The sequence below is a fragment of the Rhinichthys klamathensis genome, unplaced genomic scaffold, assembly GCF_029890125.1.
Source record: "Rhinichthys klamathensis goyatoka isolate OS25496 unplaced genomic scaffold, OSU_Roscu_1.1 h1tg000670l_1, whole genome shotgun sequence".
In the NCBI taxonomy this organism is placed as follows: Eukaryota; Metazoa; Chordata; class Actinopteri; order Cypriniformes; family Leuciscidae; genus Rhinichthys; species Rhinichthys klamathensis.
In genome coordinates, this window is record NW_026607106.1 from 240472 (window position 1) to 312560 (window position 72089).

General features: G+C 40.6%; 1 protein-coding gene across 1 annotated transcript; it reads left to right on the forward strand.

Annotated features, from left to right (window-relative positions):
* The first annotated feature begins 8836 nt into the window (after positions 1 to 8836).
* On the forward strand, positions 8837 to 42799 carry hs3st2 (heparan sulfate (glucosamine) 3-O-sulfotransferase 2). The gene is made up of 2 exons (XM_056241744.1): positions 8837 to 9726; positions 42181 to 42799. The coding sequence occupies exons 1-2, from the start codon at positions 9194 to 9196 to the stop codon at positions 42797 to 42799; spliced, it is 1152 nt and encodes a 383-aa protein (XP_056097719.1). The 5' UTR covers positions 8837 to 9193.
* The last annotated feature ends 29290 nt before the right edge of the window (positions 42800 to 72089 follow it).

Consider the following 72089-nt stretch of genomic DNA (forward strand, 5'->3'; position numbering starts at 1 on the left):
GTGTCTCACGCATAGGTTGTTAGTATTTTTGCATGATTTTGATGTTCATTCTGGTGCAGAGAGGAATGGGACATCCCGCAGCCCCTACCAGTGGGCACACTGAACCCTCAATTCGGAGGTGGTGAATTCAGGTTGTTCTGTCTGCAGGTGTCTTGCAAAGGAAGATGCATCTTAAGGAGCATACATGTACTACAACAAGTGCATTCACACAGACTTTTTAATGTGCCATTAAATACAAAGTTCTGTCATGAAACTCTGGATGGAGCAGGCTTAAAAGTCCGTAACTCAATTGTTAGCAATCACATCGTTATCTACCAGTTCAGCTGATTGGTTGCTGTGGTATCAGCAGCCAAAGAACTTGCTGCTCAACATTCAAATACTTGCCATTGTTTTCCGCTTTCAGAAACCCTCCACCTTCCTCAGCTCCACCTGTATAGATCTGCTGCAGGGGTTATTTCATGTTTGTCTGTGAATGTATTGGCAGTAGCATGTCTCAGTGCTTTCTCTGCAGCAGCGTAGCATATCTATCCACCAAAACCAAATACATTAACATCGTCATATCCATTACCATGCCAATCTCTCAGGGATTGATAAAAACTAAAACACACTATTTGTTTATTTAAAACTGATGGAAGAGTCAAAATTAATTTCCAGTTTCCGATTTGACCATACAATATCAATAGACCTAGCCTGACTTCGTCATACTCATATTCTAGTCAGAATGTGAGTCTGATACTGCTGCTCCATAGGACTTTGATTATTATGAGGCGTGTCTTAACCGAACCAGAAAAAAAAAAAAAAAACTCTGCACTCAATTGGATAGACCTACAACCAATCAGAGCAACGCAGTAAGTGTTTTTTTTTTTTTATGAGCTATGCAAAGTTGTCAACAGAACTCAACTACACGCACGCTGGAAGAAGTAGTAAAATAATGAGTGTTGCTTATTTTACTTGGTCCTGCATGAGTGCGACCAAAGGAGAAACCACAACGACCACATCCCATCTTCTTAGCGACCATCGGAGAGGGCTGATAAATTACATTTTTGCAAAATCCCGTAGGAAGGACGGCAAACACACCTTTCCGATCGACAAATGCCTTGATTGCAGTTCTCTGTTCGTCTTTTAAAATGAATGCGCTGTCGATTTCTTTTACAACAGACGCAATAGCGGAATCTCAATTCTCCAGCTGCAGTCATCTCTGAGGGAAACCAGTTCAACCCAAGCGCTCTTTGATAACGTGATGATTACGTCCCTGTAGATCATCTGTCCATCATTGTATAAAGCCCGCCCTGGCAATTTGATTGGCCCGACTAATTCTGAACCGATCATAATTACTCCTCAATGGATCGAGTCCAGACCAAACTTCCCGACCAAAAAATGTTGTGGGCGGGGTTCGGGCTGGCATCCAGGCTACAATAGACCTGTTTTAAACCTGGACTATTCCCAAACACATACGTTTGGACGTATGTTCAACATAATGAATTATCTTGTTATTTGGTTTAATGCGCTTCCTTCTTATTATTCATCAGCTATTGTTTCTGCAAGGACTTCTGCAGTCTGATTGCACATCACAACCTAAGGAAAAAATCCAGTCAAAATCCATTGAACACAAACTGTTTGCAGTGCAGTTTCTATTTGCAGCCCGCCTGAATGTGAATCACAAGGAGATTGTGCTTCTGTTTCTAGAAGGGACTTGCTCATAAGATCCTGTTTGCTATTCTGCCATTCAAACATAACGTAATCAATTTACACATGAATGTTGGACTGGGAATCTTCAAAAGTATTAATTAGGGTTCATTAACCATTAATAAAACTATTATTAATGTCATTGTATTTTAACGCAAGTAAATGATGACTGACTTTTTTATTTTTGGGTGACTGGGCCTTTAAAAAGAGCGTTTCAACTATATTGCTTTCATGCTCCTGAAATGTCCGAAGTAGAAGGACCTCAAATGTATGTGCAAAGCAGCAAGAGAAAACTAAACTGCATCTGGAAAACCAACATAAAATGATCAATAAACATTAATAATGGCCTTCCCGTGCAAGCACAGAACGATTAAGCAAACGCATGGCGTGTAAAGAACCGAAGATGTGCAAATATGCTCACACCATCTGCAAATCAGGCCTTAATGTGATGATAGTTTCTAATCATTATCCATGACCTCAGCCTCCAAAGACAACCCGGTTAGTTTTATTTGCACAGGGCCAGGCACATATCATTAGAAGAGTCATTTCCAGTCTGGCTGACTGTGGCTCTGTGATAAATGACATCAATGAGAGGCGATTCTCATTTCTCTGCCATTTTGTTTGGATTCAATTTAGCCCACAGTGGATGACACTCTGGTTTGGGCCTGGAAGCGCCCGGTTTCCAAGAGTGTCAGAGAAGCAGATGCTATAAATGAACATGAGAGCGCATTTAAAAAAGGGAGGCTATCGAGAGGGTGTTGAAATCTTCATCACACCTGCCTAGCTATTATCATTTTCATGAGATTGTAAAAAAAATAAAAATAAAGATTTTCAAAGACACGTTGTCACACATGACTCGTGACGAAAAAAAGAAAAAGAAGATAATCAATATGAACTGCATATTATTTATGCATTGTATAATTACATATGTACTGCACATTATAATGTCTTAGTATACCAGTATCAAATACCAGTTGGAGCAGCCGGTCCAGTTAATGATCACCTCTCTCGGTCTTGATCAAACTCCTGTACTTCAATCATCACTGATAACCACTTAATTAAAATAAGGAACACTTATAAATAAACTACAAATCCCTGGAGAGAGCGGCATTGTAAGCGAACCAACCTAAAATTGTTTTTAATATCAACTGTGTGGGCGGCTCGTTCGTAATATATGGGGAAAGCTTTATGACACCCTAATAATATTTTACAGTGAAGTGTTCAGCTGTCTTTTAGAGAGACAAGCCAGACTAGATAAATTACTGGCAATTTCCAAGATGACGTTCTGAGATTAAGGATCCTGTGTTGTTGTGAGTGTCATTAAACTATCCATCAAATAGCCAAACCACCCTCGCTGCCCACAAACCATTTACTATTGCACTCAAGTGTTATCAGTTGAAACGCCGGATGTTTTCTTTTATTTATTTAATTATTGTCATTTTTATGTCTTTTATCTCCAGGCAAAAAAGGTTTAGTTCGACTTATGCTAATCAGGTTTTAAGTTCACTACTTTATCTTCTTCTTTTTTTTTTTTGAAAACTAAAAAATTCTAATTTGAGCAAAAATCAAAATCATCTCTAATTGAAGCTGAAATAGTCGTTTCTCCACTGTCTGTATCTTCACATATACTGTGGGGTTTAAAACGACGGTGTATGCTGGCAGGTGTCTGCACATGAATATCTGTAAATATCGTTGCCTGCTGAGTTTCCTGCTGACTACTGCCAATGGGTGACAAATACCAGGTTCCAGAGAAAGGCTCAACCAAGACTCTGGGCTGATGACCAATAGGTGACATTTAACTCATGTCCTTCTTTGGTGAGCAAACATTAGTGATCGATGGATCAAAACAGTTCTGATTTAAACAACACAGGGAAAATGTCAGTAACAATTAGCGGATTCTGTCATTGGCAGGGGAAGAAGTAGCCTGCTGTTCAATGGCCTTTGCTGGGCGTCCGATATTACCTTTTCCGTAATAAAGAAGAGATAGCAACGTTTATGCATCTAGAACGCCACTAATGGTAAATACACAACGGTCGAAACTGTCACATTTTCCACTTGCAAAGGTTTGAAGCAAAAAGAGGGTGAGAAAATATAGACTTTGAGGCTGAGAATGATGCATGCAAGGAAGGGCTCTGATCTTATTACTGTTGAATGATTGCCCGAAACCGAATTCGGAGGAATGAACAGTCGTACAATGGTGATTGGAGCTTAGAGAGAAATGGTTCAGCCCTGTGGAAAAGGTAACACAAGGAGCACAAATCTAAAATCCCCCATTCCTTTCCACGAGAAGGTAAAAACCTGCAGATTGGATTATTTCATTTGAAGAAAGTGAGACATTTTCTCATGCCATTGATTGGTAACCCTGTCATTATTAGGATTCAACTTTGGACATAAATAAGAAAGTTTCATAAAAAAGAAACGGGGGAAAAAAAACCACAACAGTGACATTATTTATTCAGTTGAAAAGAACACTGGGTATAAAATAATGTGTATGTATGAGTAAATACAAGTACATAATATGTTTTACTCATCTGGCTCCTAGTTTTTCTGACGCTTTTAATTTTTCATTTGTTTTTAATGTGTTCCTTTGAGGGGTCACTCTGTTGTGTTCAGCTAGGTTATATCTAGTTTTTTTTATTGTTGATGTAGCAAACTATTTTAACATCGAGACCATTTGATGCATGACTAGTGTGTCTTTTATAAAGGACCAGCATTCAGCACCATGGACAGAGGCAGAGTGCTTAAATGAGTATGTTAATATATTTAAAGTCGGCATGAAACGGAAGTTGCAATTGTTCTTTTTGCCCATTTGTGACGTATATTCGAGTGAAACGGCTTCTGAAATGAGAAAAAAAGTAGTGCAGGGCTTGATTTCTCCTTCGGGAATTGATTGGTTCGTTGGAAGTTGGGCATGCTGAGTCGTCTCGAGGGGGGAAGGAAGGTATTTGATTATGAGGGCACATGAAGTGCACAAATAAATCATCTATAATAAACAATACAATATTACAAGTAAAAATAGGGATTGTTTCTTTTGATTTCATGGCGACTTTATAGTTCAACGAAAAATGAAAATTCTCTCATAATTTACCCACCCTTCATGTTGTACCAAGCCTCTATGGAACACAAAATATTATATATTTATTTTTGAACAATGGCCAATGTTGAAACCCATTGACTTTCATTATGTGGACAAAAAAGAAAAAGAAAAAAGAAAACGCACACACACACACACACACATACACTGGGATTATCTTCTATGTTCAACAGAAGAAATAAAGCAATACAGGTTTGGAATGACATGAGGGTAAATGATTTAGACAGAATAATTTTGAGTAAACTATCCCTCATCGGTGGAACACAAAATAAGGTATTTTGACAAATATTTCAGTATAGCCTACTTTTGTCCATTTAATGGAACTAAAACGCTTTGGTTACCAAAATCCTTCAAAATGTATGACAAAACAACATGAGGATGAGTGAATCATGACAGAATCTTCCTTTTTGGGTGAACTATTCCTTTAAATGCACAAGTGAATTATTTGTGATTTCAGTGTTTTGCCTTTCTTGTCAATTTAATCACTGAAGAAGGAACTAAGAAGGTGGTATAGTTGTATTGAAACATGTAATGGACAATACAGAATACAAAAACATATTAAATAGGTAGGTGAAAACAACCCCCAGACGTATCATTCCAGGATATAACCAGGTAATTGAAAATCATTTTGAAATCGCACTCCACTCCGGAGGAAATATTACATCCAGCAGAGTTTGAAATTGTTCCACTAAAAATTAAACAACTCCTTATAGGCTGACCGCACTTTGACCTGGGTTATTTCAGATGATATCTCGCAGCACTAACCTCTGCAGCCAATAACATTTCTATATATTGTAGAGATCGTGTTCAGAGATATCAGGAGAATGAGACTCAGAGCTTGGCGAAATGAAAAGGTTAATGAAGCCCCATGCTTAATTGTATCAATGTCATCTGGGCCAATGCTGTTGACCCAATTGATCCATGGTCTCTGATCACATTTCACTAAAAGCAGATTCAGTCACAGCAAGGGTGGCTGATTAGCAAGACAGACTCTCTGGTGCCCCACTAATTGGGAAAATTGTCTACAGATAGACAATCTCTCTGTAAACCTTTCACTGAAGAGAATAGTCGCAGCTTGCATTATTATATTTACATGCTAAGCCCTCTGAGGCAAAGATATATTATTTTGTGTCAAATACAAGTAAAAACACCTTTTAAAAAACTACTGCAAGGCACATTTTTCACTGAGCAACTGATAATCCCAATGTGTTCATGTTATTTTGGGGTACAGTGCTCATTTCATGGTGTCAACATTTGTATAAATATAATCTGCACATTCAGTATTTTGTGGGAAATGTCAAACTGACACTCAACAAGATAGTGACATTTGCTGACTGAAATGCTCTTGTTCTCTTGAGCAATCCATGTCTACAACATCCAAGCCTTTGGCGATGACAGAGGTTAGAAAGGGTTTGTTTGCCTGTAAGCAGAAGTACAGGCCACTTAGGATTATATCCAATACATGCAGGCAACATTCATAATGAGAATGTGTTTATCACTTAAGCCTCCTACTCCACACACTAAGACATCTGGACATTAAAATCCTCCGCTCTGAGAGGAGGATTGTAATCGTAGGGATCTCAACTGGGCAAACCAAAGGCTGTTTGAAACTCTCTCTCCTCTCTCTCATCTCTCTCTCTCTCTCTCTCTCTCTCTCTCTCTCTCTCTCTCTCTCTCTCTCTCTCTCTCTCTCTCTCTCTCTCTCTCTCTCTCTCTCTCTCTCTCTCTCTCTCTCTCTCTCTCTCTCTCTCTCTCTCTCTCTCTCTCTCTCTCTCCACTAGAGAAATGAGACCTGTCAACATTAATGTTCCTCTAGTCAAACACATTGAAATAAAGCTCTGTGTAGCAGATTATAGGGGATAAGGATTAAGGGCCTGTTTGTCTTGATAATTGTTTTTAGGAAATATTAAATATAATTTAACCTTCCAGGTTGGTATCTTTAAACAACAACAAGACAGGGAGAGAGAAAGAGAGGATTTCAATCAAAACTTTATTTACAGTTGCTTAAAGGAGAACTCCGGCACAAAATGAACCTTTGGTCTAATTACACATTGTTACCTAGTCAACCGTTATCTGAGATTTGTTTTCATGATTATCGAATGTAAATAGTCTTATCTCTAAAAACAGTTTAGCCTATAACGCTAGTATATTGGGTATAGAGTAATGACAAATATAAATCGCTTGTTAATACCACTAACAAGGCTCAAAATAGCCCCACACTAACACGGTAGCATAATGAGGGTCCCTACCTTCAAACCGAAGCATTAAGAACTTTGTCAGTGTCCAGACAGTTTAATAAGAAGATATTTTATACATAGTCAACTTCGCGTATACAGGCAGAAGCCATCTTTGAAAAACAGTCTCTACCAGTCGATCTACGAACGCCGATCCAAGTGCGCTGGTGAGATGTGAACGAGCTATAAGTTGTAATAAGGTGAGCGCGAACAGCAGGCTTGGATCGGCGTTCGTAGATCGACTGGTAAAGACTGTATTTCAAAGATGCCTTCTGCCTGTATACGCGAAGTTGACTGTATGTATTAAATATCTTCTTATTAAACTGTCTGGACACTGACAAAGTTCTCAATGCTTCGGTTTGAAGGTAGGGACCCTCATTATGTTACTGTGTTAGTGTGGGGCTATTTTGAGCCTTGTTAGTGGTATTAACAAGCGATTTTTATTTGTCATTACTCTATGCCCAATATACTAGCGTTAGCGTTATAGGTTAAACTGTTTTTAGAGATAAAACTATTTACATTCGATAATCATGAAAACAAATCTCAGATAATGGTTGACTAGGTAACATTGTGTAATTAGACCAAAGGTTCATTTTGCACCGGAGTTCTCCTTTAAATCACTGGATTCAGTACATTAACACATAGGCTACATTAGGGTCCAAAAGTCTGAGCCCACCAGTGAAAATATTCTATTTCACAATTTTCTGATTTAATACCAAATATCCAAATATATCATCAGCATAGCAATTCGAGTGAAAAGTTAGATTGGACAATCGGTAACACTTTATTTTACAGTGTCCTTGTTACTTACTATAGCAATAACAGTAAATAAATTATGCATAATTACAAGCAACTAACCCTAAACCAAACTTTACTCATACCCATAACCCTTCATGTGTACATGATGTTAATTACTGTTGTACTTAATTGTATAATTACACTGTAACAAGGACACCTTAAAATAGTGTAAACAAATAGTGCAAAGTAGTGTAAAAAGTATGATTAACATGAATTAAAGAATTGCTCAATATTTAGCATGCCCCCTTTTGTTTTAATGAAAACATGCGCACTGTAATCACTGTTTGGGATTTATTTATTTATTTATTTATTTATTTATTATATCAATTTAACTGGAATGAGTTGAAATAACATATGCAGCCAATAGATGCATCTCTTTCTGACCAACAGTAAAGCCAGTAAATCTAGAATTTGAGGCTCAAATATTTAAACAATTTAAACACTTTTTTCGTACGTTTTTGAAGCAGGAATCAAAACTGAAGTTTTCAGTGCAATATAATAACTGTGAATAACATAACTTATTGTGCACATAGCATCACTTCTGGTGTGAGAATCTCATAAATTATAGTTTTAAGCAGAGTGTTGTTTGCTTTCGGGTCTAAGATAAGTAATTTTGTAAAACTATAAAAAATAATTTAGCATAATTGAAGAATCGATTAAGATTCCACTCCCTGGTCGCAAGCAATTCGTTTAGACGCGGGGCAAATGAGAATGTATGCAGAATAATGGCACTTAGTGGAATGGTACACGCAGCCGTGCAGTACTCCTTTAAAAAGACAAACGCACGAGGAATATGAAAATATGACGTGACGTCAGGCGTCGTCTTTAAATATTGATCTCGAGCGCTTGACTGCCGCAAAGCCGCTCTTGAGAACTTCAGAAAGACACAAACATGAGCTGAACGGTGACCGGGCGAGCGGTGCGCGGCTTCGCGTTGGGAACTTGGATGTGCCTTTTAGACCTGGAATATGCGATTTCCAAAACGGATTACGTTTAGTAAGATGCTGTATCACATTACCAGGTCAAACAAAGGAATTACTTTAAATATTTTCAACACTATATCAGCACAGAATCAAGTCAAGTTGCTGGAGTCCAATATGAGGTGATTTCACGTAGCCTACAAAAGTGACGCGACATCGAAACTAAAGGGCAGTGGAATTACATGTGTTTTGTGCTAATTTGGAAACTTTACCTTGTTATCGATACATGTTTTTCTCAGACTGCCTGTCATCTTATGTGTCCACTCGGAAATATTAACTATCATTTTCCCAAATGAGATGTAAGTTCGCGCTGTCGGAGTTGATGGGGAGCTCGAGACAACCAGCAAACCTCACAGAGAAACTTACGGGGAAAAACATGCCTTGTTTTCATCCATGGAGACATGGCATATAGGTTCCTGTCCAGCCGAATCGTGCCATCCTCAAACAGATTAAGCAGAAGATTTATTTTTATATTCACTATCTCGTTGTGTTTCATGTATCTATGCTACAGCATCCTCTTCTGCTCCGGTACAATCATGCCTAGCCAGAGATTGGAGGATCACCGCTGCGTCCATCTGAAGAACATGGGAAGTAAAAAACTTTTACAGAAGTCACATTATTGCACTATATCAGCGAAAGCGAGAGTTCTCTCGGATGAGACGAGGGCTGTGGGTCTCTTGAACCTTACTGGCAACCAAAGCAAACATTCAGCCTTCCAGAAAACACAAGATGTGGTAGATCACAATCAGAGTAATAACAGTAATTCGCCAAAATACGGGAATAAGAAGTTGCCCAATGCACTTATAGTTGGCGTTAAGAAAGGAGGAACCAGGGCAGTTCTGGAGTTCATCCGGATTCATCCAGATGTTCGAGCTCTTGGGACCGAACCACATTTCTTTGATAGAAATTATGACAAAGGATTGGAATGGTACAGGTAAGTTTTTTTTCTGGCTTTTTGCATTGGTATTCTAGTTAGTAAGTTCTATAAACTAAGGCAATTGTATAATAATAAAATAAAATAAAAATAATAATAATAAAAAACTTTTAAAAATGTCTTTATTAAATGAACGCAATACCACACAAGTGATGCTGTAATGAAAATTGTCAGCAGGTAATCACAGCCATGTGAATATTCAATACAGCACAATTGCAAGAATGATATTAATATTATATTACTAGTTATAATGAAGTTATTGAGTAACTTGCAGTTCAGACAAAAAAAAAAAAAAAAATAATTGCACGTTAGTAGGCTATGTTTATTTTCCACCAATGAAAATACTTCCAACTTCCAAAAGTCAAGCATCAAGCTTTACTGTATGTGTCATCAAGCAGTGCACTAAGCCAGACTGGAATTGATAATATAACACAATTATCTTCCCTTCTCAAAAATCTCTTTACAATCGGCATGAAACAGAAGTTGTAGTGTTCTCTTCTTCCCTATTTTGACATACTATATATCTAAAGTAAAATGGCTTGAATGAGTAAAAGAAAAAAAATTAGAGGAGGGCTTGATTTTGTCTATTGGGAATTGATTGAATGGTTTGTTATTGCTATGATCTCATATGAGTGACAGGTTGTCCTGCCCTCCCACCAGTAGACACATCATCAGAGAAGAGAAGAGATGTTGTTGCAAGACGGATGGGAATTGATTTTGATTAAAGATTACAAGAGCACATAATATAGAAAAAAATAATAATGATGATGTGCATGTATAAATCATAATAAATGCTACAATATTCCATAAAAAAAAAAGAATAGTCAAATTTTGATTTCATGGTGACTTTAATCACTCCAGCTCACTATGGGTTTTACATTCCGTTACTAGTGAGGGAAACCTGATCGTGGAGAGAGATCAAACATAAACTGAACCAGCTTTATTTTCTCTGATGCTGTTTACAAGAAAAAGAAGGGGAAAAATAACAGATGTTCCACGTTACAAAAAAACTTTTTGTTCTAGGCAAACTCTATTCAGAATTCTTGGAATTTTGATAAGTCAATCAAATTACCCATAAAATGCCGTGCTCAGTTAAACTACTCAGTATTCTGAACATGACAAAAGTTGTACAAACTATTTGTGATACTGTGTGCATAAAAAAAATTCAATATTCAATTTTTTATATTAGGTTTTGCTTTAAAAAGGAAAGTTATTCCTTGGATAGCAGCCATCATGGTCCAATATAATAAATATAAACAAACAAAAGACTAATGTAATCAAATAATATTAATAGAACAGCCAAAATGTCATTTTTAAGCAAAACATTCTTCAAAATTGCAAAATTTGAAAAAAAAAAGAACTGCCTAATGGGTGAAATGTCATAAAGGTAAGATCAGCAGGGTGCAAAAATGATAAAAACTGCCCTTTTTTGTGGTGGCAGTAAGACAAGAGCTGAAAACTCGAACTGCTGACAAGGAGATGTTAGCAGTAAGTCATACCGAGAGAGCAGGAATGATAGCGTTTTGGCCAGAGACCCAGAGCGGAATGACACAGAGTGATTGCAGTGTTTGGTTTCAGGGGGGAAATATGCAGATAAAGGCCAATGGATCTCTTTCAAGAGTAAATCTTCCATAAACCCTGCCAGAGAAAGGCATGGATCATATTGATCAGTGGGGAGATTAAAATCAACTCCTTCCTTTCCTTCTTCCCTTTCTACTGATGGGCTGCCATTCAAATACCCATCGGGGAGCAGTTCGACTGCGCAAGAAGTGGGTGTCGATTCTGTGTGGCGTGTAGGGCCGTGGTGCAGGGGTCTCTGGGAGACAATATCAGCCCTCCCTCTTTCAGCACGGCGTCTGCCTGCAGCACAGCTTCAGTAATTACACACACACATCACATCCCAGCTCAGACAAGACAGAAAGGACTCCCCATGGGTCATGTCCAAACGTGAGGGGGAAAAGCCATAGAAGCCAACAGTACATACTTGTGTGAGAGCAGCCCTTCAGCCATTAGCAGGTGTTGCTGCTTGTTCAGTCTGCTCGTTGTCTGGAAACCACAATAAAACACACTTCTCCTCTATTTACGTTCGTTCAGGGGCAACTCCACTCACCCACAGTCTTCTGTGCTTAAATCAATTGAAGCAAATGTGTTTGTGAGATGTGCGGATCGATGCTAGTCCCTTGTATTTGGACATGGGGAGAAAAAGATGCGGGGGAAAAAAGAAAGGAATTCAAAGATGTCGTTATTTACAAAATTATTCCCTGTAATCTACAGCCACAGCAATCGGTCATGGGTGCGTTTTCGACAATTTTTTGGGTGAGCTACCCCTTTAAGTTTTATCAATACATTTAATTAGAATAATAAGACACTATAGGGCTATTAGCAAATGAAATCACTATCAACAAAATTTCCACTGCAGACAGAGGAAACACTGAAGCTGCATCTGAAGTGGCATCTAGATGTATTTAGACTGTTTAAAGGTTTAGTTCACCCAAAAAATTCTGTCATTAATAACTCACCCTTATGTCGTTCCAAACCCGTACGACTTCCGTTCATCTTCGGAACACAAATGAAGATCTTTTTGATGAAATCTGAGAGATTTCTGTTCTCTCCATTGACAGCTACGCAACTACCACTTTGACGCTTCAAAAAGTTTATAAAGAGATCGTAAAACAAGTTTTTTAATATATATATATACACTAATATAACACGTTGGGGAAAATGCAATGATACTTTTAAATATGAAACGAAATCACCAGTAGGCAGCGGCAAGTGACCGTCTTAAATCATTGAGTCATTCATTCGGCTGAATGGGTCAATATGTCATTAGCCCCTTTTACACATCAATCCTGGTAAATTACCGTACAATTTCCAGAGTGAAATTCACTGAAATTCACATGTTGTTCACACAAGCAACGGCGTTCTGCCTTTTTACCAGTAAAAGACCATTTACACATCAGCAGCAAAATACCGGTAAATTCTGTGATGTCAGTCATCGGAAATGATCTTTTAACACCACACCGTTGTTTTCATTCACCCGTATGAGGAGAAGCGCCTTAGTTTCACCATCTGTTCAATTTGACAACATTTGTTGATGTCTGAGTGAAAGGCATAACGGATGATCAAACAGAATGCGTTTTTGCTCTTAAAAACACGAGACACACATAATAGTAACCAACTGCAGCCGCAGAGCTGAAGAATGGACACGTTGAAAAAGCTGAAAGACGTGGCGCAACAGTCAAAAATGATAATTTAGCGCATATATTTAAATAGAAAAACTATTAAAAAGCATACTGTAAACAGTGCTGAGTAATCACGTCATCTTCATAAGTCTTTATTATTGGCCAAAAGCAGACTTCTTACGTCATCGCGTTTTGACTTCGCACGTGCGAATACCGGTAATCTTCATTTCGCATTCACACAGAGCACTCTACCGGTAATTTACTGGTAATGTCAGCCCGATCTCACGGCAATTCGTATGAAATTTACGAGGTGGCTAATTCGTACTAATTCATACGACCTCACTCGTACAAATTCGTACGATTGTTGCTAATTCGTACATATTTTACAAGTTACCAAATTCGTATGAATTCGTACGAATGACCTACCCCTGACCCCGCCCCTAAACCTACCCATCACGTGGGTTTAGACAAATGTATGAATTAGTACGAATTAGCCACCTTTTAATCACTCGTACAAATTCGTACGAATTGGTCGTGAGATAGCGTTGGCAATATTACAACTTCCCTATTTTTTTAAAAGGTCCTGTTCACACATGATCTGTTACCACTAATTTACCTGTAAATTACCAGTAAAGACTGTATGTGTGAAAGGGGCTAATATTGACTCACCCAATTCTTTCAAAAACAGTGAATCATTCTGTAATGAAACTGTGCTGTGTGTTGCTGGGATATGCACAACAGTTCTGCTCTGGCTTTGTTTGGAGCTATGTTCACTGGCGAAATAGAGCAACATAGTCAATAATGTGTCTAAAATGCAAGTCATTTAATATTAACTACTTGAACTGTTATATAAAATCAATGTCACATTTGCAATCGCGCTGATATTTGGGAAAACAGCACTTATTGGTCATATGATGTAATAAATGTAATATAAGGCTTGTTCGACTTCATGCAGCTCTGCGCAGACCGATCGGCGGCAGACTTGAAGCAGTGCATGCCGGTTAGAAATTTTGTCCGACTTGATACAGCGCCGACGCCACGTGACTGTGACGTATGCCATCAAAGTACCGCGAGAGCGATTCGAGAGTAGCCGGAGAACTCAGCCAGCGCAGCTTCTGAAGAGCGGCTGCTCTGGGCTGCACGAGCTCTGATGACGACACAGCTGTTCCACGATTGGCCGGATTCACCGCATGACAATGATCACGTGCGTTTCGTGTTTATTCGGTTTATTCTCACACCTTTAGTTCCACTAAAGCTCACAAATCAGTTTTTTTTTATAACAGTAAACACTCTTTTCATGTAGTCGCGATGTATTGTGTTATGTTTATCAAAATAAAACTGATTAAAAAACGTTGATTCCACTTCATTGATAGTAGCTGTAGGCTTATGTTGAACTTTATTCTTGTTCAATCAAACGCTGTATGAAGCAGTACATAAAGTATTGGATGAAAATGTCTCTGAAACATCTGTGTATTTGGCAAATATTGCATTTATTTCACTTCAGCTGTGCTAAAGTATACAAACACCACGTGAGCGGTCACTACAGGAACCAGAACGTGTCCGACTTCACGTCTCCGTTTGCAGCTCCTCCCCGCCTGCACGCGGCTACTCTCGCTGATCGCTTACATCCAGACGCAGCCGATGTCGAACACACCTATATATTGAAAGTTCAGCCATGAAACTCTAATTGTGCTCTGATAGGTCGTTTCAATGTAACGTACACATCCAATCAAATTCACGTATTCATTACCACTTCCCTTTGTAACCATGACACATCCAAATGAATTCACTAACTCTGCGCATTATGCATATTCTTATTCTAGCCCTTCACCTTCCCAGCACCACCTCCCTAGATCTGGTACGGGGGTCTTCCTCTGTCTAATAGCAGAAGCTTGTTTCCATTATTTTCTTGATCTGCGCATTTAGCAGAAGCAAGTTGTACTTGCTCTGCAGCAGCAGTAACCTTAGCACCTTCAGCAGTGTAGCAGATCTAGTTCAATTATGTTTTGTTATTAAGGTTTTAAAAAAATATACTTGTCTGGTCGGGAAAGTAAAATTCTCTTTCACTTGCCGCTTCAAAAAATAATGTATCCTGCCAAGCGGACAAGCGTTCATCTCGAGCATATATATATATATATACACTCACCGGCCACTTTATTAGGTACCCCATGCTAGTAACGGGTTGGACCCCCTTTTGCCTTCAGAACTGCCTCAATTCTTCGTGGCATAGATTCAACAAGGTGCTGGAAGCATTCCTCAGGGAGTTTGGTCCATATTGACATGATGGCATCACACAGTTGCCGCAGATTTGTCGGCTGCACATCCATGATGCGAATCTCCCGTTCCACCACATCCCAAAGATGCTCTATTGGGTTGAGATCTGGTGACTGTGGAGGCCATTTTAGTACAGTGAACTCATTGTCATGTTCAAGAAACCAATTTGAAATGATTAGAGCTTTGTGACATGGTGGAAGTAGCCATCAGAGGATGGGTACATGGTGGCCATAAAGGGATGGACATGGTCAGAAACAATGCTCAGGTAGGCCGTGGCATTTAAACGATGCCCAATTGGCACTAAGGGGCCTAAAGTGTGCCAGGAAAACATCCCCCACACCATTACACCACCACCACCAGCCTGCACAGTGGTAACAAGGCATGATGGTTCCATGTTCTCATTCTGTTTACGCCAAATTCTGACTCTAACATCTGAATGTCTCAACAGAAATCGAGACTCATCAGACCAGGCAACATTTTTCCAGTCTTCAACTGTTAAATTTTGGTGAGCTCTTGCAAATTGTAGCCTCTTTTTCCTATTTGTAGTGGAGATGAATGGTACCCGGTGGAGTCTTCTGCTGTTGTAGCCCATCCGCCTCAAGGTTGTGCGTGTTGTGGCTTCACAAATGCTTTGCTGCATACCTCGGTTGTAACGAGTGGTTATTTCAGTCACTGTTGCCCTTCTATCAGCTCGAACCAGTCTGGCCATTCTCCTCTGACCTCTGGCATCAACAAGGCATTTCCGCCCACAGAACTGCCGCTCACTGGATGTTTTTTCTTTTTCGGACCATTCTCTGTAAACCCTAGAGATGGTTGTGCGTGAAAATCCCAGTAGATTAGCAGTTTCTGAAATACTCAGACCAGCCCTTCTGGCACCAACAATCATGCCACGTTCAAAGTCACTCAAATCACCTTTCTTCCCCATACTGATGCTCGGTTTGAACTGCAGGAGATTGTCTTGACCATGTCTACATGCCTAAATGCACTGAGTTGCCGCCATGTGATTGGCTGCTTAGAAATTAAGTGTTAACGAGCAGTTGGACAGGTGTACCTAATAAAGTGGCCGGTGAGGTATATATATATATATATATATATATATATATATATATATATATATATATATATACACATATACATACAGTATCATGCCTATAAAATGTGCACAAGCTCCTCTTATTCTCACACTAAGAAACTCATCAATACTATTTGTGGACGGGTTAATTAAAATGCCACAGAGGCCAAGATACTGAAACAGTCCCCCTAATCCTCACTGAAAGCCATTTTATTTTAGCCACTGACTTCTTGCAATAAGAGGACCAATAAGGGCTGCAATAAAGGGCAGAAGTAATGAGAAAGATGAATTGGCTGATTAAGTCAAAAGTTTCTTATAAAGCCCTTTAATAATGTGTTTTAGAGCCTTGTTTTTCATTTTACTTCAGTCTTTGTCTTGACGGGGCCCATTCATTAAATTCACATAGCGTTGTTGAGATTACCCCCTGGATTTTTACTAGAAGTTGTCCTAGATGGAGCAACAAAGTCCTTGCTTGAAATAATAAGATCTCTCCTTTTACCTTAAAAAAGTGCAAGTGAGGTTCCTGGACAATTTCATAAATTGTTGAGTTTTGTGTGCACTACCACTCCTCTGAAGCCTACGAGAGACATGTAATACATATGTGGATGCTCATTACTTTATTTTTAGAATGGACAAGAATCCTTATGGCCTCATTTGTTGTAGGCAAACCATGTTTTCCCATTATGAGTGGGCACTTGTGAGCCTGCTGGTGTAGGTTTCATATTCAAGGGGTTCATCAAATCAAACAAATATTCTGCACTACACACCATCTAAACTTAAAAGGGCATCTGAATTCTATTGATTTTACTATAGTTGGAAGTTCTTCAAGCAGATTCCCAAAGAAATCCTCAGATTGTACGACACGTCTTTTAACATTTGCTGGAGCCAAGAAATTCCTCCTGGTCCTCCATTAATTGGCTCGAAAGGGAAAGGAGCATTCAGAAAGGTTGACAAGGACAGAAAGTTGGACAGAGCTTTTTTAACTGGGAAAACCGCACATTTCTGCATGCACATGAGAGACCTTTCTATTCCCCTGCATCACTAACGGGAATGGCTAATCCCAGTATGGTTCAGAGAGTTGTAGATCTTCCTGTAGCATTAATTACCTACACAATTCTTTCTTGGATGTGCCCCAGAGAACGGCAAGCTACCAAGATGTTTTGATTTGGTGATTTTAGTGTAAATTACTCATTAGACATGAGTGCCACTAGCAAGAGCGGCGAGTAAATATGAGCTACTCCGAGAAAGTGCGTCTACTGATGGGAGTCCATTATGGGACTGACTGGATTAAGGATGAATGTTGAATGCTCCGAGTCACTCTAGAGACAAACCACAGAACCGCTGAGGAGCTGAAGGTGAGCGCTCGGATTCACTTAGAATACTTGAAGAGAAGCAGTCATCATATATTATCATACATTATGGTATTCCACTGGCCCTCTGCTGTGCAAATTAAAGTGTGCATATACCGGGCCTATAAAATGCATTCACCCCTTTCGAATTTAGCACATTTTATTGAGTTACTCTGAAATGCAAAGTAAAAAAAAAGCCAGAATAATTTACTAAATAAATTACAAAAACATGGAACTAAATGAATTTCATGAAAATCTTTCCCTTGCTTTTATGCATGTAAATCACCCCTAAAGTTTTCTTCTATGCACAATAACATCATCTGAGACCACCAGTGCAGCTGAGGTGTTTCACGTACAGTAAAAACACATATGCGTGTTGGAGATTCTGCTTCAATGTAGTACATTTCTAGGAAAATTGTACACCACAAAGACCAAGGACACACTTCATACACTTCAAGCAGAAATCTTTTGTTGGAAAAATAAAGTCCCATGAACCTTTAACACTATAGGCTGTGTTTCGTTATAACCAAGCATTGCATATTAGAACAAGTTCCTGACAGTGAAGAACAGGTTTTCATGCTTGAATGTTCCAAAAACGCATTATTTTTCACATATTCTACATTGTTGCAGCACCTCTCTCCTCAGTCTGTCAGTAACGCTATGTTTAGTTCCTGTCTCTGTGAAGCCACTCCTTCTGAAAAGCACAATGCTATCTGATTGGTCGGATGGATTAGTGTGTCGTGATTGGTCAACCGCCATGAGCGTGTTTCAGAGTAATGATGCTCAAAATTCAGCTTTGCCATCACAGGAATAATTTATTTATATAGAGATATTAATATAGAAAAAAAAGGGCAAAAATTCACAAAAACATTCAATATTAATGTTTTACTGTGTTTGATCAAATAAATGCAGCCATGGTGAGAATAAAGGCCCCGATATACTCATGGCGAAGTTCTTTTTCGTTCTTAATTTAGGGGTAAAACGACCAAGTTTAACATGAAAAATAGAGTACAACTGCATTTTTCTACCATTTTTCTACTCTCCAGTGTGTTCATGTTTTCACTCACATACGTCTGACCTCGACCAACTGCACAGGCCAAAGTAACCAGAACTTAGATTTTAACGTGAAATAAGGCGAAGCCTTGTTTGCAGGCAACGTCGACAACTGCAGAGATTTCAGATGAAGGCAACTTAGGGTCAACACACAAAACTTTCAAATATTATTCTAATATTTTAATATGGTAGGTTTTCTGTGGATGCTTCTCAATTCATGAAGTCGGGAAATTAATGGAGATGCAGAATCCAGAAAAAAATCTGGAGAAAAAAAAGCTGCTGTCTGCTGAAAAACTGAAACTTGGGAGATGATTAATCTTCCAGCAGGACAATGACCCAAAAATATAATAGTTATACTGGAGTGGCATAAACTAAAAATATAAAAAAAAAGAGAGAGAGAAAAAAAAAAGGTTCATGCTCTAAAGTGGCCAAAATCAAAGTCACTCCAGATTAATTATATGCATCTGAAAAATGACTTGCTATTCATAAATTGTCCCCATCAAACTTGGAGCATCAGCAGTTTTGTTAAGGTGGGCAGGCATGTTCTGCATCACCTGTCTCGACCGAAGAAAATAACAGCTGGGGTGAGGGAGAGGAATGCTAATGTTTGGGGTGTAACTGATCCTAGTGGGCCAGAATTATCTCAAACTGCCCAACTTGGCTAATATCCTCGTAAATGCAGTTGGTTATGTCTTAAGTAAACGTAAACAATTGAGAAAGAAAACGGATGCGTATCATTATATTGGATCCGTGCATTAGCTCTTAAAGTGACAGCAGGCTAATATACCTGCGTATATCCGAGTCATTATTGTTAATCAAACAACAACAAAAAATAATATTAACAAAGTATCATGTAACTTTAACAAAGATTAATTATATTTAATGTATACAGTGAAGACTAAGCAGTGTTATTTTACATTAGATTTTTCAATTTCTGTACCTGAATACTGTTACCTTGTTTGGCTGATCTGAAAAATGATCCGATCAGTGACTCAAAAAAAAAAGAAAAACCCAATATGATCCGAACCGTGAGTTTTGTGATCCGCTGCACCCCTAGCTAATGTATTCAATTATCAATTTTTCTTATTATCTGATGTTCAGTAACATTTGTGTATTTTTCCCTTTGACATCATACTCTGTATCTGTCACGGTGTGGGTTTTGTGTCTTGTCCCTTGTTCTTGTCTGTCATGTGATTCCGTTTGTCATGTGATCCTGCCATGTGTCTTGTCCCATGTGCAGCTGTTCCCCGTTATGTTGATTAGTCTTCCCAGGTGTTTCAGTTTAACCACGCCCCCTTGTTATCTTGTTTAGCTTGTGTTCCCTTGTATTTAAGCCCTGTGTTTTAGTTCAGTCCTTGTGAGTTCTTGATGTTGTACGTTTGCTGTTGTCTCCGGTTCCTGTTCTGAGTGTTCTTTCGTGTACCCTGGATTACCTGGTTGTTTGTTTATTAAAGTGCTTGCGATTGGATTCACTCTCCGCTTCATTCCTGCCTGCACCGTTACAGCATCAATGTGGGAAAAAATCCAAAAGATTGTATAGTACATATACGGGCACAAGAGAGAGCTATAGATATCATGTATCACTTTTTTCAGGCTCCAGTGATTAAATATAACCATTTCCCATTTTAAAATGAATTCACACGCCAATGCATATTCACAAGTGCGTGTTATGGGAGAAGATGGTGGTGGGAGATGGTGTGCAGTGAAGAAGTTATTTGTAGCTACTGTATGGATGCATGACTTAATTGGGAATTGCTACCATGTCTTCCATTGAATGGCATCATCTATGACCATTACCCCTAAGTAGCTACATCAAGAAAAAAAAAAAATATATATATATAAATGTTTATGAACACAGTAGTACACACTACACAGAGTTAATTAAGGCCTCTATTTGAATGCTAATACAAGAACATCTCATTTTTGTCCAAAGTGTGAAGTCATTAATGTGACAATTTGCAATGAAATTCTGTTAAGATCACACTTCAGTGGATCACGTATAAGATGAAGTGCAGGCATTCTGTGTTTTGCGTTCAGGTGTCCCTCCACCCATTTGCATTTCTGCCACATACTGAGTAAGCCTGCTTCTCATTATTCCATGATAATGTTCCCATTATATCCTGCAGCTTTGCAATGAACCCTTTAAACCAGGAGAGAAAAATATGAAGCATTTTCTTTGTGGGTGGATCAGGCCCGTTCCCCGCTGGACAATGAAAGCTTTGGCTCGCCTCACTTTTCACTTCCACAACCTTCTGCGCAGTAGTCTGTCTGTGGCTTTGAAATTAATGATAACATATTGTGTTTTGACAATGCCACTGATACGAGGCTGAAATTAATTGGGATAATGAAGCAACAATACCATAACATTTTTCACCATTTTTTTTATCATTGACATAAGTATGTTTTTTTTTGTTGTTGTTTTTTTAACAGAACCATCCAACACAGTTCTCGGCTGTGTGAAATTAGAAGCAATTTAAGTAAGGAATAATATTTGTTGTGTGTTTTGGTTCTTTTTCTGTTGTAGGAGGCTGTATAGACCTTTGAAATAACTGAAATCATTTGGCGTAGTGATATAGAACTGTAATGCGGTCAAGACCTGGCTGGAACTATTTTAACCATGCATTTCCCTGAAAATTATTTCACACCTTAGAACGTTCGTCAACCAATCCGATTCAAGCATTCAACTGCCCCGTAGTATAAAGTAATTTAAAGTGAGTATGATTGAGAATACAACAATATTTTTAGACATATGTTGTGTCCCAAATTATGTAATATACACCATACACTTACACTATGCACTAAGTACTCTACAATCTAGTGTATGAACTTTATACGGTTATTTTGCCATCAAGCATCAGAGTCTGATAGTCTCAAAGCTGTGAGTGTTGAGTGCATGGTGTCCAACATTCCAAACTTAGTTTTTTCAGTTAATTTAGTGCATCATTCGGGCATTTGAAATGCATGTGTTCTTTTTGGAATTTTCAGTGTGAACATACTTCTACTACAACAAAAAAAAAGCGTGAAGAATAGTGCATAAGTATGCAAATTTAGAAACACCTATAGAATATGATGGTCGTATTTGACTTCAAATGCGTGTGATGTCATATCACGTTGAAATGTGAGCGTTGGACCACCGTGCTCTGAAGTGAAGCCAGTATCCAGGAGACATCACCTCTTTGAGCACTCCTCCTCCTCCTCCTCTCAGGGATGTATCTGAAGTAAATGAGACAAAAAATACTGTGGCACTGCTGAGATGCAAAAGATGTTTCAGTTCCAACACAAATGAGTTTGGAGATTGACAAGTCTAGGTCCTTTTATCTTTTTATAGTCTCTGTTGAGGAGCTCTTTGAGCAACAACACATGAAGTCTGCCAACGCGCTGTTCTGAATCAAATACACTCTTTCCCGGCGAGGTGTACTGTAAAGTTAATTTATCATCGTGCAGCAGCCTTGCAGTCTATTTTGGGGTAGTCGATGGTCTAATTGTTCCCGTTTTTTCTGGCTAGATCAATAATACCAACAGATCGTTATTGTTTAATTTTTTATATATTGCAAATACGTTGCATGATGAATCTATGAGGGCAAGTGAGTCATTTGTAAATGCACACTGAACATGTTGTGTTGACAAATGTATTGCAGCGCTTTAGCTTTTATAAATCATTCATTAGAAGTGAAGGGCTTGAAGATGAATGTCTGGCCTAAATGATAACACATTTTTTAGGTGTCATATTGAAGGAGTTATAATTCATTCAAGTGCTGGTTTTAGTCGCATTACTACTGCCAGCACTGTCAACCTACACCCACCGTATGATGTATGTGTGGATGGTTCATGGTTAACTCTTAATAGACTTTCTCTGAGGCGAGTTCCTGTTGCTGACTGGTCATTAATGGTCTGACATCCTCCCAGAAGAAAATCTGAGCAGTTGAAATATTCATGATCTGTATTACGGTGATGAAAGAATTAAGCCATTTGCTCTTTCCAGGCCAGGAAATGAGGAATATTAGTAATACTGACTAAAATCTGTTCATTGTTCTGGGATTATGTGACTGTGTTAGTACTGCACATGATGATGTGACTGAAAAACATTTCACAGCTTCTGCAATTATGCTAAACTAAATAAACACTTTCTATTAACTTTCTCCTGGCAGTGACACAGAGCATGACACCGTGCCATAACCAGATGCAAAATACAATGAAAGGTATTTTTTCTTTTATCTTTGTTTTATCTTTTTGCATGATGGAAGAACATAGTTTTGGTTGTGCTTCGGCTCTGCATGACTGTGTGGATGAATATGGTTATCCTACTGCTAATTAAACATTCACTAATAGGCTTAAGAGATATAACCAGTTTAGATGGAAAGGATCTCAAGCTGACTAGCTGAAGACGTTACTGTAGCTTTACCCATTAATAGACACAGTACTTCCTGGAAAAGAAAGCAGCACAGCGCTACAACAACCATAATGAAATTATCCTTCACAATAGATAATGCTTTACAATGAACTCTGTTAGAGAGCTACATATAGCAATTTGTCTGTTCAATAAAATACCTTACTCACCTGTTGATTAGTAAAAACCCGCTCTCCGCATTGCTTTTACAACATTTCAAATCCTTCAGTTCACACCATCACCAAAAAGCCAAGCGGATGTTGATGCTTGTTTTATTACAAGCTCTGTCGCGTTCTCTTTTTGCCAGCAGATTCTCCTCTGTTTGATGTTTTTTTAAAACCAGTGATTCCCCAGAAGTTCAAGATTTAGTTGCTTCATTTCAATCTTTTTCACTCGTTATGACAACTAACATCTGCCACTCCCACACCATACACACCACAAAGTAGCTGGAGCAACTTTTCTCTATTTATGGACATGACGAGGCACACAGGCGAGTGACGCATGTCTGCAATTTCTAGCAAAAACCATCCCGATAGGTTTAAAATATAGACACTTATAATAGGCTTACCATTAGTGAATCAGGGCAAGGCAAGGCAAGTTTATTTATATAGCACATTTTATACACAATGGTAATTCAAAGTGCTTTACATAGAAGAAATTAAAATAATCAAAACAAATAAGAATAATTAAAACAGTTTAGAATAAAAATGATTTTTCTCTTGGAATCGTTCCTAATGCATCCCTGGCAAACAACCCTATTTTTGTTAGTATCCCTAACTGCCTGATTCAATAAATTCGGGGATCCCCTATTTGAGATGGAAGAGATTGAGCCGGTTTACGGTGCCACTGGACCTCTAGCCCAGGGACGTCTGCTGGGGTTTTGCTACACCAGTAATGCCCAGTGGGGCCCTGTCTCAGGGGCGTAGCAACCGGGGGGGACGGGGGGGACACGTCCCCCGCACTTTTAGAAACAGGTGATTCTGTCCCCTGCATTTTTTTGACCCAGCGCCAATATTTCCGCCCGTGTTCTCTGATTTTTTTACTTAGACTTGAGTGAACTAACATTCAGCCAATCACAGCGCGAAGCATCTATTGGGCGCGTCTGCCATGAGCTTCAAATCTCTTGTTGCTCTTGTGAATTTTCTTGTTCGTTTAGTCGCTTTGCTGTTTAGCCGTCTAATGCACCCCAGAAAAAAAGCAGAGGACGATTACATCATTTTTTTCAAACACACACTGTAAGTATAATGTGTTACAGTATGTCGCGATGACATGAATCACACGTAAAGTTTCCTTGTTATGATTTAACCTACTGTAACGCAGTAAGACGTGTAAGACAACAGAACCCGTATGGGTTCACGTCGCGCCGGATTGTGCCGAGTGTGTGTTAAATGCTCTCCTACTTGTTGCTTTGGATAAAAGCGTCTGTTAAATGAGACATAACAGATTATTCCCAGCAGGCACACAATGTCATAAGACGTTGATATTTGGTTAAATTTTAGTTGCGACGTCGGGTGACCAAAATTCAATGTAAATTCAACATCTAATGTCGATGTTAAATTGATATCCAATACCGAATTCATTGATTTAGGTTTTATTGATATATTTTTATAAAATGTCTGTTGTATAAAATTACTGTAGGCTAGATGTAATCTGTATACTCATTGAACACTTTTTTTTGGTCCAACTGTTAAGAAGTAAGATAAAAGTTATTGTTCAAGTGTAGTTTAACTGAAATATAATAAATATCATAAAATATCAATATTTCATAAAAATAAAGTATAGATGTCCACAGTGGTCTGAAAGTCCCAAGTCCTGCAATATTTTTTTTAGTTCGAGTATGATTTCACAAAAATAGATTGCTGTAAGCTATCATGGCATGTTCCCAAAATTGGCACTAGGGTGCTGTAAAATGGCAATTGCTATTCCATCTAGAATTTATTATTATGAACATCACCTTTCAGTCCCTCCAGAAAAACGCGATTATGCGATCGCATGATTCAATGCATAATCAGCCCAAGTCCGCATATTTATGCGGGGGCATTTTTTCAAATACGCCGCACTTTTGTCGCATAAATTGACGATTTCCACGCAAAATATGCGGGGCTTGCATGATTTCATAATCCCTGCATTTTTGTTGCAAAAAAAGTCATATCTTAGCAGAAAGTTGAAAAATGTTGCGTTTGCTTCACTCAAGAGCAGCCGTTTCCCCCAGTTGCCATGGGAACGTTATGAAGTGATGTAATTACGCGACATGAACATCATTGAAAAGCTGTAAAACAGGAAACATTTTTTTCATATTTTATTTATTCATTTTTACAGAAGTTGTAGCATATTCCTTTTGTAAAGCTACAGAACTTGTTTGACTCATCAATGTTTTGTAAGTTTATAAAACAAAAAATAAAACTAGATGAAATATTTCAGCACTTTCTGTGATGTAGTATGTTTGCTTATCATAGGAAGTAATAAGAAATTACTCTTTACATTAAGGTAGTAGCCTAGTGAGAACAGTTTTTCTCTTTTTCATCAAACTGCAGTTTTTGCAAATTCCCGCAATTTCATCACATAAAATTGCATAAATATCCCGCATATTCCATCGCATTTTTTAAGAAAACGTGCCACATAATCAAGGATTTTTGCCCGCAACAATCACAAAAAAACTCTGCATTTTTCTGGAAGGACTGACCTTTGGGTCACATCACCACACCATTTTGTCCCCCCCACTTTTATAATGGCTGCTACGCCCCTGCCCTGTCTGCTGCCGTTACCCTTAACGACGCCATCAGCGACTTCTTATACTCTCAGCAGTATAACTAACTTACTCCTTCACTCGCCTCATCGGAGTGAAGACTCTCCCGCTCTCCTTCAAAATCTCTTTCAGAGATTATAAAAAAAAATATATATATTAAAAAAAAAATTAAAGCAGTACAGTAAAAACAGTCAGACGAAGAGTTGCACAGTGCTCATTCAGTAAATGCACAGCTAAACAGAGGTGTTTTGAGTCTGGATTTGAATGTGACTACTGTAGGAGCACATCTGATCTCCTCTGGAAGCTGGTTCCAGCTGCGGCTGGCATAATAGCTATAAGCAGACTCTCCATGCTTAGAGTGAACCCTTGGTAATTCTAGCTGATGTGATCCTAATGATCTGAGTGATCTGTTAAGTTTATATTCAGTGAGCATATCTGCAATATATTGAGGTCCTAACCCATTTAATGATTTATATACCAGTAATAATACTTTAAAATCAATCCTAAATGTAACTGGGAGCCAGTGTAAAGACCTGAGGACTGGTGTGATATGTTCATGTTTTCTGGTCCTGCTCAGAATCCTGGCAGCAGCGTTCTGGATGAGCTGCAACTGTCTTATGGTCTTTTTAGGAAGGCCAGTGAGGAGTCCATTACAATAATCCACCCTGCTGGTGATAAAAGCATGAACAAGTTTCTCTAAGTCTTGATTTGAAACAAAGCATCTAATTCTTGAAATATGTTTCAGATGATAGTATGCTGATTTAGTTATTGCTTTGACATGACTACTGAAACTAAGGTCTGACTCTAGAGATACACCAAGATCCTGACTTGATTTTAGTTGTTAGACCCCTAGCGTCAAGGTATGCATTCACCTTGAGAACTTCATCTTTGTTTCCAAACGCAATGACTTTAGTTTTGTCTTTGTTTAACTGAAGAAAGATTTGGCACATCCAACTGTTTACTTCATCAATGCATTGGCACAGGGAGTCAATGGGGCTGTAGTCGTGAGGCGATAGGGCTAAGTAGAGCTGTGTGTCGTCTGCATAGCTGTGGTAAGCAATTTTGTTCCTTCTCATTATTTGGCTCATTGGGAGCATATACAGGTTGTATAGGAGTGGTGCAAGAATTGAGCCTTGAGGGACTCCGCAAGTCATGGATGTCCAGTCAGACTTATGGCCTCCTATACTCACATAATAACCTCTCCCTTCTAAGTATGACCTGAACCATTTTAGGACTATCCCAGAAAGCCCCACCCAGTGTTCCAGCCTGTCAAGAAGTATGTTGTGATCTACTCGATCTACTCGACTATCTACTCGACAGATAGTATGTTGTGATCTGACTACTCGACCTCAGTGCTGCATTTGACAGTGTCAAATGCAGCACTGAGGTCGAGTAGTACCAGTACTGATAATTTCCCTGTATCAGTATTTAAGCGAATATCGTTTATTATCTTTATGAGCGCTGTCTCTGTGCTGTGATGCGATCGGAAACCAGATTGAAAATTGTCAAATTAACCATTCAAGCTTAAGAATTTGTCCAGCTGATTGAAGACAACTTGTTCAATGATCTTGCCTATGAAAGGAAGATTTGAGATCGGTGCCTATGAAAGGAAGATTTGAAATATTCAGGGTAAGACAAAAATAGGTTTTGGAAGAAGGATTGATGATGTATTGACATTTACATTTCGAATAAAAAAGTTACATAGTGTACCTTTAAATGACAGCACAGTTGGAGAGACAGTAAACTAAGCAAGAGGTACAATACACACTGGATTAGAACTTGCATCCCCATGAGCCATGCACTACTTTATACATCAGGAAGCACATGCCTTTCTAGTCTCAGACATCAGGCCCACCCTGACCATCTGATGCATATCTGATTGGCTGGTACTTTCTTTTTGGAGTCAGGGGCTAAGTTCACCTTGAAATGAAGTTGTTTATAAGGTGCAGGGTCAATACTGTTAATCTCTTTGAGGAAGAACTAATCACTGAATTTTCCAGCTTAGTAGTGCTAATTTGTTTTTTGCTTGTTTTTTTTGTTTGAAACAAATACTGATACGATCCACCTTTATGCAAAATGACTGATATTTTAGTGGATATAGGAAGTAGGTGTGCATAGATTCCTTAGTCTGTACTTCTTGGATGGACAGATATTCAGATTACAAGATTATAAACCCGCACCTAAACTGTCAGGATACAGGCACAGAGACAGAGGTAAGTGAATGAACATAAACCTTTATTAATTTGAATAAAGTGCAATGGTGAGTCTTTCAGAGTTCAAGGGAGAATTCGGTGAAGATTACGGTGCGAGAAGGATTCCAGGTGAGTAGATCCTCTTCAGATTATCCAATGTCAAACAACACAGTTCAGTGATACTTGTCTTTTCTCTTATAGATGAAGCCACGAGCAGGTTGAACTCAGGAGGAATACTAGTTCTCAGGATACACGGGTTCAAGCAAGGATTCTGGAAACATCGGAACAAGGACACAGAGGTTAGTAATCCACAGGTGAGTATACTTTACTTGTCGGGTGTTGACAGCATAAGAGAACTGGTGCAACTGGGGTAATGGTCTGTTCCTGTTGGAGGCTTGACAAAGACTGAGGTTGTGGTGAGTGTTTTATGCAGAGGTTGATGGGGCTTACTGATTGTGAACAGGTGCAGGTGATTAGTATTCTGGGGAGAGTGATCGTTGTGTGGTGAAGGATGTGGAGTCTGATTGGTTCCTGACATTACCCCCCCCCCTCCAGAGTCCGCGCCAGCGGACCTTGGACCCCGACGTCGTGGGGGTCTACCTCTGGGCCGTGGTGCAGGTTTGTCAGGATGTTCAGCGTGGAATTCAAGGAGCAGATTGGGATCAAGGACGTCGTTCCGGGGTATCCAACATCTTTCCTCTGGTCCATACCCCTCCCCTCCAGAGTCCGCGCCAGCGGACCTTGGACCCCGACGTCGTGGGGGTCTACCTCTGGGCCGTGGTGCAGGTTTGTCAGGATGTTCAGCGTGGAATTCAAGGAGCAGATTGGGATCAAGGACGTCGTTCCGGGGTATCCAACATCTTTCCTCTGGTCCATACCCCTCCCAATCTATCAGATACTCAAGCTGACCACCTCGACGTCGGGAGTCCAATATCTCCTTTATCAAATAAATGGACTCTGGTTCAATAGGCGGTACCGGGGGGTTATCTTCAGGAATCGGTTCTGTGGCTGCGTTGGGCACAGGTGGGTGATGAGGTTTCAGGAGGGAGACGTGAAACGTGGGATGGATCCAATGTTCTGGAGGCAGACGAAGTTGATAGGTGACTGGGTTGACTTGTCTTATGATGGGGAATGGTCCAATGTACTTGGGGTTGAGTTTGCAAGGCAAGGTTGACGTAGACGGATGTCTTTAGTGGAGAGCCAGACTAACTGTCCGGGTTGATACTCAGGGCTTTGACGGCGACGAGCATCTGCGAAATGTTGTTGGCGATTTACCGCTTGCTGAAGGTGGTGATGGGTTTGATTCCAGACTTCTTCGCTTTCTTGAAACCATTTGTTTACCGCTGGTACTTCAGATGGTTCGCCGGACCATGGAAACAATGGGGGTTGGTAACCCAGCACACACTGGAAAGGAGTTAACTGCGTGGAGGATTGTCTGAGGGAGTTTTGTGCGTACTCTGCCCAAATTAAATAACGACTCCAGATGTTCTGGTTGGAGTGGCAGAACGTACACAAGAATCGTCCTACATCTTGGATCTTTCGTTCGGTTTGGCCATTTGTTTGTGGATGATACCCTGATGATAGGCTTACAGTCACGTTCATAAGAGTGAAGAATGCTCGCCAAACTCGGGAGATGAATTGAGGTCCTCTGTCGGACACGATGTCCTCTGGGATACCGAAGATTCGAAAGACATGTTCCATCAGTAGTTCAGCAGTGACAAAAGCCGTAGGGAGACCCTTCAGTGGAATTAGTCTGCATGCCTTGGAGAACCGATCGATGGCCACTAGGATACAGGTGTTGCCGTCAGAGATGGGAAGATCCGTGACGAAATCTACCCCAATGTGGGACCAGGGTCTATGTGGGACGGGAAGTGGTACTAGTTTACCTGCTGGAAGATTCCTGGGAACCTTGGACATAGCGCAGGGAATACAACCTTGTATGAATGTCGTGATGTCCTGCTGCATGTTGGGCCACCAATACTTGAGTTGGAGAGTTGAGAAAGTTTTGCTTATTCCGGGATGACCTGTGCCTACAGAGGAGTGAGCTGATGCAATTAGCGAGTTGCGGAAATCCTCAGGTACGTAAATCTTCTCGGGGGGACATCCTGGGATTCTGGGTTGTTGCCGTGACAATTCCAATAGTTGCTTGTTGATTTCCCACTGGATGGGGTTGACAAACAACTTCTCGGGCAGGATGGTTTCGGGTTCCTCCATCGGAGTTTCTGGAGCATGGATACGAGAGAGGGCATCTGCTCTAGTATTTTTGGACCCTGGACGGTATGAGATTTTGAAATGGAAACGGGTGAAGAATAGTGCCCATCGGGCTTGACGTGGATTAAGTCTCTTAGCGTCTCTCAGATACTGGAGGTTCTTGTGATCGGTGAGTACTAGGAATGGATGTTTTGCCCCCTCCAACCAATGCCTCCATTCTTCTAAGGCAAGTTTCACAGCCAAGAGCTCCCGATTTCCGATGTCGTAGTTGCTTTCTGCTGTAGATAATTTCCTGGAAAAGAACGCACAAGGTATGGTCTTGGAGGCAAGGTCAGAGTACTGGGACAGAATCCCTCCTACCCCAGTAGTAGAGGCATCTACTTCTACCACAAATACCTTCTCTGGATCTGGATGATGGAGCAAGGGTGCAGTGGTGAATGCTGCCTTGAGTGAAGTAAAAGCAAACTCCGCTTCTGGGGTCCAAAGTAACTTCTTCGGTTTCCCCTTTGACAGGGAGGTCAGGGGAGCTGTCAAGATACTGTATTGGTGTATAAATCGTCGGTAAAAGTTGGCAAAGCCGAGGAATCTCTGGAGTTCTTTTACCGACTGAGGAGTTGGCCAGGACATGATGGCTTCAGTCTTCCGTTTATCCATTTCCACTCCTCTTTCACTAAGTTGGTATCCCAGGAACTCGACACTGGTCTGATGAAACGTACACTTTTCTGCTTTTAGAAACAGGGTGAATTCTCTGAGCCTTTGGAGTACCAGGGACACATGATGTTGGTGTTCAACAGGGTCTTTGGAGTAAATAAGAATATCATCGATATACACCAACACAAACTTTCCCAGGAAGTCCCGGAGTACCTCGTCCATGAAACTCTGGAACACGGAAGGAGCGTTTACCAATCCATACGGCATGACCAGATATTCATAATGCCCTGCAGGCGTGATGAAAGCAGTTTTCCACTCATCCCCTTTTCTAATTCTGACCAGATTGTGTGCACTCCTCAAATCCAATTTGGTGAACATCTTGGCTTCCCTGAGCTGTTCGAGGGCTGCTGGGATGAGAGGTAGTGGGTAACTGAATTTCACGGTGATTTGATTCAGGGATCTGTAGTCGATACATGGTCTTAAACCTCCATCTTTCTTGGCAACAAAAAAGAAGCTAGCGGCAGCAGGGGATGTGGAAGAACGAATGTAACCCTGTTGCAAAGCTTCTTTGATGTACTTTCGCATGGATTCTTGTTCAGGAATTGACAGGGAGTAGATTCGGCCTTTGGGAATCGATGCGTCTGGGACCAGATCGATGGCGCAATCCCATGGTCGATGAGGAGGTAAGTTGGAGGCAGTAACAGGGTTAAATATGTCAGAGAACGAGGAATAACAGGAGGGAATATTCGTGGAAAGGTTTTCCGTGGGGCTTTCAATGGATGTGGAACTCACTGTTAGCACTTTCTGTGTTTCAGCACCTGGTGGAGCAGGGTGTGTGCTTTCCTTAAGTGGGCAATGACATCCCCAACTGTTGATCTTACCAGACTGCCAATTTATGGTTGGTGACGAATTAGCCATGGACGACCAAGGATTATGTCTGTTTGACTATTCTGGAGAACAAGAGGTTCAAACATTTCGTGGTGCATGTTTTCAATCCATAACTGAATGGGTGTTATCTGGGAGGTGACATACCCCTTGTTGATCAGCTCGCCGGTTACGGCATAGATGGAGTAGGGTTTGGGAGTGTCGATCTTCTGGAGGTTGAGTTCTTTACAGAGTCGTCCCGAAATGAAGTTCCCTGCTGATCCAGAGTCGATGATAGCTGCTACTGATACAAAGATATTTTGAGATTTCAAGATTACAGAAATCGTGTGGGGAGTTGCTACAGTAGAGCTGTCTTGAACGGAGCTTACCGTCAGCCGAGCAGGTCGAATGGGACAGTTAAGTCTAAAATGACCTTTGGCACCACAGTACATACATAATTTCAACTCTTTTTGTCGAATGCGTTCTTCCTGGGAAAGTCGGAAAGTGTCGACTTGCATACCTTCTGGTTGATCTTCGGACACAGAATTCATGACAACTGGAGGAGATGCAGAATGACACTGTCGAACATCTGGATAACAATTCTGAGATCTTTGATGCACACGAATAGCCTGTTGGATGAATTTCTCTATTCCCAGGCTGTCATCATAAATCACCAACTGAAGACGCAGGGTAGGATTCAATCCATGGCGATAAACGGAGATGAGCGCCCTTTCGTTCCACCCACTGTTGGAGGCTAGAGTGCGAAATTCTAATGAATATTCAGAAATTGTCTTCTTTCCTTGGCGCAACAGCAACAATTGATCACCGACAGATGAATCCTCAACTGGACGTCCGAAAACTTCTTTAAAATGTTTTACAAATTCCTGAACAGATGTCATCACTGTAGATTCCTGCATCCACAATGCCTCAGCCCATCTCAAAGCCGCTCCGGATAACTGTTGATAATGAAAGCGACTCTCGATCGCTCGGTGGGGTATAGTTGGGCTTGTTGTTCTAAAGCCAGTGAACATTGCAATAAGAATCCGTTGCAATCCTCCGCCCGACCGGAGAATGGCGCTGGGCGGGACGGTGGGCTAGCGAAGCAAGCAATAGAGGAAGCAGTGTTTACGGAAGCGCTGGCGGTGGGTTGCAATGGGTTCGCTGCGGCAGCTGTGGCTTGCATGGGATTCGAAGCAGCGGCGGTAGGTTGCATAGGGTTTGTATCCGCGGCTGGGGCTTGTATGGAATCCATTTTCTTCACCTATTTTTTCTTTAGGTCAAGCCTTCTGTCAGGATACAGGCACAGAGACAGAGGTAAGTGAATGAACATAAAGCTTTATTAATTTGAATAAAGTGCAATGGTGAGTCTTTCAGAGTTCAAGGGAGAATTCGGTGAAGATTACGGTGCGAGAAGGATTCCAGGTGAGTAGATCCTCTTCAGATTATCCAATGTCAAACAACACAGTTCAGTGATACTTGTCTTTTCTCTTATAGATGAAGCCACGAGCAGGTTGAACTCAGGAGGAATACTAGTTCTCAGGATACACGGGTTCAAGCAAGGATTCTGGAAACATCAGAACAAGGACACAGAGGTTAGTAATCCACAGGTGAGTATACTTTACTTGTCGGGTGTTGACAGCATAAGAGAACTGGTGCAACTGGGGTAATGGTCTGTTCCTGTTGGAGGCTTGACAAAGACTGAGGTTGTGGTGAGTGTTTTATGCAGAGGTTGATGGGGCTTACTGATTGTGAACAGGTGCAGGTGATTAGTATTCTGGGGAGAGTGATCGTTGTGTGGTGAAGGATGTTGAGTCTGATTGGTTCCTGACATAAACAGAACATGAAACAACTCTAACTGTGATTGGCTGTTTTATGTTGGTCTCTTTCTGTGTAAGTGGGTGGTTTTTGGACGGATAAGGCTGCAACTGGACTAGAGCTTATGTCATAGTCAAACGTCTGGCTATGCGAGACTAATGCTCTACAGTTTCCAGCGACTTTTGTGCTTAACATGTTTGATACCATGCAAATGCTCTTTTCACAATATTTATGTAATAGAATGTTGAAAAAATTTCATAAGAAACAAACTGATTCTTTATTTGACTATAAACCACTGATTAAAATCATTGAATGCCAAAAGATTCATAAAACAGTTTGACATTTATACTGTATGAGCCCAATAAACTCTTAAGGTGATGATACACAGGGCAACTTTTTGAGCAATGTTGCTGGGCAATGTTGGCGTCAATGGGCAACCAGATGAGACACAGGTTCCACGACCGGTCTAAATTATCCAGATAGAAATGTATTGCCCATTTTCAATGGGAAAGTGCCCAAGCAACAATCCCTCTGCAAGATTGCCCAGCAACATTGCTCAAAAAGTTGCCCTGTGTATCATCACCTTTACTGTATGTAGCATAGTGTATGAAGATGCAAAGAAACCTAACTAATCTCCTGAGTAAACTATGAAACCATAGATGTTGGCCCGATCCCTACAAAGACTCAGGAGCAGGCTATTGTTAATGGGGCTGGGCTCATTAAGAGTATCAGCGATGACAAGCATTTGAACTCAGACAGGAAATGAGGCTCGCTGTCTAAAACGCTGTTAGCGTATATCCCTGCAGCTTTGTCATAGTGATTGATGCTTTTCATTTGAAATACCAATCAGACCAGCACTAGGATGAATATGATGATCCAATCCTTTGTCCCACCATAAAACACTTTAATTAGCACAATGAGGCTCAGATTAATTAGACAGAAATGGCAGCATAACTGCCCAGTTAATAATCACATATGTAGGTTTAAGCAAGTCTTCAACTAATGCAATATTGGAGTGCGTCTGAGCATGCATTATCTAAATATGCCCAGGTTACGCTTAATACCGTGGAGTGAGTCATTAGATTTCTATGGTCTGTTCAGTGTAGGGAATGGACAGCATGTTTGAAAGAATAAGCTGAAAACAAACCTCAGCACGCCATCACACATAAATGGACTAAAATCAGCCCTGAATCACAAATAGCTTCAGACATTTAATCCTGAGATTTTATATGTACAGGATTGTTGGACAGGTCAGAAGTGCTTAAGTGCATGAAAGCTTCAAGCACACGGTAGGGGAAAACAGAGTTATTCCCAGCCATGCTCAAACAGCATCAGGAGTGCGTTTAGTACATCATATCGACTGAACATTCAAATCTGACCTTTTCACAAGACATTGGTACATTTATAAGGTTCAAAATGCTGGACTTTCAAGTGTCAATTTGAAGTAAAGGTTCAGGAATACAAAATTAAAAGAATGTGCTATAAAACATTATGACTTGCAGCAATCAAAGCGCAGAGATGACTTTGCTGTATTCCCCAGTCCGTCTGAACTTTTAGAAAACCCTCATGAGGTTGCATCAGAACAGTGTATAAGGATAACTTTTTAATATATATATATATATATATATATATATATATATGATAGGGATCTGCAAAGTCAGTCAAAGTCAAATTCCTAATGTTTCACAGATAACCTAAACAGGCAATTCCAAGTTAAACTATTACAGAAAGAGAAAAAGAATGGCAGATTAATGAGAGCATAGTCTGTAGTATAAATCACAGGAGCTGATAGACCCTCTTTATATGATCTCTGAAAACATTGGCTGCAGTAGCTGTCTGAAGTTTTTTTCCCTTTCCAGTCATTAAAATACTTTAACATTTGTTCCATTAAGTATCATAAGAGTGTGTGTAAGAAAGAGATGCTCTACATCTATTCAGCTGTGGACCCGTTAATAGGTGACAGTCTTTAGCAAGGAGCACTGCCTCACCAGCCAATATAGGCTGGTTCAAATATTTCCACTTTTTGAATATTGTCTTCATTTTTATTTAAAACATGTGATGGGAAAAGAGAACTCGAATTTGAACTCGGGTCAGTTGCATCAAAAGCTGACGCCACCTGCCTTGCTCGCCACACCACTGATTTTGTCAACAGGATTTGTTTTTTTATTTTTGTCTGGCGAAATAAGATAATGGTGGGCGGAGTTAGTGTAACTTATCCTCTGCCAACAAGACGGGCTATTTGCACTTGGTGTAAATAGACACTCCACCACATGTATCCTCAAACTAAATACTCTGAACAATGTAAAAAATATATATTAGTGTACTGTAAAACTATACAAGCGACAACAGTCCATTACAATATACTGTTAAATTAAAAAAAAAAATCCGTTATAATGTCAAATCAGGTAAACATGTTCAATAAATGTGATTAGCATTGATACAATAAAATCAGCATATTAATTCCTTGACTTCAATATCCAATGAATCTAAAAGGATTCACAAACAATCATACATATCTAAAGGTGTTGATTTTGTAAAATTATTACTCTTTAGATGCTGTAAATTTTTTTGTGTGTTTATGCAAACATATGGAATTGTACTAAATCCACATTTTATGTATGCATACTAATGAGATCATGTTGGCACTTCGCTGTCACATGCAGACACGCTTCATTTGCATGGTATCTCTCATCTGAACGCTCTCCGGATATTGCATCTGTGTAAAATCATAGATGCAGTGCTATTTATTTTAAAAAGTTGTCAAAGCCACATCATCTCAGTGTCAAGAAATCCTTAAATTGGCCCCGAGTAGAATGAGATTAGATCATTTCAAGAAGGACTTTAGCGTCACTGCATTCTGTGTCCATTTTACTGCAAATCTGCACTGTCATCTATTAGAGAAACATACCGCAATGTGTGAAACACGAAGGTGCAGCACAGAAGAAAGTCATCTCAGCATGCAGGTTGGCCAGAAGCCTTTTTTTTAATCAGAATCAATGACCTCAGTAGGAACGGCACATTGGTTTGCGCTTAGCACGGCATGCACTCGGATTTATTTATTTTTTTGTCTGATGTTGTGTTTTTTGCATTCATCGTACGGCTCAAAATGTGGCCCAAGAATAGAGATACCTGGGCTGACTAAAGGCCTGCAGGAGACTTTTAATTTAAGAGGATAACTTTAGGTTGATGGTATTAGTATGACACAAGCTGATGTAATTCACAGGGCTTGTTCTCCAGAGCTCTCACGACCTTGTCAGCAGATCCCAGACATATCAGAAGAGCTGCCTGGCTCTCTGAAAACTTATCTTCAGCAGAAAAGACAACAGGAATACATCGTGCTCTGGCAGACAATTAACTGCTCTGTAACTTTCAGATGTAATATCAGACCTTTGCCTGATGCCATTTCTCATTTCTCTGAGGTGGTGGATCTGTTGGCAGCAAGTAGTGACTTAACCCCCTGATGAATTAGAATGTCAGTCTGCATTAAAAGTGAAAGCCAGTGATACCAGACATCAGGATATCCTCAATTATGTAGGCCTGTGTCTACAGATACAGTGATCTAATAAATCCAGGGCTCAGAAAGATAGCTGGAGTAAATGTTGTGATGGAAACGTCCCCCTTGGAACGCTGAGTTTTAAACTGGCGGCAATTGTTTAATGTCTTACTTGTTTGTGATAGAAATTCAATTAGGAATTAATTCTCTCTAATTCTGCAAGAGACTGCCTTCAAAGTTAATTCAATGGGAAAAGATAAAATTGTTTCCTTTGCTGCACCATGATAAGCGTATTAATTATGTAATTGCAGAGGAATTATGCCAGTGATTAAAATGTTTACATTTTTTGCATGCTTGTTGTTGCTATTAAAATCTTTCCTATTACGGGGTCTTGGCAATTTCAGGACTCTATGTACACAATTTACATTCAGATTGTCTTTTTATTCTTATGCTAAATAGAATTTTTTTTTTTTTAAACAGTGGGCAAGGGTTGGTTAATGGCTGGTTCCCATACAACAACGTAACTCGCAGCTTAAAGGGATAATGAAATAAAAATTCTGTCATTAATAACTCAACCCTCATGTCGTTCCAAACCCGTAAGACTTTTGTTTATCTTCGGAACACAAATAAAGATGTTTTGAATGAAATCTGCGAGCTTTATGTCACTCCATTGACAACTACACAACTACCACTTTGTCGACTCAAAAGATTGAGTGGATTAGTCCAAATTTTCTGAAGAGACTTGATTGCTTTATATGATGAACAGATTTAATTTAGTCTTTTATTCACATGATATTAGCAGATGATCAACAATATTGGCTTCACTTGTGACAGGTTATGATGTTTAAAGTCAGTGTAGGCAAATATAGGCAATATTTCATTATAGTGTAGTAGATGTATTATAGTATTTTTTTTTTTTTACAGCTCATGATAGTGTACAGCTCAGGATAGCAGTTCCTGTGAACAATTAGGGGCTGTTTACACAACACCGTTTTCAACTAAAAACGTAAAACTTTTATGCGTTTTGGCCGCTCGTTTACACAACAACGGCGTTTTGGGTGGCTGAAACCGCAAACTTTTCAAAACGGATTTTGAAGTGCAAGTTTTTGAAAACGGTCTCCGTGTAAACAACAAAAACGCAAATCTCTGAAGACGATGACGTCATGCACATGCGTATTACGTGTTCAATCTATAGTGTTTCATCGCCATCTAATGGCCCGGCAGCAGTATAGGCCTACAGCGTTTTTAGTCGTTTTTGCGGATCCATGTGAATCGGGATCGTTTTGACAACGGTGTCGTCTGTACGGGGAAAAACTTCTCCTTTTTAAGCATATCGTTGTCGTGTATACGTACCCTCAGTCACATAGCATTTTAGGTTCAGATGAGAAAGACTCAAAACCAGTTCAGGATTCCAGAACTGAGCAGATTTCAAATCACATACTTCCGGGTGGTCCTGCGCCAGCCGAGTAACTGCCATTGAGATGAATAAAAATACTAACAAACAGCTTTCTAGAGGTTTTATTTTGATCTCCTTAAAACATTACGATTTGAATTGAAAAGGAAAATTAAGGGAAGCTCTAACAAACCTTTGCCATTATTCAGGTTTACGTTTATTTCTTGTTACCATCTAGTTTTTTGTCTGCATTGTCCACAAAAATTAAAGCTTTTAAAAATGGGTTTTTTACAAAGTGCCTAGAACTTCTTCCAGGCTACTTCCCTGGCTATTCTTCAGTGTGGACCCAACAGTATGCTTCTGTGCACCACTTTGCAATTAGCACCTCTCTATTCCCGCTTTCAGCTAACTTAGCCTTCACTCTTCTCTCTAAATGAATTTTCTTCTAAAAAGACCAGACTCTTATGCAAGCAACAGAGCACCTGCCAGCCCACCCCCCACCCCCCTGTCTCAAGACAGCAGATGAGAGACACATCAGTGATGTGATAACAGGCAGACTGGCAAATTCATGGCATCTTTTGATTCTTGCAAACGCAATTAATTAAAGAACTGCGAGTACCGAGGTAGGCAATGGCACAAAGACAAAATAAATTGGAGTTTGGACCGAAGTCTTTCTTTTAATAAATATTCTGTATAAGAGGACATGCAATTGTAAAGAATTGCTTTTCCATGCAATTTAATAATAATTTCACAAAAATATTCACATAATAAAAAATGTTCATTCAGTGAGGAAAATTAGAGCGCACTTCATTTCAGTTGAAGCATAAATTCTCCCTTAGTGATGCATGAAATGTTACAGTTTACAACGAAAATTAAGTCTAGTGTTACAACTTCAATAGAATTTTTTTGTTTTTAGTGAGTGCATTTTTGATGGATGTCTCAAGAAATACACGTTTGATTATGTAACTGAATTATGCATTGCATCAAGGTGTGATTGGTGCTATGCATTCTGACACACATTAAAGTTGTTTAGTGGGTGAAGCGCCATTGCACCGTATGCAAGATTAATGGCTGCCTCTGGCCCTGAACCGCTAAGGCTAACAGAGACACCCTGGCCAGCAGCGCACCATTTATAAATCAAGCTAAATGGATCGATATTTTCAGGACTATGGAGGTAAAGTATGGCAACTCCTGCTTTAGGAAATCCCATTATGAATCGGGGATGAGTCTGAAACTCGAGGAAGCTGGTGGAAACTCGAGGTTATACTCTGACCCCTGTGTTCCATACAATAAGACGGTCAATAAAATTTCCATCTTTATTACAGTCTATAACTAAGATTTAAATTCTTAAGCCCTCACTAATCCTGTCTTATAGCTGTAATTCTCAATTTAATGGATGAACGCTGATGTAATCATGAAAAGTTCATTTATAGCTCTGCTTAAATACCATCTGAGGGAAAAAAATATAAGGGATTTGTAAATCTAGCAAAAATCTCTATATTAACTAATGTTGATATCTGAGTTTATGTTTATATATCAATCATATAGAAAAGTATTAGCAGGGAGCTTGTGTGTTAAATGTTTAACATACAGCATATGTTTCATTTATATATGTTTGTGTGATTTTTTGTTTGTTTGTAGGGCATTTCAACACAATCTCATGGGAATCCGTAACTATTTTACGTTTTGGCATATTGCTAATTCCTATCAGTTCTTACAATCTCATTCCAAGGATTTCATACAATCTGCTTACGTCCCAGTGATGTTTATACTTAGGAATGGGCCTTCATGCTTACATTTTTTCAAAAAATCATACATTTTCGTACAAATTTATACGAGACTGACACATTTGTAAAAAAAAAGTGTCAGTGTTTTCTTGTGAGATCAGGTTGGACCTTTACACCACATCTACACCAGACGAGAGCAGTGTGACACGAATAGCAAATAGAACCCATTATAATCAATGATGCTGTACTGGATGTGGCGCGATGCGACAACAAATTCCCAACAGTAAACTAATGCCCCATTCTATTTCTGACGTACTTCAAGCGTTCGTGCTTCTGACATAAAGAACAAATGGATTTGTAATGGTCGCTTTGTCTCATCCAGTGTAGACAGCCTCAAGCTTTAGACATGGTGTTTTAAAATTAGTCGAAATTGACAAATGTACGTTGCGATGTGACCACATATCACATCGCATGGAAGTATGGAAGTAGCCACATATCTATTCTTCCATGTTGTGATGTACATCAGAGTGAAAAAGTGGTTCGAGCTAAAACTGGGTACATTCGATTAGCATGAAAACGCATCCCAGAGAACGGTCGACTTGGTACCCATGTGTTATTAACCCCTAGGTTCATTTTGCGCCGGAATTGTCCTCTAAATACCAATAGTCTATTTTTTTTATCAGTTTTATTTTGATAAACATGACACAATATAACATCGCGACTACATGAAAATAGCTTTTACTGTTATAAAAATGCTGATTTGTGCGTAGTAGTGGAACTGAAGGTGTTTGAATAAACACAAACACATGTGATCATTGTCATGCGGTGGATTCGTCCAATCGTGGAACAGTTGTGTCGTCATCAGAGCTCTTGCAGCCGTTCTAGAGAAGCTGTGCAGAATGAATCAGTCGGCTGTTCTCGAATCACTCTCGCGGTACTTTAATGCCATACGCCACAGTCACGTGGCGTCGGCGCTGTCTCAAGTCGGACAATATTTCTAAAATATTAGCCGTTTTGCTAACTTACACCACTGAATTATACAGTCCCCTCCCTCAAAAATCCCAACCTGGATTGACATGTTAGCTCTCAAAATGACTTAGCACTTTAGAGCGTTCTGACTGCCAAGGGCACACGCAGAAACTAGTGTGATTTCTCAAGATACCCGTTTCAGTGATATCTGTCAGGTGAGAGGGAAGTCATTCCCTAAAAACTACAACAACCGAATTGTGACCAAGTGGATATCACCTTATGTAGTTCATCAGTTCAAGTAAGAACAACTCTAAAGCTGGACTCGAAGAAAACTTGTGAAAATAATGACCTATTTCGCATGTCCCAGATTTGCCGAAGCCTTTCTCTCTATTGTGCATCTGTAATGCAGGTGATGGTGATTTATGAGCAGAAGTAAAGGATGTGCCTGAGATTTGATAATTTCCCCATACCCTTCAGCATCACACTCACTGGGGAGATAAGAGACTGGAAATATTGGCTGCGGGCATTAATACCTCATGTGTGTGCTCTGCTTATTTTGTCACTTTCTGTAACTGAATTCCTATCTGTCATGCTGAAGTCTACACTAATTTGAGGGGTGACCAAATTCCACAAGTTATCTCACTTTTTTACTCACAAGGCTGTGAAAAGAAAATAGCAGTGTTATAGTTTCATCAAAAATATATAATACATTTGAACATGTTCTGAGGAAACCTGTGTGTGATTGCAAGGTGATTGCAAGATGGTTGCTTAATCAAGTCAAAAGAGTGGTTCATCCTTCAATGTATGTCTATAGAATTTTTGTCCTTATTTTATTGTTTGTCAACTGTCAGACTGCTTGGAAAAGCAATAGCAGCCCCCAACAATTTGATGTATCATTCATGTCTGTAGGGACATTAGTAGGGAGTTGCATGCTGAATTGTAACATTTTTTTTATTGTTGTTTTGCACATATTTACCAAGGGTGCCAATATTAGTGTAGGTGGCTTAAGTGAAAAGCCCCCATTGTGAACTTTGCCTGCTTTTCATTCATTTTGATTAATATTTCTGTTTTCACAGGGGCCTTATGCCGCGGACTCTTGACAGCCAAATCACCTTGGAGAAAACACCGAGTTACTTTGTAACACGGGAGGCACCGCGACGCATCTCAAACATGTCTCGTGAAACGAAGCTGATTGTTGTAGTGCGAAACCCGGTAACAAGGGTGATCTCCGACTACACACAGACCCTGTCGAAGAAGCCCGACATCCCCTCTTTTGAGGAACTAGCATTCAAGAACAGGAGTCAAGGCATCGTGGACACCTCCTGGAATGCCATCCGCATAGGCATGTACATCCTACACCTGGAGAACTGGCTGCAATACTTCCGTCTGTCACAGATTCATTTCGTCAGCGGGGAGCGGCTCATCACGGATCCGGCCGGAGAGCTGGGCCGGGTGCAGGACTTCCTGGGGCTCAAACGCATCATCACAGACAAGCACTTCTACTTCAACCGAACAAAAGGCTTCCCGTGCCTGAAGAAGCCGGAAAGCAGCAGCCAGCCCCGCTGCCTGGGCAAGTCCAAGGGCAGAACTCACGTTCAGATTGACCGGGAAGTTATTGAGCAGCTTAGAGAATTTTATAGGCCATTCAATGTGAAATTTTATGAAATGGTGGGTCATGACTTCAGATGGGACTGAGGAGTCACCCAAAAATGTAAATTCGGTCATCATTTACTCACCCTAATGTCGTTCTAAACCTGTCTTACTTTCTTTCTTGAGTGGAGCAAAAAAGAAGATATTTAGAAGAATGTGCTGGGTACTGTTTTGTCATTTCATATAAAGTCATAAACTTGTATAATACTTTATGGTGTTTCTGCACCCTTTTTAAAGTTTGAAAGCTCTAGTAATATATATACTATATAACTTGTATTTATATATACATTACCGATTCAAAAGTTTGGGGTCAGTATGTTTGTTTGTTTTTGAAGAAATGAATACTTTTATTTAGCAAGGATGCATTAAATTTATCAAAAGTAACAGTAAAGACATTTATAATGTTACAAAATATTTCTATTTCAAATAAATGCTGTTCTTTTTAACTTTCTATTCATCTAAAAATCCTGGGGGGAAAAAATAACCGTTTCCTCAAAAGTATTAAGCAAAAATAACCGTTTCCGCAAAAATATTAAGCAGCTCAACTGTTTTCAACATTGATAATGATAAATGTTTCTTGAGCAGCAAATCATCATATTAGAATGATTTCTGAATGATCATGTGACACTGAAGACTGGAGTAATGATGTTTTAAAAATTCAGCTTTGACATCACAGGAATAAGTTACATTTTAAAATATATTATAATGGAAACAGTTATTTTAAATTCTAATAATAGTTCACAAAATTACTATTTTACTTTTTTTTTTTTTTAAAGCACCCTTGGTGGGCATAAAGATCATCTTTCAAAAATATAAAAAAAATCTTACTGACCAAAAACTTTTTGAATGGTGGTACAGTTTTAAACAGGTTTGGAGGGTGAATAAATGATGACATTTAATTTTTGGTTGAACTATACGTTTAAATCAGTTTGAGGGACAAAAGGAAACATCTCAAACTAATTAAGACCCAGTGCTCTTAATATATGAAAAAGACAAAATATGGGCAAACAACAACGTTGTATGTACTGTAGCTCAAGAGACTTTGCCTTTGACATGAAATGCTTTAATACATTTAGAACTCACGCAAGCTCATTAAACAAACAGATTAAGTGAGAAGCTGTTGTTCAGTGTCACAGCGTTTGGTATGCACAGCATTTGTTTCATTCATCGCCATCCTGTTACTGTTTAAAACTCAACCAAGTCAATCATCTTGATATGAAATAGAAACCCATAAAGCATACAGTGACTGCTGAGGTGTGTCATTACGTTTATCTCAAGAAATGTAACACAAAAAAAAAAAACAAATTAAACAAATCCTAAAGAACCACATTCACTTTCATCCTCACTGCAATATGTTAAGTTGCTTCAAGTTCTGTACATCCAATGAGAACAACTACCTCTGTTTAATTTAATTTATTTATTTTTGTTTATGGATATTTCTTAAGGCCAATAGAGAAACAGGCTCAACAGATTTAAGGGGTCATGACATAATTTTTTATTTTAATTTTACAATGTTCCTTGAGGTTCGCTTATAATGTTAATAAAAGTTTTTTTGCACAAAAATAATAATATCATATATATATATATATATATACCCTATCATTTCAGACCCTCTGTCTGAAATGATCTGTTTTTAAGTGAAGGCTCTTTTAAAGCAGCACTATGCAGGAATTCCGTTTTTGTCAAACAGCGACCCCTAGAGTCGCTGTGGAGTACTTGTACTGTCGTGAATAGCACTCACGCAGAGATGGCTCGCACTCACGGCCGGATCCCCTCCCCCTGTACACCGGTACCTGTTCAGTAGGATGGAAGCTGTAACGAGTGGAAATAAGGTATGGCCCCTTTAAGAGCTGCGCGCGCCCTGTTTAACTGTCGGCAGTCTGTATTGTATGTGCGCCTCAAACACCACATGTATACGCCGCCGGGTTATTTCTGTTTGATGTTTATTTTATCAGAATTTTATCAGATCTTTTTTGCCGTGAAGCAATTGGTTACATTGCGAGACCTGATATCACGCGACACTTCCTGATGCTGCGGCCGGCGGCCCGCCGGCTCAAAGTTGCAAGTGTGTTTTTTCCGCTCACATGCGATAGGGGGGTGCGAAACGACCACCATTCAACCCGAAAAGAGTAATATAACCATTCCAATGACTCCGAAGCTGTTCGGTTGAGGTAAAAAACCTGCATAGATCACCTTTAAGGCTTGTCAGTAAACAGCCACTGTTTTGATTGGCTAAAGTCATCGCATAGGAAACAGTATAAACGCCCACTCGCGATTGCATGTGCATGTTTTGAAAACATTATCAACTACAGACAAAGCATTATGAAATAATTTACTTGTGTGATGCAGCTGCTGTCAGATCCAGTGCAGTTGGCTGCTTTATCTTTCAACAAATGTTCCTTTGCAAACTCTCCATTACAATGTGCATCATTTAAAAAACAAAATACTCAGAACAAACATAATCCTCCAACGTGACATTAAAATAAACCCACCACTGGTTTCAGATGCTGGGACCTTCTTAAATCTGTACAGAGAAACAAACAAGCTGTTTAAACTGAACGTACCTTTATAGTTCCATTCACTCTTCCATTTGTCCTGTTGTCGGCAGACTCAAGTACGTGGAGTATGTCAGAAACTGAATGCGCATCTGCTGTATCCAATGTAGACACCAACAGCATTATAATGGGTTCCATTTGCTTTTGAAGCGACGCTCGCATCCAGTGTGGGCCAATATCAGCTGTTAAGTGTCTGAAGGCCAGTGGGCGGGGCCTATGGTGTGATGATGTATAACTATTCATCGATGTCTTGCTCTGAAGGCAGTCATATGCAAATGTGTTGATCCCCCCAAAATCAAAAAAGCTGTTTTTGGAGCTTGATTAAATAAATAGGGTTTATAATGGGGAGGATGTGTTAAGCTATGAAACTTGAAAATGTTTTAATGTTACAACGACCTATTAAATGTCAAAAGATCAAGGCAAATTTGATTTCTCATCTCATGACCCCTTTAAATATCTTTTCATTGGTCATTCTGATGCACAATTCAAACAGTAGGAAGAGGTAATTCAGCGCATGACTGTCTAGTAAAAAGTTAAAAATAGGATTTTCTTGCTCTTTTGATGCACCATGTAAACATACTCTAACATTCAACACTCAGCTCTCTCCCCAGTCATTCAGCAATCATCACAGCAGCCGTTCATGGTGTTAGCAACAGCCAGGTCAGAGGTTTGATTCTTTGATTCTCTGATGAAACCAATTAAATGTATAGCTTGAATGCACTGTGAACCATGAGCCAAATCATAAATACGAATCTAATGTTTAAATGCCTAGTGAGCTTGATGAAGAACAGTGTGACCTATGCCAGGTGTCATTTACATACATTACAAAAAAGTGTTACAGTATATGTACTGTTAGAAAAAAAAAAAGTCTAATTCTCAAGTTCATACACGGTGGATAATGGTAAAACTATGAAAGTAAAGGCCTTTCAAACAAAAAAAGCATGTTGAATTGCAATTGAAAAGAAAAAACTCCTGCAGTTCCTGGACGTGCAATGCTGAACATCCAACTGAATTTGTGACAATGCAATGAAAATACAAAGCATTAAATGCAAGAACTGTTTTTCAATTAGTGCAATTCAACATGCTTTTGTGTTTCAAAGATATTTGTCAATAATTTACTTCCATAAACTTCTATACGTAACAATATAACTTCAAACCAAAAGCAACTCAAGGTGCGTTTACACAACAACAATATACTTAAAAACAGAAACGTTTTTCCTTCGCGTTTTTGAAAAGGTTTGTGTACAGACGACAACGTTGTCAAATCCGGATCAATGAAAATGTCTAAAAATGCTGTATTATGCAAGCTCAGAATTATATTTAGTTGGCAATCTTAGGATTTGGCATATGAACGGCCAAAACGCATAAAAAGTTTTCAGTTTTTAGTTGAAAACAGTGTCATGTAAACAACCCCTCAAATTACAGCGGTTTTGGTACAAGAAACATAAGTAGACTTCAGAAGAAAGAAAATGGTGCAAGTGTTCTGGTATATGGCCCCATACCATCTCCTCACTTAAAAAAAAAATTGTTTCAGCTATACAGTGCTTTGGTTAAAATCCATAAATGAGAAAAGAATATAGTGGGTTTACTCATCTAATGGGTGTTTATCTTTTTTGTACAGTGATGTCCTTTATCTATAAATGCAGTATTTGCAGCATTTTGAATGAAGCAGGGCCTCAGTCCATCTGTCAGAGCGATGAATCAAGCATTAGCTCGTCCTTTAAAACACATCTGTGAGCTCTGAAAAGGTCTACCATTGATTTGCTATGATCATGAGGGAGGAAACAGCGCAATTACTGGTAGAGGCCAGTTTAACCTTCAAAGTAAATACCGAGAAATAAACAGACAGTGCGGAAAATGTCATGAACTTTGAGCTTTTCAGAAGCATCTTGTACCCTGGCCTTAATAAGTAATGTCAACAAAGTCAGGTATGCCTCGTCTGCCTGTCAGAGATGGTTGGAGAGTGTGAAAGTCCATTAGGATGTTATTCTAGTCTAGTGCTTTTAAATGGCATATGAAAGCATCCCATATAATGATCAACCAATATGGAGTTTTTAATGGCTGATGCAGATAGTAATATCTAGAGATGAAGTGGCTGATGCTTCTCAAACTAGCACTCAAGAATCCATATTTTACCAATGACAAGGATAATTAAGATTAATTTTGTGATGGGTTGGATGTTAGAGGTAAGCCATTTTTCTAACACAGCCACATCAGCAAACCAGTGTTCCCTTAATTGTCTCTATTGGGTGGACAGTTCAACCACCTGAGCAAAAACATCCCTTATAAAAGGCCTGTACAGCTTACACACAAAACCTACTTACATCATGCAGTTTTCAACATTAAAGTCCTATTTCTATTTTATTTGACCGATCTATTAAATAATTTAATAGATAGGAAACATTTCATTGTCATCTAAACCCCTGAAACACACACACAAAACCTATTTGAGGCATTTAACTAGGGATGGGTTTCAAGAACCGATTCCATTTTAGAACAGGTTCCAAATTTCCCAGAACCGGTGAATCAATAATTAACATCCATTTCGATTCCACTAATCGGTTCCTGTGTGCGCATTAGTTAGGCTAGTTGTTTTTGCTATGGTATTTTTAAACCATAGGCAAAAGTTCCTAGCCTGTTGATTTTTGTTCATGGTTTTCAGCTACAACAAAATGTTTTGCAATAAGACTTAGAATAAATGTTAATGATTAAGTGTTTTTTTTTACCTTATTGGAATCGAAATTAGGAATCGATAAGCAGAATTGGAATCATTAAAGGTGACCTATAATTCAAAATTGAATTTACCTTGGTATAGTCAAATAACAAGAGTTCAGTGCATGGACATGACATAGAGTGAATCTCAAACTGGACTGTTTTCGCGTTCTCATTTAATTCACGTTTATGAAAAACACCCCTGAAAAACGGTCGGTTCTCCACACAATACCGACTGTGACGCAATAGTCGGGATCATTAATATGTACGCCTCCAAATATTTGCATAATGCCAGCCCTCAATGCCAGGCGAAACTGCGCAGCCGAAGCATGGCAGTTGCTCAGTGTGGATGTACACATGAACACAAAAGTATTTTTTTAGTTCCTTCATCTGAGCCTCTGGAGAAACAATGGGTTAATTTTATTTTCTCTGGAAATTTCCAAACATTTCACCGACGACTGTTTCCTCAACTTGGGCCAATACAGAGCTGGCCTCGGATCGAGCTACCAAGCAACACTTTCTGATGTGTAATTGTTCAAGTTCAGACAGGTAATCTTTCTCTCAAAATAGTTCAATACTGTTTATGCATCAGTAAGTCAAGCCAGTGACTAAAATATCAGCTTCACATCGTTTCTTTTAGTAGGATGAAAATAATCGTATTTAAATTGTGAACAAATTATATACAGAAAGCGATCAAAGAACAATCTTTCCACACAGCGCGAGTTTATCTGGACACTTGCCAAACTCGTTATGAAATCAATGACGCACGTTACTGCACAACGAAGCTCTTACTGTATTTACATCATCGTGTTTGCATTGGTGAAAGCCTTAGAGAGAGTGCAGAAACTGCTTTGCAATGATAAGATCTTCATTCTCACGATCAACACACTGTCATCTGCTCAATGCTCATCACGGCAACATTTTATGTGATGGGAATAGATCTAAATACTTTAAAAACATCTCACGATTCGTTAATCTCGATAGCTGTTATAGTAAAAACGTATAATAGCAGTAGTAAAAGTATTCGGGAGAGAGTTTCACATGTAATGCGTTGCTATTTCATATGCAAGCATGTCAGCCAATCACAGCAGTGGGCGGTTACACTGAATCCCACAGCAGACACGCCCCCTTCAAACAGAGTGTTCAAATCAGAGGCTAAAAGCAGGCTAGGAAAAATGCCATTTATTTCTAAATTATGATTATTTTTTATCTAAAAAACATACTAACATTATAAGGGTAACCCAGGAAACATTATAAAATAAAATAAAAAAAACATTCTAGGGCACCTTTAAAACTCAAATGATACGCAAACCCTAGCATTGTGTAGTTTTCCTTACCACTATTATTTTTATTAATTGTTTAATCATTTTAATGGAACCGGAATCAGATCCAGAATCGTTTGGCAGGACCGAAACTGAAAAGTGTCTTACGTTTCTGGTTTAAAATCACATTAAAATGCACACACAGGGACTTATAGGCGGAATCGAAATAAGTGTTTCTTATCGAATCACCGATTCTGGGAAATTTGGAATGATTCTCAACACCCATCCCTACTGAGCTGCACCCTTTACTCTGCAGGTGTGAATTTGCATTTCATTCAGCCTGATGATTATTCATTTCACTTTTGGTGTAAAAGGGCCTTCACATTTGCCATTAATAGACTTTTTTTTTAAAACAAGCAAGCCTAGCCTAGGAGAGAAAATCAACGCAAAAGTAATGTATTGCATAACTTTCATCAAAAGTAACGCAATTAGTTACTTTTTAGGGAGTAATTAAATATTGTAATGCATTACATTTAAAAGTAACTTTCCTCGACGCTGACCGCAACCACTGAAATACTCCAACAGTGAATGATCATTCTCTTTCTATGAAACCTGTACAACGCATTCACTGGTTCTAACTCTATAGTTATTTCTCACTCACTAGAAGGCATTCAAATAGCTTTCCCCTGCCTTCTCACAGCATTTTCTTTTTCTCTGTGCGTGTGCGAGATCAGAAGTGTGGGGCCATGCAGGTGCACTGGAACACTGCAGCCAACCAAAGCCCTGCATCCAAATATGCCTACATCCATACTATAGTACACACAGGGATGTAGTGGAGGCTAAACGCACGTAAACGCCGTTTACGCACCTCCCAATATTCGTAAATAGCGTTTACCCACCTCCAAAGTGCGTTTATCCACCTCTAAATTGCGTTTATCCACCTCTAAATAGCCTGTAGTAGACATTTTAAATTAAGCTTATGTCGTTTTAGTTTCATATTGTTCATTATTAGTTTCATAATTGTTAAACCTAAGACGAACTCTTTCATATGGCGCTGCATTACTGTCAGTGTTGTTGACTATTACTGACGGTGGTTGCGCTGTTGACGCTCGCGCAGCCTCTCGAGGAGAAATCTACACTAGTGCTGCCGCGATTAGTCGACTTAGTCGACGTAATCGACCATGCAAATTAGTCGACGCCAATTTTTTTAGTCGACGTGTCGTTTTACTATTGACCGCATATTTATTTTTGGTCTCCCGTCTCAAACGGCTCACTGTAATTCAGCTCCACACACCAGTCTGTGCGATGTGCGCGCCCTGCTGGTTAATCTGCCATCCTCTTCCTTCCCCCTCCCCCGCCTTCACTGCTTTGATATGAAAAATTGCGGAGGCAGGTGACGGTGCTTTCACACTGGGCTCGTTTGCTGCGGTCCGAGTAACTAAATACATAATCAGCTAAAACGCGCACCCGAGTCCGTGTTGCTTTCACATTCACGCGAACCGCGGCACGGGCCCGGCATGCACGCAAGTGTAAACGAGAGCTGCATCTGCGTGCCTGCCTGCTTCAGCGCGATTCATTATAAGGCAGAGCTAAGCGTAGTAGGCTAGTCCAGACTCTTTCAATTCAAATCCAATTTAATTCTATAGCGCTTTTCACAATACATATTGTTTCAAAGCAGCTTTACCTAAAATGCATGAGTGCATCTACTTTAGCCTACAATTCACAGTGATGTTATCAGTTATGCATTTCAGAAATGTACATATAAAAATGTACAGTAAGCTAATGTATTTATTTAAGGCAGGACAAAGAGCTAATTTAAGTAATGAATACATGCATGTTTGTTAATAGAGGATTAGATTAGGACTCTGACTAATGGTATAGCCTAATGGAAATGCAGATACTTATGCTTAGATTGTTAATACATAATGTTTTTCAACAGGTGACATTTTATATTTTGGCCCTTCAGTTCAAAATAAAATGGACACAACGAAATGACAAACAATGTTTTTTTTTTAATTAGTCGTTTAGATTAGCCGACTAATCGAAAAATTAGTCGAAAGATTAGTCGTTAGAAAATTATTCGTTAGTGGCAGCACTAATCTACACAAATTAGCGCACACACACTCTCAGTTAACAACGAACATACTGCCTATTAAATATAGAGTTGTATATATAGAGAGAGTTTTTATACTTTTAACGTTAAGCAACCTCAATTATTTTTCCTGAACACCATCACGATTGAAAATGTGACATTGATTTCCTACAACAGTTCAATAAACAGGTAAAATTAATTCACTTACATTTAGATGCAATATTGCCTGTTTTTGTTCTGTTTCAGCAGCGAAAATCGTTCCAAACAAAAATCACAGCAGAACCACGGCGCATCTCACAGGAACACTCAACCTGTTTTCATTACTGAATGATTCAGCATTTTGAACGAATCGATTGAGTCAAAGATTCAATGACCCATTCATAAACATCATCTCATTCCTGAATGAATCAGTCGTTTGAACAAATCGTTTGATTGAATGAATCAATGACTCACTCATTAAGACTGTCGCCACCTACTGGCGGTTTAGTGTTATGTTTAAAAGTAGTATCATTCTTTCCAATGTTTCTTATATGTAAATTTAAATCAATTTCATTACATTATTTTATGCAATTGTAATTTTTCAGTGTATATGATTTAATTTCATCAGCCCCTAGGGTAACAGCCCTATAGTGTCTTATTATTCGAAATAATTGAATTTATTGATCAAATTTAGGAATTTAAAAATGAAAGATGAAGCATACATTTAAAAATAGTGGGGGAGGGGATGCCCTTTAAAGGTGCAGATATTACAATATGCCGATTTAAATATCAAAGCTGATTGAACACTGATGAGAATATTGTTTCAGAATAAATTAACACACACACAAAAAAAAAAAATCTGGACGAGCAACTTTTTTACTCGGACAAGTGAATGACAGATTTACTTGTCCTAAGAACAAGCGTATGAAAAGGCTTAATGAGCCCTCCCTATAGCAATGTCATCAGGATACACATACACCATTAGGCAGTGGCCCACCTTACCGGGTGACCACGTCGTGGTCCACCAGAATTTATAGTTTACCCACCTCTTTTTTTACCACTACACCTCTGAGTACACACAAATAAAAAACAGTACGTGAAAAGTATCTGGAATGACTGAAGTGTGCGTTCCATGGACACTTTACCATCCCATGAAGCCACGGGAGAGAATTTGTGAATGGCAGTCCAGCGACACACTTGACACTGTAGGTCACATGACAGTGACAACATGACAGATGATACATCCGAATTGCATTCCTACTACACACATTCATACTATAGAACTTTCTTTTTTAATGGTTGTAAAGCAAGTTTCAAACCAAATGTAGCACCTACTATATATGCGGTTTCGGACACACAAATGTCCACAAGTCTGAACACGCTAAAACATTTCTGATTGGCTATTTTTCCAAAGGCTAAAATGCTATTTAATGAGCATACGGTTGTGAAAGAAACAGGTCTGATTTCTCAGGACATGTCAGGCATTGTGTGCATTTCCAAAAAATACCAAACGTAAACATAAAGTAGTTGTAATTGATCAGTTTAACCTCTAAAAAACTTGGACTTAACATCTTAAGCTGGTATATACTCATATAATCTTAAGAGTTAGGATGTGCATAGCAACAATATGTTGCACCATTGCAAACATTAAAAATAGACGTGATAATGAGCAAAAGGAAGCACTTGAGACATCATTTGAGGTGCTGAAGAGTCAACATCCATCTGCTGAAATGCATTACAATTCAACAAAACGGTGCTCATGAGGAAAAAAGGTTTGCCCTTCATATGCTCACACAACATACATCAATATTACAATATAACTACACAGAACTTGCCTGGGTTGGCCATATAATTTATAGTGGAAAAGCACTCTGTCTTGCTATAAGAAGGGGAAAAAAATCTCCCAAGTCAAAAGTACCCAAAATCCCACAGATGGGATTGGCGATGGGTGGAAACTGAGAACTGTTCAAAAGTGAGAGTAGCGAGGGAAAGCAGGGTTTGCTGAAGCTGATTTTGTGCATCACACATAAAAGATGCAATCGTCTGTACAGCAAAGCAGTTTGTTTCAAATGTCTGCTCAAAAGCACCACAAGTTTTCTGCAAAATGCCTCACAATTAGCATTCCATCTCAATTTGATAAGGCCAACCCCTTGTCACGGCTGTCAAGTCAGAGACGGTTTTGTGTCCTGCAGCGGTTTCAGCATTTAGAGCTCAGACTGGCATGTAGAATGAGCAAGGCCATCAGAGGGCCATGAGTGTCACAACACTGTCTCACCTAATGAACAGCATGCCAGAAATGTCTGTCTTCATGCAGTATTAGTTCATCCTTGTTAGAGGGAACGAAAGAAAAAAAAGCTGCTTTTGCACTGAACTTGGTCACATTTATTTAGGCCACAAGACTGTGGATTTATGCCACCTGATTCAAGTGGCAAAATGAAGCACTTTATTTGGGTCCTTTAATAAGCCATGCAAATGGTAATTTTCATGAATAAAATATGAGTTTTTGGTTGTTGTTTTTTTCCCTTTTTCAATAATAGTCAGTGAAACGAGGTGCATAACAACCTGAAAATACACCACCGTTCAAAAGTTTTGGGTCAGTGCAATTTATATATATATATATATATATATATAACTTTTATTTATCAAGGACACAACTGATTGCAATAATAAGAAATGCTTCTTGAGCATCAAATCAGCATCTAAGAATGATTTCTGAAGGATCATGTGACACTGAAGACTGGAGTAATGATGCTAAACGATGGTTATGAACATCTTTTCACTTACTGGAAGGAAGAAATGCAAATATCTCCATGTATTCATTCATAATTTATTCATGGAAAGTGCCTATACATAGCTTATTAAAAGACCCAAATAAAGTGATACATTTTAGATTTTTAACACTCTGATATGTGTGTTTTTATTAATTTTTTATATTACATGAATGTACAAACTAAATGGACTAAATCAATATATCGATCGACTGCATATAGTTCACTAAAATATAGTATAGTTCACCTAAAATAAAACTTACTGTGTGAGAAAAAAAGAAAAAGTAGTCAGAGTTTTAGTGTCAGTACTACATTAAACTACTATGTATAATGTTGAATATAATGTATAATAATGCAATAGGGGAATATGTGTGGGTTCTGATTATGCCAAATGTATTATGTTACCAGTAATAAGTGGCCTACATTATTTTAAATATATCTAGTCAGTGACAGAGTGCAAGCATATCCGTCTAAAATAATTTTGTATTTTCAGCTTAAGAATCATGATTATTTTCATTCTGGTGTCGCTATTGGTTCTCTTACGAGAGGTTCTCTCGTATTGCGTAAGCTAGCTTACGCTACGGGAAAGATTCATCTTTGCTGAGATATTGAAGCCAAAAAATTATTTCATAATTTGTATCCATTGAACAACGCAGTTCCTCTGCGGCAGAGCAGGCTAGCTAGCAGCTCATTGGTTCGCTCAGAGAGAACTGCTTAAGCCTATGGGAGAGCGGGGCTGAACCCGCTTCCAATGAGAGGCGCCCGCGCGCTCATTGCGTCATGGCCCGCCAGAATGGGCGTGGCTATGGTGTATATAACAGTCTCTCCCAGGCTTATATGTTGATTCATTTCATCTTCAGCGAGCTACACGCTTCTGCTGTCCTGAGAGAAGCCGCCGTCGTGGAAAAAGGCACCTTCTAGCGAGCATCTGGGAGTCTGAGGAAGCCGGCCGTCTTCGCCACCTTCAGCCGTCCTGCAAGCTAGCGCCATCCGACGGATTCATATCCTTTACCAAAAAGCTTCTTGTATTGTGTGTGTGTATCTAAAAGAGCAGCGAGCGTCTTTTTTAAGATGCCTCGCACACCTGCAGCTCATGCCGCGTCCCTCTCAGCGCCAGAGCCCGCCTTCTTCTGCGCTCTCTGCCTGGGACTGGGACACGCAGAGCTTTCTCTCGCCAACGGCGGATGTTTCCTCTGCGATTGGGCTTCTGTTGTTGACCCTGCGGGCTCGACTCGAAGCGTTACGCCGCCTCCCCCTCTCACCGCCTACGAGCGCTGAATGGGGGACGAGCCGCTTACAGCTGTGCCAACCGCGGCTAGCTTTCTTTACTTTACAAGAGAGCTAGCCCGGCCCCATGCATACGCGTCACCGGCAAGTGGGTTTATAGTGCGTTAAGTTCCGTCGAGGCCGAACTAGTCGCTGCTATCACACCCTCTTATCTGCTCGCGCTATTAAGCCTGTGTCTTCCCCCTAGCTCAGTGGTGGAACACAAAGCTTTTCGCGCCAGAGACCCGTGTTCGATTCCGGCTCTCGCAGATAATTTTTTATGCAGCTCTGAGCTCTCGGCTAGCTTTCTTACGTTACAGAAAGCGGCCGCGCTCTCCCGCCTGCATATGATGCCGCTACATAAAGCGTTTATAGTGTATCAGTTCCGCTGAGGCCGAACCTGTTTCTGCTATCACGCCCTCTTATATGCTCGCGCTGTTATGTTTGTGTCTTTACCCCTGGCTCAGTGGTGGAACACAAAGCTTTTCGCGCCAGAGATCCGTGTTCGATTCCGGCTCTCGCAGATAATCTTTATGCAGCTCTGAGCTCGCGCCCAGCTCTCTTACGTGACAGAAAGCGGCCGCGCTCTCCCGCGCTCATGAGAAACGTTCTCATTTCCGAGCATAAAGCTGGACAAATGGGTTATAGTGAGTTAGTTCCGCTGAGGCCGAACCTGTTACTGCTATCACGCCCTCTTATCTGCTCGCGCTACTGTGCTTGTGTCATTACCCCTGTGGCTCAGTGGTGTATCACAAAGCTTTTCGCGCCAGAGACGCGTTCGATTCCGGCTCTCGCAGATAATTTTTATGCCGTCACAAGTCCAGCCTCTGCAGGCTAAAAATAGTCTCGTGCCCGCTTGCAGCGCTCACGTTTCTAACACGCACTTGCACGCGACGCGCGTCACAAGTGCAGCCGATTTCAGGCTATATATATATCCCGCTGCAGGCCGCTCACGTGACCAGCCTCAGCTGAGAAAAGGACGGCTATTTCTCACCATGGCTGAACCGCCATCAAGGTTTCGCCCTCTGTCAGTCCCCGTACACACGGCTACTGCAGCAGTGTACACCGCCATCAACAAGCCGGTCTCTTTTCCCGCTTCCATGTGCACAAACGCCGTTTTCACCGCGTCCCAGAGAAAAAAAAAAAAAAAAAAAAAAAAAAAAAAAAAGTGCATAAAAGCCTCTTGTGTAGAAAATGTGCCCACAACACTGTGTTCACTCATACACAAAACACTGCATGTGCACAAACACCGTTTTCACGGCGACCCAGAGATATCTCAAAAAGAGCATAAAAACCTATTGTGTAGAAAATGTGCCCACAACACTGTGTTCACTCATACACAAAGCACTGCATGTGCACAAACACCGTTTTCACGGCGTCCCAGAGATAGCTCAAAAAGAGCATAAAAGCCTCACGTGTAGAAAATGTGCCCACAACACTGTGTTCACTCATACACAAAAGCTTTTCAGTTCCCGTGTGTCTCACAGAGCCCACTCTCATAAAGCGGTTCCAACCCGCTCGAGTTTCAGAGTGCATAAGCGCGCCCACGAGCCCGTGTGCGCGTCCCACCTCTGCTCTCTCTGTTACACGGCCCTTAAACTCCTCTCTGAGTGTAAGTCCCGTTGTCATAAACACTATGAGCGCGCCCGCGCGGCCCGGTGTGCAGCAACGGGGACCATGTAGCCATTCACCCCTTAGCGTTACGCTTCAAGCGTGGGAAGCTAATCCGGGAATTTCCCAGTGGGTGCTAAACACAATAAGGCTAGGCTATCGCTTACAGTTCCACCGCCGCCCTCCAGGTTTCCGAGCGCGGCTAGAAACTATTGTGAACCCAGAAGCGGTGACTCTGCTCCGTTCAGAGATAGCAAAACTATTGTGCAAAAGGGCTATAGAGAGAGTTCCTCTATCTATGAGCGAGTCGGGGTTTTACGGCCGTTATTTTCTGGTTCCCAAGAAAGACGGCGGCCTCAGACCGATTTTAGATCTCAGGTCTTTGAACAAAGTGCTCGTGAAGAGACCGTTCAAGATGCTCACTACCAGGAAACTCCTCGCGCAGGTGCGCCAGGGGGACTGGTTCATCTCTCTAGACCTGAAAGACGCCTATTTTCAGATCCAGATAAATCCCCGTCACAGGCCATTCTTACGTTTCGCCTTCGAGGGTCATGTTTATCAATACGCCGTTCTCCCGTTCGGCTTATCCCTGGCGCCCCGCACATTCACGAAGTGCATGGATACGGCGCTCGCCCCCCTGCGGAGCCAGGGGCTGCGCATTTTGAATTATCTGGACGACTGGCTGATTTTGGCCCAATCACAGACGGAGCTTCTGTCGCACCGCGCAGTTCTCCTCGACCATCTGAAAACGCTGGGCCTCTCTGTCAACTGGACAAAGAGCTCCTTTCAACCCAGTCAATCGATTTCCTTTCTAGGAATAGATTTGAACTCGGTCACGATGACGGCTCGCCTGTCTACACAGCGCGCGCGCAGTGTACAGCGACTGGCCGCCTCGTTTCAGATGGGCACCCGCGCACCTCTGAAAACTTTTCAGAGGATGCTGGGTTACATGGCCTCAGCCTCCGCTGTGCTTCAGCTGGGCCTTCTGCACATGCGTCCGCTTCAGCTTTGGTTAAACAGCCGCGTACCCCACCGCGCGTGGAACACGGGCCGCCAGCTGATCAGAGTTACGCAGACATGTCTCACGGCGCTGCAGCCATGGACAGTAGCAGAATGGTTTCGACAGGGCGTCACGATGGGGACCTTTTCCCGCCGGAAGGTCATCTCGACAGATGCATCCAACACGGGTTGGGGTGCAGTCTGCGAGGGCTCTCCGGCCTTCGGCCATTGGTCGACACAGGAAAGCCCCTTACACATAAACTGTCTGGAAATGCTTGCGGTCGAGAACGCGCTTTCGCGCTTCCTCCCGCTCATTCGGGGACACCACGTCCTGATCCGTTCGGACAACATGGCTGTGGTCTCCTATCTCAACCGTCAGGGCGGTGTCAGGTCCAGGAATCTCTTCCTACTGACACACCGCATTTTAGTTGGGTCTCAGAGCCGCCTGCTCTCGCTCAGAGCGACGCATGTGCCGGGCCATCTGAACGACGGTCCAGACATACTGTCCAGGAACCTCATCTCCTCAGGAGAATGGTCCCTGAACACACAAACGGTCCAAATACTGTGGCGGCTATTCGGCAGAGCAGAGGTGGACCTCTTCGCGTCAGAAGAGAACGCTCACTGCCCAATATTTTTCTCAAGGAGCGAGGACGTGCTAGCCCAGGAATGGCCTCGCCGCCCGCTCTATGCATTCCCTCCGATCGCTCTGCTACCACAGGTAATTCAGAGGATCAGGGACACACGCCACTCGGTGCTCCTCATAGCCCCGCGTTGGGAGAGTCAGAATTGGGTTCCGGAGCTCACTCAGCTGTCACAGACAGCCCCGTGGCCCATCCCAGTCAGAGCAGATCTCCTCTCTCAAGCTCGCGGCACGATCTGGCACCCCCATCCACGGCGCTGGGCGCTACATGCATGGGTGATCAACGACTATTCGTCGATTTGCCAGAAGGAGTAAGAAACACTATCATACAGGCTAGAGCACCTTCCACGAGAAGGCTCTATGCGTCTAAATGGTCTGTGTTCTCAAAATGGTGCACCGACAAACATCTGGACCCACGGTCATGCGAGGTGCCGTCTTTGCTGGTTTTCCTTCAAGAGATGCTGGAAAAGGGCAGGTCCCCCTCCACTCTCAAGGTTTACGTGGCAGCCGTCGCGGCGTTCTCTGAACCCCGACGCGCTCAGTCCCTGGGCAAAGACGAGTTAGTCATCCGCTTCCTCAGGGGAGCTAAGAGGATGAACCCTCCGCGCCCCCCTTCGGTTCCTATCTGGGATCTTTCTATAGTTCTCGAAGCTATGAAAGCACCCCCGTTCGAACCGCTCGAGTCTGTGGACCTAAAATACCTCTCGCTCAAAACCGTTTTTCTGACGGCTCTGTCCTCAGTAAAACGCGTGGGGGATCTTCACGCGCTCTCATCCAGCGCCGCGTGTCTCGAGTTTGGACCGAATGATTCTGTTGTCATTCTCAAACCTAGACATGGCTATGTCCCGAAGGCGATTGGTACCCCGTTCAGGGCTCAGATTATTTCCCTATCGGCTCTGCCTTCATCCGATAGTGAGCGCGACGCCAATCTCCTCTGCCCGGTGCGGGCTCTGAGATTGTACACTACGCGCGCTGCCGCGTTCAGACGCGCTGAGCAGCTTTTCGTGTCGTTTGGGGGGCGCACCAAAGGTCTGGCCGCCTCTAAACAGACACTGTCTAGATGGATAGTAGACGCTATCGCCTCTACTTACGCATCTAAATGCCTGCCCTGCCCTCTGGGCATCAGGGCGCACTCCACCAGAGGCATGGCCTCATCGTGGGCATGGTCCTGTGAAATTTCCATTCATGACATTTGTGTGGCCGCGGGATGGGCCTCCCCGTCCACTTTTGTCAGATTTTACAACTTGGAAGTTCCCGCCTTGCAGGCAAAATTACTAGCTGTCTAAACGACCAGCTCTCTAAGAAGCTGCATTACTGGAGTCCCTCTCACAACCGGTTCGCCCCTTGTGCTCTCCTTAAATGCTTATACACTTCATGTGCCCGCTCTGCCGGCCTCATACATGCTTATGTATACACTTCATGTGCCCGCTCTGCCGGCCTTATAATACATTCACTCCACGTTAAAATCCCCCGGTATCACCCTGGGATTCATGAGTGGATTCATAGCGCGCACGGCGTTGACCAGGTGTTCCCGTAGCGTAAGCTAGCTTACGCAATACGAGAGAACCTCTCGTAAGAGAACGAATCGGTTACCTAACGTAACCTCGGTTCTCTCTAGAAGAGGGAACGAGTATTGCGTTCCCTGCCGTGCTTGCGCTACTAGCGTTTCGCTTCACGCTGAAATAAATCAACATATAAGCCTGGGAGAGACTGTTATATACACCATAGCCACGCCCATTCTGGCGGGCCATGACGCAATGAGCGCGCGGGCGCCTCTCATTGGAAGCGGGTTCAGCCCCGCTCTCCCATAGGCTTAAGCAGTTCTCTCTGAGCGAACCAATGAGCTGCTAGCTAGCCTGCTCTAGGTCTGCCGCAGAGGAACTGCGTTGTTCAATGGATACAAATTATGAAATAATTTTTTGGCTTCAATATCTCAGCAAAGATGAATCTTTCCCGTAGCGTAAGCTAGCTTACGCAATACTCGTTCCCTCTTCTAGAGAGAACCGAGGTTACGTTAGGTAACCGATTCGATTTCCAGCACCAAGTCCAAGCCTATTCATTTACACCCACAATGTTATACCAAACTTGGCATTTTAATCAACAGTAACATTTTTGTTAACCTTAATCATGTCTTGGAGTATCGCAATACTATCGTATCGAGAGTTTACTAATGATATGTATCGAATTGTGACATGAGGTTATCGTTACACCCCTAATATATATATAGCCTATATATATATATATATATATATATATATATACACACACATATAGCTTTTATTTATAAGTAAAAAATTATATTTAAGTAAATGCTTATATATATATATATATATATATATATATATATATATATATATATATATATATATAATTTGAAACAAAAAGTATTCCAGGCTAACATTAAAACTCATTAAATAAAGTTCAATGGGGAATAAACAAAGCAAACTTTAAGAGCAGTATAATGGCCCAAGAACGGTTCCCTCAGCATTTTAAGTGATTAAATCTAATTCTCTAAAGTAATCACCTCTGCTCTGCTGCGTGCGCTGTGAAACTGATGAGCAAAGCACAGAGCTGGAAAATGGTTCCCTCTCCGTAAAAGAACATGACACTTGTAAAAAGCTCGTCATGTTTTGATACGGCTTTAAATCAATTTTATCGGTGCTAAAACCACAGTGTGTTTTTCCTCATCCCTCTCCTCATCACATTCTCATGAGAGCGAGAGCCGTTAATAGTGACGGTGAATTTGTGAAGTATTTTTATCAAAGCATCTCACCTCACTGCTCTTCTCCAAGCGGCAAGCCCACACCGGATAATGAGAACGGTGCCTGGCCACGCTGCCAGAAAGGAATACTTGCCTATGGATGATTTATAGGATGACAGGCATGTCCCACCTTCAAAGGATTACTTATTATGTACAAGACGATCACGTGAGCAAACCTTTTCCTGCTCCAGCTTTGAATTTGCACCACCATCAGCACCACTGCACCCTTTTCCTAAAATAGGCATTGTATGACATAAAGAAGTGGTTTGGTTTAAAAAGCAGTGGTAACAGTGGCTGATGAGGGTGTGTAATTGAGAGACCTGGACGCGGCTCCTCTGATTCTTTATGCTTGACATACTCTATCTGACATCTCCTGTGCCACACTAATGAAGAGTGAGCTATTAGAGCCACAGCACACACAGTTAGCAACTTTGATGAAGTCAAGGTCTTCGACACATCCATGGAGAGAAAAGACAATGAAAAACCACACGCACAAGCCCACGCATACACGATTTTCTACTTAAACTCGTTTCTATCGATGTGAACATCTGGCTTCATTCAAGAAACATGAGCAGACTAAATTGGAGAAAATAGAATTGTACTTTAAGCCATTCATATGCAAAATTTTACAGGCTATTCAAAAGCGAATGCCCAGTTTACACAATAAAAACAATAAAAAAATGGTTCTCATGTTTCACGAATGAAGGGATGCTTTGTTATCCTGCACCAACAAAGGCACTATAAAACTTAATTTCACAACACATACACAACATTCTTAAAAAAATATTTTCAGCTCTGTATAAAAATAAATAACCCCCCAAAATAAAAAAGCAGGTTTCAGGGGAGGGTCAATTAGACAAAAAAAAAACACTTTCTATTAAATTATATTATATATTCATATTTATATTTATAATTATATATATATATATATATTAGGGGTGTAACGGTACACAAAAATCACGGTTCGGTACGTACCTCGGTTTTAAAGTCACGGTTCGGTACGTTTTCGATACAGCAAAAAGTAAGAAATGCCAGAGAAATTTCCTATTTGTTAAAAGAAAAAATATTTTTTAAATAAGTGAGTTTTCCTACATCTTGAAACTTTCAGGTTTATAAATGGGGGTCATCTTTGAAGGATGAACAACTAATGTTTTGGTCATCACATTAAAAATAACATTTAAATATATGAAGAGTTTAGATGCAAAAGCCATTTGAAATTTTCTTAGAATGATCATTTTTATCAAGCTTGTATATTTAAGTTCAGTAATTTCACTTAAATGGCAATGAAGATTGCCTATTAATTGTCATTTGAGTGAAATTACTGAACTTAAATGTACAAGCTTCATAAAAATGATCATTCTAATTTCTAGAAGAAAATTTCAAATGGCACTTATAGAGGCTTTTGCATCTGAACTCTTCATATAGGCTATTTATTTATATAATATTTGAGTTTTGAAGTGCTGGAAAAAAGATGTGTGAAGTACTTGAAAGCATTTCACTATTCCAGCCAAACTGGTTACAGTTAGTGTTACTATATTAAATCCATGGTGAATGTTGCTGGTCTGTGGACGTAAAGTATTACTAGTTCATTCACGGCACAATGTTTCTCCTGGTTCCCACGTCAGCGCTGTTTGATCTAATAGAGATCTACGGTTAATAACGGAGAAATTTGAATGCTTCTCACTAGATCTCGCAGCGATGTTATTAGGCCTACTTCAGTGGCGAACTCAAATGTTTTCTTTACTGGATCTCTTAGCGCTGTGTTGTAACGGTTGTAACAGTGTCGCTTGATCGAGATCGGCTCGCGCTGCACAGATGATGCTGCTCTGCTCCGAACTGATAAACGGTCCGTGAAGCACAATAGCGCAGTTTCGTTCCGGTTTCATTACGCTTGCCATTTGATGTTGCGCAACGTTGTGGTGATCGCGCCAGCGCGAATTTTGTCTGCAGGAAAAATGGTCCAAGGAATCGTTCGGTTTGTAAGCGTACCGAACCGGAAGCCTCGAACCGAAACGGTTCAATACGAATACATGTACCGTTACACCCCTAATATTTATATATATATATATATATATATATATATATATATATAAACATTTCTTATTATTAATGTTGAGGTCCTCGCCGTGGCCGCCCAAGGGCCCAGAGCCACCAGAAAAGGCTTCACCGCCATGGCCGCCCGAAGGGTCTTCACCGCCATGGCCACCCGAAGGGTCTTTACCGCCATGGCCACCCGAAGGGTCTTCACCGCCATGGCCACCCGAAGGGTCTTCACCGCCATGGCCACCCGAAGGGTCTTCACCGCCATGGCCGCCCGAAGGGTCTTCACCGCCATGGCCGCCCGAAGGGTCTTCACCGCCATGGCCGCCCGCAGGGTCTTCACCGCCATGGCCGCCCGAAGGGTTTTCACCGCCATGGCCACCCGAAGGGTCTTCACCGCCATGGCCACCCGAAGGGTCTTCACCGCCATGGCCACCCGAAGGGTCTTCACCGCCATGGCCACCCGAAGGGTCTTCACCGCCATGGCCACCCGAAGGGTCTTTACCGCCATGGCCGCCCGAAGGGTCTTCACCGACATGGCCGCCCGAAGGGTCTTCACCGCCATGGCCGCCCGAAGGGTCTTCACCGACATGGCCGCCCGAGGGGTCTTCACCGCCATGGCCGCCCGAAGGGTCTTCACCGACATGGCCGCCCGAAGGGTCTTCACCGCCATGGCCGCCCGAAGGGTCTTCACCGACATGGCCGCCCGAAGGGTCTTCACCGCCATGGCCACCCGAAGGGTCTTTACCGCCATGGCCACCCGAAGGGTCTTCAACGCCATGGCCGCCCGAAGGGTCTTCGCCGCCATGGCCGCCCGAAGGGTCTTCGCCGCCATGGCCGCCCGAAGGGTCTTCACCGACATGGCCGCCCGAGGGGTCTTCACCACCATGGCCGCCCGAAGGGTCTTTACCGCCATGGCCACCCGAAGGGTCTTCACCGCCATGGCCACCCGAAGGGTCTTCACCGCCATGGCCGCCCGAAGGGTCTTCACCGCCATGGCCGCCCGAAGGGTCTTCACCGCCATGGCCGCCCGAAGGGTCTTCACCGCCATGGCCGCCCGAAGGGTCTTCACCGCCATGGCCGCCCGAAGGGTCTTCACCGCCATGGCCGCCCGAAGGGTCTTCACCGACATGGCCGCCCGAGGGGTCTTCACCGCCATGGCCGCCCGAAGGGTCTTCACCGACATGGCCGCCCGAAGGGTCTTCACCGCCATGGCCGCCCGAAGGGTCTTCACCGCCATGGCCGCCCGAAGGGTCTTCACCGCCATGGCCGCCCGAAGGGTCTTCACCGCCATGGCCACCCGAAGGGTCTTTACCGCCATTGTCTCAATATGCGAATCTCTGAAGACGATGACGTCATGCAAATGCATATTACGTTACGTGTTCAGTCTATATAGTGTTTAATCGCCATCTAATGGCCTGGCAGCAGAATTTTTAATCATTTGCGTGGATCTGTGTAAATGGGGATCGTTTTGACAATGGTGTCGTCTGTTTGCGGAAAACTCTAAGGAAAAACTTCTCTATTTTAAGCATATCGTTGTCGTGTAAATGTACCCCGAGTTGCTTACTCAAAGACTTTTTCTTTCAGTCATATTCTTAAGGATGCATTTAAACATCATCTAATAATAATACTGTACTGTATGTTTTCACTTTGCCTGTTTTTAAACCCACTTATTATGAACGCAAAACCTGGCACAGTCTCTCTTTAATGATTAACAGCAGGAATAAAACTGATAAAACTTCCATTTGGCGACGCATCTCTCTCAAGGTATCTTTAGACGAGACACTGTCTGGGCGCAGACTCGAATGCCTTCGCCATCTCCACCTCCTCTCCTAGTTGGGCTTGTCAGAAACCTCCTTGGTGCTGCTCATTTTCCTGTGGCCTGTTGAACACGCACCGGTCGCTTACCTTTAAGAAAGGTCAAGCGCTGAACACTTCTCCAGGCAACCGAGTTGGTCTAATTAAGCTCCAGCAGAGGAGAATTCTGAATCCCCAGACGCCCGGCTAAGAGAGAGAGAGGAGACCTCTGCAGGTCATGGCCATCTTGTCCCAGATTCATGCATGTGTATGCCATTTGCATTCTCTTGTAGTCGATGCAAGATAAAATCCCTCAGGAACATCCGTGGTAAGTTAGAACATTTATATGACAGGAAAGGAGAGACGATTTTGAGATGCTCTGAGCAAAAAAACTGCTTGATGAATGAGGTTGGGAATGTTTTCTGTCACTGGCTCTGCCTAGGCGACAATCACTAAACTAGACACTAAACTGAAGGTCTGGCTGTATTCAACTCAAAGAGCAGAGCTGGGGGTGAAACGTTACAAGCAAGGTGTGTTAGGGGATCAGAGTACTTTTTTTTACTTGTTAGATTTGCAAATTTATTTAAATAAATAACATGTGCTCCCTTTCTATTTATTTTAATTTATTTACTAGGGGTGTGACGAGATCTTATGCCACGAGATCTCGTGATATTAAAAAGTAACAATATTTCTTGTCGAGGTTGAGTTGAGTTTGTGGCAAAACCTTTTGCTGTGCTTACATTATATTATTGTCTTTTACTGCAATGATAATTCCAACCTTCTCTCACGACCAATTCGTACGGGTGAATAAAAGGTGGCTAATTCGTGTGATATGTCTAAACCCCAGTGATGGGTATAGGTTTAGTACGAATTCATACGAATTAGCCACCTCGTAAAATACGTACGAATTGCCATGAGATCGGGTTGGATAATTCATACTCAGAAAGTTGAACTTCATGTTGGGAGAAATAGGAGGCATATTTAATGTGTAAAAGTTGTTGTGTGTAAATATGGTTATTTAATTGATAATGATATTTGCCTTTCAAATGACCCTAAGGGGGCATTTACACGTTACTGTTTTCAACTAAAAATGGAAAACTTTTTATGCATTTTGGTCGTTCATTCACATGACATCTTGTTTGCGGGGTCTGAAAACACATAATTTAGAAAATGACTTTGAAAGTGCAAGTCTTTGAAAACGATACTGTTATTTTCTCTGTGTAAACTACAAAAATGTGAATTTGTGAAAATGGTGACATCATGCGTATTATGTGTTCAGTCTATAGGTGCGTAGTGTTTCTTTACAAAGTGACATCGCCAGTTACTGGCCTGCCATGATACAGCGTTTTAGTTGTTTTAGTTGTAAAAAGTGAGCCTGAAAGCCAGGCAAATCACTTCCACTTGAGGATGTTTGTTTGTATATTAAGTTTTTAACGCCATATTAGCATCAGGGCTATTTACGTGGCAAACACAAGGTTAATATCTCCACCTGAGGATAAATTGACATATATGTTGAGCGCGTAAACGCAATGGCCAATCAGAGACATATATGTTGAGACAATGGCTAATCAGAGGTGTTTAAGTACAGCTCTTATTTAAGATATTAAATATTCTTATTTAAGAATAACCGATTTTAGCGTCTATTTATAATGTAGGGGGCAGGACGCTTCAGATTCCAGAGAGCACTTGATTGGACAGAAAATATGATGAGAATCTGAAGTGCAGAGTGATAGCATCATCCATATTGGCGGAAAGGAGAGACTATACATTTTGAATGCTTATATCTTCTAAATGTGAATTTTGTCATTGTTAACTAAAAAAACCTTAATGGGGATTTTAAAGAACCAAGAAGACTCACAGGGACATAAATAAGCCCATAGTTAAATATGACCTCGATAATCACCAAATGACAAAACTGAAACCAAAAAATACACTACAGCATAAATAAAACCAATACACAGTGATCTTCACGTAATTGTTCTTTGCTATCCAAGATTCCACACACTCTCCTTAAAAGTGTGCACGTTCGTCAGAAACGCAGAAAACCAGTAACAAAAACATTGCTTTACAGTTATTTGCGATGCTTACTGTGTTCAACAAACTTTAAATGGCAGAAACAGCGATTTAAAAAAGCAAAAAACAGCAAAAAACAATGCTGTTGAACGCATTGTTCAACAGCGCTCAAAATGCTGTTATCGTTACATTTTTAAATTTCCTTAACGACTTGCTACCAAAGTCTGTACTTTTTGATGACTCTATTAATGTTAACTAATAATGTTAACAAACAAAATGTAAAATGTTACCATTTTAACTTACAAAAGTAGCATCCCCACATTGCCAAAGAGTGCTCAAGATCGCCTGATTTGATTTATTGTTGCCTTTACTTCACTTAGGTACAAGGATGCATATACTCTGATTGTGTCACTTTCATATTTTCAACCATTGCGCTTTACAGAAATTGGAGCAATTCCACACCATTTACCGGCGCTCACGGTTCTGCGTTAAATACATTCTCACAGAGCTATTACTGCGGGTGAGATCACAGACAGCTCTGCTTGGAATGATGCATCAACCCATTACACAACAATGGTCATAATGCCAGTGCATTAGCTAAATCCTGCGTCCACTTCTCTGTGCAGATGATATTCTCTGATGTAAATGAGCGCCAGCGACTGGGTCTGCATTATAAACATTCATGTGGTGAGAGAGATTAATTATCTCACATTCACACCCCTAAAACGCCTTGTACACTTGCTGTCCACCTCCACACTCCAATGAGTGAAATACTAAAGATGCACCACATGAGCTAACAACTGAAATCACAAAACCCTCATACATAATTCCACTGATACAAAATGGGACTAAAACAAGGAGCTGTGTGTTGTTTTGGAGTTTATGGAAAGAAAAGGAGGAAAGCATTGCATGGTTGGTTGTCTCATTGAGCATTGTGGAACAGCGTAACAGCATCCTCAATTCTGATATATAGCAATCGTTTCGCTATAAAGAGTCAGGAGGAATTTTGTTCCAATCGAGCCGAATACAAAAGGCATCCGTGTGAATTATGTGTTGTGAGCAATAAAATAACTGTAGGCCTTCATAACCCAATTTGTGGCTGCCAGAAACTGTTAACAGATTTATAACTTTTCCTCTAAACAGTCAATTTGCTTATGTCAAATTCATGTTTATACAGCATCAGTAACTCTGACAGAATAGTGACAAATATTGACTAAAAGGTCTCTGTCTGACATTGTAAAATAGTATGTACACTTGCTTATTCAGTGACAAACCAAGTAATGGATTTCTTTCTCTTTTTTAAATCGCTGTTTCTGCCATTTAAAGTTTGTTGAACACAGTAAGCATCGCAAATAACTGTAAAGCAATGTTTTCGTTACTGGTTTTCTGCGTTTCTGACGAACGTGCACACTTTTAAGGAGAGTGTGTGGAATCTTGGATAGCAAAGAACAATTACGTGAAGATCACTGTGTATTGGTTTTATTTATGCTGTAGTGTATTTTTTGGTTTCAGTTTTGTCATTTGGTGATTATCGAGGTCATATTTAACTATGGGCTTATTTATGTCCCTGTGAGTCTTCTTGGTTCTTTAAAATCCCCATTAAGGTTTTTTTAGTTAACAATGACAAAATTCACATTTAGAAGATATAAGCATTCAAAATGTATAGTCTCTCCTTTCCGCCAATATGGATGATGCTATCACTCTGCACTTCAGATTCTCATCATATTTTCTGTCCAATCAAGTGCTCTCTGGAATCTGAAGCGTCCTGCCCCCTACATTATAAATAGACGCTAAAATCGGTTATTCACACATTTATGTCTACAGTGAATGGCACATAGTGCACTATGAGGATGGGGAACTATTCAGACAGTGTAAATATGCTTTCCATTGGGGTGAAGTCTGGTTTCACGTTAGTGTCACGTAAACCGCCACAGCGCGCACAAAGTCTGCTCTGTTACAGAGATATGATATCACAGAGCAGATCATATGAGTCGGCGTAGACCACACAACGTATCGGACCCATTTAAATTCTACACAGAATGCTATATTTTAAAGCGAAATGGAGGATGAGGAGAAACAGTTAGAGATTAGGAGAAAACTGTCTCTGGTCGAGCTGTGATATAACGAAACTCTATTGACTTTTTTTAAAAAGAGTGAGGAGCTGTTCGATTATGTCCCACCCTGTCTTCCTGTTTCAGTGGAAATCAACACATTGCTTAACTCTTGATTTCTTAACTCTTTGACACAATGAATTAATGGATGTGTAACTATCTCAGAATAACATTTTTTTTTTTAAAGAGAAAGATTATAATCTAATTGTAATGCAATTTAAGTAAAAAGAATCAATTCATTTTCTTTCCTTATTTAATAATTAATGCATCAAAGTGCGGGGGTCCCACAACCTACAGTATGATCCTGTTTTAGATATCTTCTTTCTCTCACAAAACCTGCCACATTACAGAAGTGAAATGGCTTGCGAACACAGTTTCTAACTTTAAAAGCCAGATTAAATTTTGCAGAAAGACCTGTTTTTTTCTTTGATTGCTAGAGATCAGCTTTTACAATTTTCCCCCATGAATTGACAATCCTACATTTGAAAGTGTCATACAGGAAAGGTATTGAATAACACAAAGAGGAATCATTTAGAGTAATTGCTTTGTTGATACTGAAGGCGACATTGGAGATGGACTGCTAGTGGCATGCTGGGGAAGGAAGTCCATATCGGTCTTGAAAAGTCTTTGAAAAACAACCCCTGCGGGGACACAGGAGTGCTGGCTATGTTTCAGGTGATCCACACAAAGGGCCCGAGGAGAGGTCGATACAGCCAGAGACACACAGGCTGGTCCTCAGAGCTGGTCTCAACCCTTCAGCGCTGTAGACTTCATACAAGGTCAGCTCAGGCTCTGTATTTATAGAGCGACATCACGGCTTCCTGTAAACCTGCATCACCTGCACATTTTATATCAACTTACATAGGAGATTATTTTAGCCTTTAATTGAAACCATAAATCTTGCTTCTTCATACAGGTTTTGTTAACACTCGAAGGAGGTGTCGTCGCATTTTGCTGACAGGTTACAAAACAAACGAGCTGTCTTAAAAGGGGATATTTTTAATTACTGTGGACATAAAAAATAACTTGAGAGCACGTCAAGCATGTGTGTCAACAATACAAGTGTGAAAGTGAATGGAAGATCAAAGACTGTTTGCACTGCACACAAATCTGATTTGGCTTGTACTATATATCTGATCTTTAGGGCTCACTGTCTGCACTGTCATTTTGCAAGTGATTAAATGTGATCCATTTGTTCAGACAATATCACCAATATATGATGTGTTTACATAAGTGGTATAATCAGTACAATCCCAAGGGAAAATACAATTTTAGTTTTTTTGCTGTTTTAGAAAAAAAAACATTTGTCCAATAAATAAATAAATATGAAATGTATTTACAGTGATAATAAAAAGTTCAAACAAATTATGCAACTGTTCAAAAGTTTGGGTTTGTTGCAGAACACACAGTGAAGAAGAAGAATTTCATGAACGTCATGAAAGTAGTTCATTGCGTCTGTCACTTGACAAATGAATGAAAAACTCGGTAGGTAAACTAAATATTTATGTTCCCTGTAAATTATATTTGGCTGTATTATAATGATTTCTTAAGTCATAATATGACCAAAATTGCGTAGGTGGATGTGTTCGTGGAATTTGGCTGTTAAAAGTATAACATTTAAAGCTGCAGTCCGTAACTTTTTTTGGGTTAAAAATTATCCAAAATAAATTAAGCAAGTACATAACCAGCCAGTGTTCAAAACTATCTGCTTGCCTTAGCTCGATTCAAACCGGTAAGCTTGTGTGATGGATTTTTTAATTAACAAAATAGTAAACTGTATATTAAACTAACCATGTTTCTAACATTTAACATATAAACCTGGCTTTCCCTTTTCAGGCCTGACAATTCTAACACTCTGAAATGCAATGTACTAAGACGTTCTGTTTCATAAATGAAGTAATCACAGAAACAGTTTGTTTTACCTGGTAACAGTAGGGTTTGCAAATGAAGAACCAATCAAATTGAAGGGAAATTATGTAATGCATCATGGCATTGTTGCCATACACCTATTCTATCAAAACTGTTGTATTTGTGTTAACTGGTGGGATTCTCAATGGAATTTGTCTGAGATCCTCCAGCCTTGCTTCTTCTTGTGAGATTCTCTGGAGAACTGCTCTGAGATCTCCCGGCCATGATTAAAGCATTTAAAGGACATTTGCTGAAGTCTGTCTGTTTTATTATGCTGCGCAGCAAGCTAGTAAGGGGAACAAGTATTAGCACCCAGCCGACGTCGACTGTAGACGCGGGTATAGGATTAGACTCAGCCGCCGTCGATGTGTAGACGCGCTTGAGTAAGATTTGTTCATTTTGATTAACGAGATCGAACGAGAGTCTATAAAATGATCCGAACTTCCCATCACACGCAGGTAGGCAAACAAACACAACTCGGACAAAGAATACTGAAAACACAGGAACTTATACTGATGATGATGATGATGATGATGATGATGATGATGATGATAAGGTGAACACAGCTGAACAGAGTGACAAATATTAGTAACCAAGACGACAAGAGTTTTAAATATTAGTAACCAAGACGGGAACAGAACAAAGGAAAACAGAAACCAAAAATAGCATAAAAGTCTGTGAAAGTAAAACTAAGACGATACAGACAGACACTGTGTGATGGGGTAAGTAAGCTTTATTATTATTATTTCAAAGAAAGAAATGAATTATTTTATCCTGCAAGGAAAGTGACAAAGACATTCATAAAGTTTTAGAAGTAGGAT

Bases quoted from the DNA above. Each gene is read 5' to 3' on its own strand.
- hs3st2 (XM_056241744.1), top strand. From the start codon at position 9,194: ATGGCATATAGGTTCCTGTCCAGCCGAATCGTGCCATCCTCAAACAGA. The intron at 9,727-42,180 runs GTAAGTTTTTTT...CTGTTTTCACAG, and splicing joins AAAGGATTGGAATGGTACAG to GGGCCTTATGCCGCGGACTC.